We start from the raw sequence: 52,444 nt of genomic DNA, 5'->3' as shown, positions 1-52,444 counted from the left end.
GAAGGAAAAACGGATGAATGGCGTGGATACCACATACATACAAGGTGGGCCCAAGTGAGTTTACTCAGTACGATAAGAGTGTACTGTACACAGTACGCAATCTGATTTCCAAATGGAAATCGTCTATCGTTTCCGTTAAACTTTCCGTGAAATGTAATTTTTTAAATATATTTAATAAAACTGGTGACGTGGCACTTACAGTGATGTGGACCAATAATAAAGCTAGATTCAGCTGCTCACTGTTTCCACCAAGCAGAGGATCCACACTCCATCGAAATATCTTCGATATTATCTTTATCTCCAGCTCAACAGTACCAATAACACCGATAGCAATACCGATAATGTTGATAGTGTGGAAATCCCAGGTATTAGTAATATATCACTAAGTATCACTAACGTATCCATATTGGTAATGTAGTTACCAATATTTTTAACTATGTAAAATTTAAGTGTCGCTTGTATTGTTAACGTATAATTATCACCAATTTTTTCAACAATGTGAATAATGGGTAACCGTAGCTATAGGTATATAGCCATCGTGAAAGCAAGGGTATTTCAGTATGCAAATATAGCGTGTTCATAAATGATGGTTTACTTTGGGAAAATAATGTTTGGTAGCGTCTTAAAGACGCTGGGTAAAAGGTGCGTCTACAGTAGTTAATTTCTCTCAGAAAAATTCTTACACGGCTTTCATTTTAAACGGATTGCGTGGTGAACCTGCCATCAGGGACGTTGTCATGTGTAAGCCGTGGTTCGCTAATCCGGGCCGTTGATCCTTTGATTCCCACAGAAAAATATACTCCAATGTTTCCGGATATGTTCGGCTTACCTGCATCGCGCGTGCCATTTGATACATCCATTGGATTTTATACACGCGCGTCTGACACGTGTATTAGCATGTAGAGATCCTGTGCGTGTGTGCGTGTGAGGGAAGCGGATTGACTGGTGTACCACACGCCACCGACCTGGCTGGTGTGTTTCGTGCGAAGACGTCGCGTTGGTGTGTTTCGTGCGAAGACGACGCTACGCGACGTCCAAGTTGTACGGACAGTTAAAGGAGATAGAAATTATATGGGCCCCACAGTGATGTATTTATTATATCAACACCGTTCATACATTTTTATAGATCATTTTAAATCATGAGACAAAAAATGAGCCATATATAAATCTAAATTGGACCACATCACAAATATAAGTGGTACAATGATTCTCATCGTCAAAACATTTATAAGGCCCACCATAACGTTTATTTTCCATCCAATATGTTAAAAAGGTCAAAAATAATTGGATAAATAGGAGAAACAAATATCATATTGATCCAAAACTTCTGTGACCCCCAAAAGGTTTCGGTGGTAGAAGTTCAATCGTCCACTACTTTTTGCATTGTGGCTCACTAGATCTCTGAAACTGTCTTATTTTTCAAATCAAGCTTACGACAAGCTCTCCAAATGAATGGACGGTTTGGATATAACACATACCTCATGATGGGACCCACAGAACTTGGTGACCTCAACACACCTCCCAATGGTGGTGTGTGGTACACCAGCCAATCCGCTTTCCTGCGAGGTACGAAAGCAGCACAGCATTTTCGTGCCTCGACATTGAGTACAAAAACATCGGCACACGTGCATGATAATCCGAACCATGCATGACGCGGGATTAGCTATTGATTATCCTATAATGGAAATTTTCTTTGATCGAGCTATTTTAACCATCTAATAAATGGGCCACTCCTCAGTTAATGGAACCGTTGCCTTTCATGTCTTTTAGTGCTTATTTCCTATGGCACAACGAAATCGCTATTATCATCCAAACAGTCTGATTTTTGGGCAGTGACCCGATTCACCGTATGAAATACTAAATTGACGGTTAAGATTTAATACACGTCACAGTGAGGCATCCACACTCATGAATAATTATCATTTCTGAAAAGTGAAAAGTAAATATTCGGGAAACACGCGTCGCCCGGAGGTCTTGCTTCGGCAGGAAGCCGATTGGCTGGTGTACCTCACACCAGCTATATAGCTACTTTATTGACGTCAGCAAGTTATGCGGGGGTATGTGTTATATCCAGACCGTCCATCCATTTAAAGATCTCTTCTTAAGGGTTAAGAAGAAAAATGAGAAAGATCTAACTATCAAGTGGACCACAATGCAAAAAGCAGTGGGGGATTGAACTTCTACCATTGAAACCCTTTTCGAAGTTACGGAAGTTTTGGATCAATATGAAATTTCTTTCTTCCTCTTCATTCAGGTCTTTGTGACCTTATGAACAGATAGGATGGAAAATAAACGTTATGGTGAGCCGTACGAATTGTTTAATAGTGAAAATCATGATCTCCGCTGCTATTTGTGGTGTGGTCTATATTGTCTTTGGATATGATTCATTATTTAGACAATGATTTGAAATGATATTTAAAAATAGATGAACGGTGCAGATATAATAAACACATCACTATGGGGCATGTAACTTTGAACTCCTTTAAACCGTTTGTACAACTCGGAGATGAAGGAGCGTCAGTGCTCGTCTTCGCACGACACGTACCTAGAGCAGCTATATAGCTGGTGTGTGGTACACCAGCAAATCCGCTTCCGCTTCGGCAGCACTCTGTCATACGTGTGGGACCCACCTTTCTATAGTAGCTATCATCATCTGAGGGCCCATCGACGCGGCAGAAAGTGTTACGTCGGGTAATCATTGTAATCGATTGGTAGCCTGCAAGTATACCTTAAGAAGGCAATAAATCCAACGGCCCAGATGCAACGGCGGGAAGAAATCCACCGATCAATCGTATGGCTGGAGATGTTCGGTGGAGGAGATTTTTGATCTATTGTCATCCTACGTTGCTTCACCATATCAACGGTCTCAATGCAATATCGGCGCATGTCAAAGTACAGTACGTATGTTTGGTCTCGTTGATTGATGGTGTAATCTCAGCCGTTACTCCGTTGACCATCGATCTAGATAAGTTTTGGAACATGACTGATATAATATAGATTACCCTAACCAATGGTCCCGATTGATAGATCAGCATGCCACGTGTACCGCTGAGAGAGGACGCGGATTTCCTGCGAAAGCCTTTCGCAGGAAGTTCCTGCGCAAGAATTCTGGATGGGGCCCACTGTAATGTTTGTTAGAAATCCAACCCGTCCATCCGTGTTTTGAACTCATTTTAGGACATGAGACCGAAAATGATTAGGACGCAAAACTCAAGTGGGCCATACTAGATGAAACAGTGGGGAAAGGAATTCCTACTGTTGAAACCTTCCCAGGATCCACCTTGATGTTTATATTCCATCCAAACCGTTTATAAGGTCATTTTCACTGAGATGAAGTGAAAAGACCAAGAAATTAAACCGATACAAAACTTTTGTGGCCATATAAATGTTTCAACGATGGTCACTAAATCCCCGTTGTTTCCTCTCGTGTGGCCCACTTGAACGTTTGATCCTCCTCATTTTTGGTGGCATATCGTAAAATGAACTCGAAAAACGAATGGACGGAGTGGCTTTCTCACAAACATCGTAGTGGACCCCACACAGAATCTTGCGCAGGAACTTCCTGCGAAAGTCTTTCGCAGGAAACCCGCGTCCGCGTCCGCGCCCGCAGGGTATTGCGGTTCCACCGCACCTGCCGCATGATCTCCCACTGTCCTATTTCCTGGTACACAAGCTATTTCCCCCGGTGACATCATTTTTCCTCCGCCGTGATTAAAATATCAGCGTACGTCGCATTCCAGTGGGACCGACATAAAAGGTTATTCAATGATCTGAACCGTCTATATTTTTCAATCTATGCTAATGTATCACCGTCAGAAAATTATACTGAACATATTATTTTTCCCATCACTATCTGTCAATCAATTAGAACGATGAAAAGAAAATTTCAATGGCTTGCATTCCAATCTAAGACCCCCTCTGAAGCGAGATTATGGAGAATAACTTAATCAGTCGGCATGTGGGCCTATTGGGTGGCGACGCACGCTGGAACGGACTTACAACACTGACGAAACGAACTATTTGACAGCAACCTCTTCATCGCTCGTAAAAGAGCCTTTTTGACCGGATCGAATCCGAACGACCTCTCCGGCTCGGATTCGGTGCTCTGTGGGGCCCACCATGATGTATGTGTGTCATTCATGCTGTCCATCTATTTTTATATATCATTTTATGGTATGATAAAAAAATGAAGTATATCTCAATCTCAAGTGAACCACATTACACGAAACAGTGTTGAACAAATCAACAGATTGGATGTCAAATAAACAGTACAGTGGGCCTTAGGAGGATTTTAATTGTGAATATCCATTCATTATTTTTGTCCCGTGGTGTGGCCCATCTAACATTTATATCCCTATCATTTTCTGTATAAAGCCATAAAATGATCTATAAAAATGGATTAACGGAATGGATGAAACACATACTTCAGACTGAGTAACTCATTACCCACCATGATGTATGTGTGTCATCCATGTTGTCCAGTCAAGTGGACCACATTACGGAAATAGTGTTGAATGAATTTTGACCATTAAAAACATTTTGCAACAAAAAGCAAGTTGATATTTATTTTTCCCTTCATTTGGGTCTTTATTCAGCAGATTGGATGTCAAATAAACATTACGGTGGCGTTCAATCATATCATTTTCCGTATAAAGCCATAAAATTATACTGAAAATATCATTTTCCCCATCACTATCTGCCAATCAATTAGAACGATGAAAAGAAAATTTCAATGGCTTGCATTCCAATCTAAGACCCTCTCTGAAGCGAGATTATGGAGAATAGCTTATTCTAGTAGCAGAGATAAAATGGACGATTCAAATCATTGCATCAGTCGGCATGTGGGCCTACTGGGTGGCGACGCACGCTGGAACCGACTTACAACACTGACGAAACGAACTATTTGACAGCAACCTCTTCATTGCTCGTAAAAGAGCCTTTTTGACCGGATCGAATCCGGACGACCTCTCCGGCTCGGATTCGGTGGTGACCTCGAGTACAGGGGAGCGGATTAGGTAAGACCCTGGTCTCACCCAAGACGGTGCGGCCCTCACCGTGGGGCCCACCTTGATGTATGTATTTTATATCCACGACGTCCATCCGTTTTTCCATATCATTTTAGAGTATTATGCCAAAAATAAAACGGATCCAAGTATCAGGTGGATCATATCATAGGAAACAGTGCTGATTGGCCGTTAATGGGCTACAAAAGTTTTGCATCAAGCTGATATTTATATTTACCCTTCCTCCAAGCTTATGTGACCTTATCAACAGATTAGATGGCAAATAAATGCCAAGGAAACATTAATATGCACCTTCAGAAGTTTTTAATGATAGGGTATTCAATCACTATATGCTTCAATGTTTCCTATGATGACCTAAAATGATGGGACAGTTTGAATATAGAATACATATATCAAGGTGGGCCCCCACCGTAAGAGCCGTACCGTTTTGGGTGAGTATGGGTCTCAACTAATCCAAGAATGGGTCTGGACTATTTCCCTCCCAGATGACAGGAAAAACTCCGTGGGCCTACTATGATGTGTGTGCTTTATCCATAATGTTTGTCCATTTTTCCAGCTCACTTAAGGCATGATTCCAAAATAAGGTAGATATAAAGCCCAAGTGGACTAACGAGCAAAGATTAAACACACATGATATTTTTCTTTGGTTTATGTAAATTTATGAACAAGTTGAATAGCAAATAAACATAGCAACAAGCTTAGGAAAGTTTTAAAGAATCATTATTCACTGCTTGATGTGGGTATGGTTCACTAAAGCTTTGGATCCGACTCTTTTTTAATTCATACCCTAAAACGATATGACAAAAGGCATGAATGTGTGGGGATAAAACATTTGCATTATAATAGGGCCTACAAAGCTTTGCCAGCACTAACGTCACCTACTGGAGGGGTCATTGCCAAATGCAAGTCCACAACCTCTCTTTCAAGATGACGTGGTATAAATGTTCACTAAAGGAGATTGACCAAATTGTAAGCCCAATCTCAATAAAGATATGCTTAAATTTCATAAATTGATACACATGTACATCGAGTCGAATTGAGTCGAGCTGGCCTCAGCTCAACTCGGCTCGGCCACTAGCTGACCTCAGCTCAAACTCGGCTCGGCTCAATCCTCGAGCCTGATTGGCTAGCTCGGCTCGGTTCAGTCAGCAGTTCGGGCCAATTCGAGCTGAGTTCACCATTGTGTTCAAGTTGGGTTTGATTTAAGTCGAGTCGAGCTGGGGCCAGCTCGAATTCGGCTCGAACTCATTTTCGAGCTTAAAAAATCAGCTCGACTCGACTCAAACTCAGCTTCGAATCGAGCTTTTTCGAGTCGAGCTAACCAAGCTAGCTTGGTACGTGTACACCCCTATGCATAACGTTGGTCATATTAGAGCTCAATATAACTCGATGGAAACTGAATACCTTTGACCCCAACCGTTGAGATAGATAGCAATTTGGTCATCCATATAACATATGCTAGGCAATTTGCAAATGTGAGAATTAGTCAATCAATTAACATAACATGAAAATGATTAAAATTTGAAAAGAAATTATATTTATTAAGGATAAATACTTACGAATAAAAAATAAAATCGACTAAGGAAATATGGCATAGATGGCAAGATCATGAAATAGATTCCTTTTATGTCAAGCGACTTGGGCATAAGCAAAATAAATTGCATTACAAGCTAGGCTAAGTCGATCCAACGTACCAATATAAATAGATTGAATTATATTACTCCTAAGCTCGAGTTAATTCAATGTAATAGTGTAGACTATCTAGATTACACAAATAACTAAGCAAAGAGCTAAAGTACAATAAACAACATTGCACTGGTAGGTTGACGGGGGCCATGAGCTTTTCAATCTTCTTCTTATTTATAACAATTTTAAGGAGTAGCTAGAAAGTAACATGGATTGGGTGCTACCCCCACTAGGACTCAATCATATGTGAACAATCCTGCTGGGGCTATGTAGAGCCCAACTTGATGAATATCTTTTATCCACTCCATCTATCCATTTTAACATATCATTTTAGGGCCTGAGCCCTAGGGAATGAAAGCCTATCATTGAAAATCTTTTAGGGGCCACAAAAGTTTTTGATCAAGATGATATTTTTGTTTTTCTTCCATCCAGGTCCATTTGACCTTAAGAACAGGTTGGATGGTAAATAAACATTATGGTGGGCCCTGGAAAGTTTTTAATGACAAGAGTTCAATCCTTGTTACTTCCCCTGATGCAGTCCACTTGAACCTTCAATCAGCCTACTACTTTTGGGCTTATCCCTTAAAATGATCTATCAAAATAGATGGACGGTGTGAATAAAATATATACATCATGGTGGCCCCATGTAGCCCTAATTGAAACCTGATATTTTTATTTTCCCTTTTAAAGAGACTTTTGGGGCTTGAACCCAAAAATAAGATAGATGACCACAATGTTAATATGCCATTCATAAGGTCACATGTATCTTAACATTAGCTTAATCCAATGCTTTTGTGATCCACAGTTTCTTCTATGGTGTGGTCCACCTGAAACTTGAATCTGCTTAAATTTTGGGCTCATACCCTCAAAGGACTTGACAGAAGGGATGGACCACATGACTGGCTGACTTTAATGGAATGGATTGCGTCCCGTCCACGCTGCAGGGACTCGGTCCGGAGGGGCTCTATGTAGCCCACTGTGATATATGGGTTTTTATTCAGGCCGTCCATCCATTTTGTTAAATCAATTTAAGGGTCATTTGGCACCATGGATGGGAGAGGATTGGAGGGGTTTTCAAATCCGATCCCCTTATCGTTTAAAATCATTTCAATAGTTGCAGGTGTAACATATGTGTCACTATACTATCATACTATTGGGCACATGGCCCACTAATGATGATCAGCACCGTCTAAACATTGTCCATTTAAAGCAGCACAATTCAAACATTGTCCATGTTAATCAACGATTAAAAGTAGTTGGTTAGTCACTCACACATGATCTTGTTCTTGGGGCCCATCCGAGATTTAAAATTTCATCATTTTCAAGCAAAGCATATATTTCAACAGACTCATCACAACCATTGTGTTAAAAATTACATATCTCACTAATTAGATATATTAAAGTTGATTTAGTAATTACATTCAAGCCCCCGTGAATATACCATGCATATTTACATCACGGTGGGCCCACGAAACCGAATCCGAGGTGTGGCCCACCTGGGTTGATGTGGGTCTAACCCATGGGACCAAGTACTTAATAACTAGTCTCACATGATGGACGGATTGGATATGGGATTTACATCAGTGTGGGGCCCATCCACAAAGTACTGTAGAATAAGCTTATTTTACAACGTTGCAGAGGAACCAACCTTTGTTTATTTTGCTTTTGTTAGCTATTCCCACTTGAAAATTATATTAATGTAGAAAAAAAAATCTAGTGATAAGCACAACCGTCCAATATAATAAAGATGGAAGGTTCGCCTCATGAGCTCGAGTCGAATGGTCTACTAAATCCACACACGTATTGGAGACCTGCCTGTCCACACGCATGCACACGTGCTAATATGGGACACGTGTGCTTACCAAGATCTTTCAATCAGGGTGGCCAAACTGTTTCACACTTCAATGGCCAAACTGTTTCACACTTCAATAGGCCACAACCATCAGCTTGCTATCGTAAATTATGGTCCACCTGATGAGTAAAATTGCATGAGTTTCAATGCAGAAGATCTAAGCAGTGTTTTCAAGAACATGGAAGCTTCGGATCTCGCACAAGCGTTCGATGTAGATACGTGTGCCTGCTTGAGATGGGCAGATCTGCACACGCGCATCGAACTGGGAAAAAGCAAAATTGTGGGAGTTGTTTGGCTGTTCCATCTTTAGGTCAAACTGAGTTTTACATGCATGCCTTCACTTGACTCATCCGAAACGCTACCGTACCATACGCCAGGAAAACAGGCACGTGGCGAGCACGTGAGGCAAAGAGAGGAAAAGCAAAAGCTCAAAACAGGTGCGGTCGTATGGGACCAGCACCACCACCATCTCTGCTGGTACTAAACTGCTGCGGAGGATTCGTCAAATTTTCATCGGATCCACACCGTCTATCTTGTTCTCCCACTCAATTTCACCTTAGAAACGAAAAATTGATCTAACCGATCCAAAATTTAAGTGGGCCACAGCAGGGGAAAACTCAAGATCACATGGAACACCTCTAAGTTCACTTGGTGGGGTTACCTGGGCTTTTCAATGGCCTGATTTTTGGTGTTTCCATTCATCCTAGTGGTTCATACATGATGAATGGATTAGATGGAATACAGCAGGAAATGTTTTAGTGGTTGGCTGTACCCTTCCAATTGCTCCTTGTGGTGTGACCCACCTGAGTTTCCTTTAGGCCTGTATTTTTCTCCCACTAACCTAACATCAAAAGGCGCATCTAGTGGACTATTTGGATCTAATGCACAGCCTACACGTGCCCCACAATAACCCTACACCACCACAAGTTGTTGTGGTACAGGTAACATTTTGAAAAAAAAAAACTCATAGCATAGGCAAAGCTTCCTGTTCCTTAGGAAGAGGGGAATTCCCTGAGGTGTGGGGCCTATGATTTGGTTTATCCACGCCATTTATCTGATGTGTGATCCATGAGGGAAAAAAAATCTCCGAGATTGGAAGATTCTAACCATCAAAGCTTCTGTCTTTTCTCCAATAATAGAAGAAACTACAGGAAATGAAAAGGAAAATGACCCCACCAACTCAAATTGTGGCCCACATAAATCTTTACGTCAATTTGAACCGTTAATTTGATGAGGTCCACTATGCATGGCCATGGGTAAAAATCACGAGCTATGCCATTTCTACCAAACAAGGCGGTGGAAGATTATTGTCTTTTTCTGAAGCCATCAATACATTGAAGGTAATACCGGTTGGGTGGTTATAATATCATATCAGTACAGTGCAACCATTTCCACCGGGAACGCTGTTTTGCTAGTGACCCGTTGGTGTCAAAGCTCTGTGAATCCCACCATAATTTGTGTTTTATTCATGCTGTCCATCCATGTTGCAAGCTTATTTTAAACCATGAGCCCAAAAATGAGGTAGATCCAAATCTCATGTGGACCACACCATAGGAAACAGTGATGATTAAACGCTTGCAGGACACTTGGTATAAAAATCATGCTGATCCGCATAGAGAGCTGGACACAACGTCAATATCAATGGACATATGATGATAGAGCTTAGGAGCTGTTTGGTAGCAAGAAAAGTTTGGAGTCTTGATTGCCTTGTCTAAGCTATTGAATCAGTAAGAGGAAGTTTGAAATGGGTTAAAAGATATCCTCACTGGAATTCCAAGTATAGTCTACCTTATCCTTGGTTGAAAGTGGGTCCGCCCTCATGCTTCAGTGGTAGAATCACAGGAGTTTCAACACAAGGTCATAGGTTCGAGTACCCGTTGTGGTAAAATTCCATTGTAACGTGAGTGTGATTTTAAAAAGAAAAAAAAAGAAAAAAAAAAAAGAAAAAAGAAGAGCAACCCTAGATAACATTGTCTATTATTCATAATTTCACATATTTTCCCTAGTGTTTTGAAGGACTTCAACAAAAAGGTTTGTTCTTGCTTCATCTTATCCTAGCTAGACAAGACAGGGATGGGCCCGACCTAGACATGCTATCTGGGTGTGAATCTTAGTACTACTAAACGGGCCCATAAGGTGCTGGTGTGGCCCATCCAATGAATTGACCAACCTTACAACAAATGACCATCACGGTGTTTATATAAACCTTTTATATAGAGGCATATTCTAAGGGGGCGTTCAAATTGTAAGTTGCTTAAAATAAGTTACTCATGTCTTAGGTAACTTATTTTGATTTCTACTTATAAAATTGAAGTGATTAAATAATTTTAAATAAATAAATAAATAAACTACTTATAATTATTCATAAACAGAACTTACTTATCTCGAATAAATTACTCATTTACTGCTATAAGGAAACAAAAGTAAGTTATTTGGTGGTATCCAAACGAGCCCTATGAAACTACGGGGGCAAAAGAAAAAGCTTGCATCATAGCTCTCCAAAGTCCAAACACGGTACCACTACGCATAGAAAGTCAAAAAACATATGAAGTAAAGGACAGAACATCACATCATGACCTTTTCTTATATCTTTTACTGACTACCACGAACGTGACGTTCGGCATGCAAGGCACGTGAGGAGAGAGGAAGAGAGAAATTTCGAGAGAGAAAAACAGCTCTAGAGTCTAGGAGAGAGAAAATCGACTTTTTGTCAGTAAAATATAAGCTTTTATGGGTGAAATCTAAGTCATCCAACGACCCCTAACAACATTTTAAGTTACTAAAATACCTTGAACTTCTAATGTCTTACCCTGCCCTTAAAATAGTTCAAATTATCCACTCAGAAACACTAATTGTGGGGGTAAAAATTTCCAAGACCTCTTAGATTTTAGGAAAAATTACAGCAGACGACCCAATATTACTGGGGAACATGGAAAAATTAAGTAAAATTATATAAAAAGTAGGTTTCTTTTTATGGTGCTAGCTTTTACTGTAGCTCACCGCCACTTTAAAACTGGCAAAACCCTTCAACTGTTACTATAGGCACTTTTACCATAGTTCACCGCCACTTTAAAACTGGCAAAACCCTTCAACTGTTACTATAGGCTCTAGACCATCGACATCGCTGACGTAATTGTGGAAGTACCTAACAACTACACCAATAAAATAATATTTACCATCTAATTTTGCATTAGGATTTGGACCACTCAACATTTTATTTCTAATATTCATTTGAAACCCATCAATTGGATGGTCAGGATTGCTATTTTATGGCCTGTTTGTTCAAAATGGTGAAGAATTCGAATGCATGTATTGTGATTTAGAAATCATGATTACCTTTTTCCTGGAAATCATCCCTTTCCATTATTATGAAAATACTATAATAAACTCGTGTGCATTTTGGGAACTAAAAAATGTGGCTACTTATCAATATAATGTCTGAAATTCACTCGCACAAATTCAATAAATGGCTTAAATTTCACCTGCAATTTCTCTCCCTCCCTAATCTCTTGCAGATTTCTCTCCCTTGCTCTCTCCATGGGCATTGCATGTGCCATACCTCTCCTAATGTCTTCCCATTTGTCTCTCTTTCGTGCATGCGGCATACCCTTAGTAATGAATACCTACAATAGCTGACCCGTGTGTGCATGTGCCATACCCCTAGTAATGGATACGTACAATAGCTGGTCCCGGTTAGTTGGGAGAAGGGTTTCATGATAGTGATGGTGATGATGAATGGATGCCTACAACATGCAATTCTAGAAGGTTTTTCCTCTATTTTTTGGTTTTCCATACCAACATCCAGGCCCCATCGAATCAATGTTCTATGTGCCCCACTTCTACAGACTGCAAGCATCAGGCCACTTGTACAGAATGCAAGCATCACGCCAGCATAAGCTGAGACCAATGATGCCTCATGCCTAAACTAGATCACATAGCTTGCAACTCAAGCCAGCCCAAGCAGCAAAGGAGCTCACTTTCGAGCAGCAATTACTAGCAATTTCACATCTGAAAAATGGATATCAAAATAAAGTTCTTTGTTTTTTTCTCTCTCTCTACAAGGCCATGTTTGGAATCCATGGATTTCATGCTAACAAATGGAAAAGGGTTTTGCTTTGGTATAATGATTTGTGTTGTTTGGATAGCAATGAAAAAGATGAATTCCACCCAGCAATCATTACCCCTTTCTACAAAGCTCAGCTTCTTGCAGCTATGAGAGTGACTCGAGAACTTGAATTTCAATATGTATTTGTCTAGAGAAGTCTTTGTGACAAGTTGCGTGCAACAGTCAACATGGAAGCTATTGGAAAATGTGTTCTACTAGTTGCAATAGTTGCCTAAGCAATGAATAAGCAATTGAATGCTTGGGTGTGTGTACTGAGATGGGGGGACATGGGTGTGTACTAACTAAGCGAACATTTTGAAATGAGATTTCCACTTGCTACCTAAACAAGAACTCAAAATTGAAATCAATATTTCAATGGTTCTCATAAAAATCATCATTACATAATTATTGTTTTTTTTGTTTCCTTTCGTTTACCTTAGATTCCACAGAGGGTAAAGGGATCATCCAACTAATCCAAAGACGACTACCCCCAGCTACCCTGAAAAGCCCCTAAAGGGCAATCCAAGAAATCACTGGTCATCATTTGGACTAATGCTGTGTGGACGGATATCCTTTTCATTATTAAACACCATCTGGACTAATACAAACTAACACTGTAGATCATTATACATGAAAGGGGAGCTTATGGTTTCACGGCATCTGGCTGCACGTCCGGAATAGCTGCGCAGAATGCCGGTAGCTTCTCATAAGCTTCATGAAGCTTGCTTAGAAGAGGGAACTCGGACTGCACATATGCAAAAGGACAGATTACTGTGGGAGAATGTCATGTGTGGATGAAGTAAGCAATGAAGCAAGCACAAACCATAAGAGTCACTTTTGCCAACATGGAGTGCAGATGCAATACAATTATCAAAAGAAACACAAACCATACAATTTAGTTAATTGCAAATGCAAGTCCTTCATTGGAGTTGCCACTAGAATCTGGTTGAATAAACTGTTGGAGTCGATTTATTTAGACATCATATCGATAGAAACTTATGGTATTGTAGGGAATTTAAGAAATTCAGCAGGGTCTTATAACGGAGTAGAAAAGTGGCACATGCAATGCATTGTTGACAGAGGGGGTGATTTGCAAATCACGGAAATGAGGATCATGCTCTTTTGCCTTTTGAAATTAGAAAAACTTTGATACTCTAGCAGAGTATGATGGTTGACATGCAGGCACCAAGATATTGTAAACATAGCAAGGGCCCTGATTTAGATTCTCTTACACAAAAAAATTATATTTACTGTAGTTCTTAACTAGCTAATTAGTGGATATTTAGTAGGACAGTCAAAATGAAAACAGCCAATGGTCCAAATTCAACAAACAAATGTTTGCTAATTGTGGTTAGGAACATTTAATCAATCCAAAATTTGAAAGAATGCCTATCTAAATTCGGTCCCACATTTGGCGTAGTTAATGAATACCATGTATACAATTTCAAAGAGCTCGAGCATTAACTATCACACTCGGCCAGAGTCTCAAGTAACTCCTCATATTACAAGAGTGAAAAACATGGACTAGTTGAGGATCAGCCAATGGATTCCATTGCTAGTATTGTCCAAATGCCTTAGTGGTGAGTAGGTGAATATCTACCTCTATGTACGTATTTGTGTCTGTAAAAAGCAATCATTATGAAATAGTTGCCAAAGACTGGAAGTGGAGAATTACGAGTCCAATGTCAATAAATCATTGTATATAGCAATGTTTTCAGTATCGACAATATCGGCTGATATTTCCCATGATATATCTTGTATCCCACTTGTGCGATACAAAACACATAGGTAGTGCCGATATATCCCTTCTGCTCAATCCGATGAGATTTTTGATTTTTTATCTTCTTCTTCTCTCTCTCTCTCTCTCTCTCTCTCTCTCTCTCTCTCTGCTATAAATCATGTTAAATTGGTGTCAAATTATTACAAATCCATGATTCTTCATGTTTTGTATGAAAAATCATGGATTTGGAGCTTTGATTTTGAAATTTGGGGAAGATGGGCCGAGTCGTGGAAATTGAGAAAATTTGAAATTACCCAATTTCTCGCAAATCGGTTATAATGTGTCCAAACACAATCAAACATGTATGCAACCTGATCTAATAATTCTCCTTTTGCTTTTGAATGTATTGCTTGTGTTTCCATATATGTCTTCTTACATTGATAAATTATATGAATAGACTTTGAATATACTTGCATCAATTCAGTCAGACATTGCATAAGATTAGGACTCAATATAAAGGAAACCTATTATGTGCACTTATTTTTTGTAATGTTTTGATTTGTAAGTGTGTACTCAAGGCAAACACACTCATGTGTTTGAACATTAAGGTCATGGGTTCAAGTACCCATGCGGTGTGTGTGTGTGTAATCAAAAAGGTGTATTCAAGGCATTCCATGGTCGTTACCTTTATGATATGGCGGCCATCATGGCCCCCCTAACAGCCATTACAGTCTCATTTTTATCTTTAAAAAAATCCCGAAAAACCCATATTGGCCCCGTAATTGATCTTTGCAGGGGTGTTACAGCCTTTACGGGTGGCGAAATGGGCCATTATGGGGGTTGTAACGGCCGCTATGGGTTTTTTTTTTTTTCCCCCCCGTAACGACTGTCTGTAATGCTTAATGATTGCTACCAATACCTTTACGTAACAGCCTCTACGGCCGCATAATGGCCATTACGGCACACCATGTGTGTATTGATGTCTTTTTTAAGAATCCCTGAAGTTTCGAAAAATTAAATCAATTTCTCAATATTTTCCCTTGTTTTTCAACAACAACGATACATTAGATGATACAACTGATATATCCTATGCGATAATCCATATGTACCCGTATCCCAAGGGTGCGATACATTAAGTGATAATGATATGGAAAACATTGGCCTATAGTGAATAAAATCTCTTTTATTTCTCTCTTTGGTATGCTTCTTCCTTTTCTCCTTCTAGCATTGTTGTCATTGCTACAACATGTGGGTATTGCTGCTCTGGCTTTCAATTGAGGGAAAGTTCACAATCAATCCTAAAAGAGATGAGATACTTAAGTACTCTGGTGGAGTATGATGGTTGATAACTACATATCTAAATGTTCTACATGTGTGGCACTCATATACGGCTATTCAAACCAACCAAATGGTGGGGTACATTGTGGATGAAGCATGTCTCTAAAATCACACCAATGAAGCAATCCTAACCATCTAAATGATGGTTATAACATGGGTGGTTAAAACTAAAATAGTGAATGATTTGTATTCCAATCATTGTTTGAAGAATCCCCGATATCATTGATATATCTCCGATATAATCCACATCTCTAGCTCGACAATACCAATAACATTGGTAGCGATACCAATAACACTTGTAAAATAAAAAATTCTAGGTATCGACGATGTATCGCTAAATATTGCCGATGTATCAATATCACCAATGTATCACCAATACTTTTTACTAAATTCTGAGTGTCGCTTGTATTGCCAATGTATTACCAATAGTTTTGACTATGTCAGTTCCGGGTATCACCTGTATCAATAGTGTGTATCAACAATATTTCAATAATATCACCCAAAAATTGGTTATTAAAAAAATTCCATTTCAATTTTTTTTTAATAGGTGCATGGTTGTATTTAGAGTTCAATTTGATGACAATTGCATTGATAATATCACAAATATATTATCGACTTATTGCAACATGGGCGATATCGAGACAACAATCTTTCATTTCCTTTCCAATTGTCAACGATTTCTCGGCGAAATATCGTGTGTTGTCGATATTCTGAAATATCAAAGGATATTTGGATGGTTGGATGGATAGATGGGATGGATGGAATGGTTGGACTGATTTCTTACGACAATACATGCTTTTAGGCCCCCATTAAATGTAAACTTATTATGTATGCATTTTTTTTGCAATTTTTTAATTCACAAATATGCAAATATGTGTATTTTAGTATCTCCTGAAGTTTCACTAAAAAAATTCACCGTTTTCCCCATGTTTCCCCGCATTTCTGGTTATCGACAAAATCAATAGTTTCCATATTCTCGGCCAACAAAACTTGTAGCGATACCAGTACTTCTACTACTATCTGCACGACGTATTTTTTTGGTTATGCTCTGTTTATAATCAGGTCAGTGATTTGGATAGTTTGTATTGGCATGCAACTATGCCTTATAGGGTGGATGAATTCCCACCATTTTTAATTAGTGGTTCAGTAAAAAAGGAGAGAAACTTTGGTACTCTGGCAGAGTGTGATGGATGGTACTCACAACTTCAAATTACTTAGAATTGCACAAGTGGGATCCAAGTAGTCAAATTAAACCATCCAGATTATATTACTCAAGAGTAGGTGTATCATGGACCCAAAAATCAAGCTTATTCGATCATCTGTATATCAGATTTGTGGACATTTATGGGATGGTTAAAAAAGGAAAATATCCAACTGTCCTATTCCACACACTAAGTGTCCAGGAATCTGAGGTTACGATTATCCAACCAATCTGATCTAGGTATTGTGACTTGGAGACGGTGGGCTGCACAATTTGGTTGGTTTTATTTGACTTGATATATGGCATGCGTAGTGTCTGAGTGCCTGCATGTGAAGCGTCATGTATAGTAGCCTGAGTATCAGATAACTCCTCTGAGAAAGAAGAGCAAACGGGTTTCATTGCTGCACGCTAATGGACATGACCAATTAATACGCAGGTGTAGAACTTGTATATGACACAGGCACTTAGAAATTTTATATGCAGCCTATGCTAAATCAAAATAAACTGTTCAAAATGCAGGTCCCATTGAAGATAGGTCATTGTGTTGAAATTAGATGTATATAAGCATTCTAACATCTGATTAATTGAAATTTGTTAGTTAAATTTAAGCCATGCACTTTTTCTCTTTTCAACAGTTCACTTAAATGTCCACCAATCAGCCAATTGAAAATTTGAATCCTTCTAAATTTATTTTGTGATCCATCTAAAGAGGGGCCCAATATTTGGGCAAGTTTAATTTAAGTTTTTTGTATGCCATGCGTATGATTTTTTGTGCATGTATCAACTCTGATACATTGAAGTAGTACTGAAGTGTTTCCCAAAAAAGGCCAAGGTACTCTGATCTTTTAATCAGAGGTATTTTAAATGGGCCATCATGACGAGGTTCCTCTTCTCAATGATATGAATTAGTTCCCAATTTTACAAAACATGACTTGCCTGAGTAATGTTTTGTAGGTCAACCAGTCGAGTCCGAGTCCTGAGCTTGCCAACCTTGGTGTGAATATCTTACTTACCAATGCATATTAGTGTTTTGAGTTTTTTATAGACCTGATCTGATTGGTTGATGGGTGTTTTTCAGTAAGCTATGGAGAGTGGAGACACTGAGCTGCTAACCATGGGTAAAACCCAAGGTATCGTAAATGAGAGGTGTGCCATGGATGACAGGACTTGCACTAAAAACAGAAGGGTTACCTTATCGAGCTTGAACCTGGTAAATCCTGTATGAATCTGGGGGGCCAAAAACAAATCCGCCTGCGAGTAATAATGACACACATTAGGTTCTGTCGGATGCTGAAGCTCAATTATTATTATGAAAGTGCAGAAAAAAATCATAAGATTATACGGAAGAGATGGCAGCTTATTCTAGGTAATAAACCTTACATGCCATCGATCTTTCCTTTTTTCCTTTTGGTAATAGCATTCCATTGCTTTATTAACCAAGTGTTTGACTATCAAAGGTCTAGAAAGAATTAAAGTAGAACCCATATGTTTTTTTTAACAAAAACACAGAAAAGTGAGAATGTTTAGGAACAATCTATATATGCATCATACGCATCCACGCTCTGGTAACTCTGCTTGGAACGGATGGATGAGCCAGTCCAAAGTCCAGGTAAAGGAAAAGGGTTGGTGGGTGGCAGGCAGGCCGGCGGCCAGTCATATAACATTTTGGCCAAACAGTCATGAGAATTCAATGTTTTGATTATGATTTGTGAAACGTGATTCATAAAGCCAAACCCAAATGGCTGGGAAAAACTATGATGAAGATGATGATATAGAGAACAATCCCAAAGAAAAGGTAGAACAATACTTAGAGCTGCAACTTTGGGCTATGATTACTAGGTATATGATGCACAACGTAAAGCCTACCAGATAAATTGGCTGATCTACAGACGCAATCGATATGCATCAGAGGTAATGTTATTTCAAGCATTCATAGTAAACGTTTTTGGCCAATCTATGAAAAGAAAAGGTTTTGGACTACGACCCAAATGGCTAAATGTCTAACAAATGTGTTTTGAACATGGTTCTAAATATCATCTAACACGACTCAGTTTTGCCCTAGTATCAGTTTCGGTTGAAAATGAAACACGACTGGAACGGAACAAGTAGGGGGGCATCATATTGGTCTCAGTCTCTAGGTGAGTCGCACTCCGAAACAACTATTTAAATTGATGGTTCTGCAATTAAAATTGATGATCTTATTAAAGAATAAAATAAAGAGAAGGAATCACTATCGAAAGGAAAATGTTCAACAACTAAGAAACCAAAATGCACTTCAGGTGTTTTGAAATATACAAATTGAGGGAGCAAAGCCCCCAAACAAACCACAGCATAGACTACAAGCAAAGCACTTGTCAGTGCATTGGGCATCTAAGGAGGCAGATGATGTTCGTTCTAAAGTGCTTCACCATACAAGTACAATAAGAAGGGCCAGAACAAAATCTTCTCATTTATTCCTAACAAACCTTGAGAAAGATGTTTGAACATTATGCAGTTTTATGTTTTTAACCGTAACGATTCATCAAAAGCTGTGTTAAAGATAATGGCAACAGTAGACCTAATATAGATAAATACACAAGTCAATCATACAAAGCTACAGTCCAATTTCATCAAAGAATGATTTCTTTCATCTACATGGTATAGTCATTAAATGCAAACAGGCAAAGCATGGAGAAACAAACCAGGAACACCTCATCCCCCGTCGCATATTTTCCGGAAAAATCTTTTAACAGCTTCTCGAGAGCTGAAACACAGGGAAACATTATTAGCTCGGAACCAAGAAAAAATGCAAGTCCCCATTCTTGAAATATCCAAAACTTCAGAGAAATAACAATGATAGCAAACTTATAGAAGAAATTGTCATGAACTAGAAATTATTGGAATAATCAACGATATCAAATAGGTATCTTTTGTTGACTGTATGTAACTTCATTGTTGTCGTCTTCGTCGTCGTCATCATCTATGCATTATCCCAATTAATTGGGGTAGCTACATGAATCCTATTATGCCATTCTACTCTATCAGGGTTAGACCTTCAATTAGACCATAGGTCATCGAGTCTTTTCTTACTACCTCCATCCACGTCCTTTTGGGCCTTCCCCTTCCCCTTTTAGAGCCTTCAACTTGTACTAAATCACCCCTCCTAACCAGCGCAGTTCTTGGTCTCCATCACACATGACCAAACCATCTAAAGTCTACTTTCCCTCATTTTATTACCTATTGGTGCTACTCCTTAGTTACCTTGCTTGCATTTGTTTTTAACTATGTCCTTCCTCGTCCTACCACTCATCCATCTCAACATCCTCATTTCAGCTACACTCATCCTATGAACATGTTCTTTAACTGCCCAACATTCTGTCGCATAAAGCATGAATCCTGCACCATTCCCAACATTCCTCGTCTTGCCACCACATATAACTTCATCCTTATAGATTACATGGGTCCAATTCATGGTAAATGGGCCACCATCCCTTCGTAAGCATTAATTTTTTCATGAAGATTGTTGAAGGGATTCCCTTGCATGAGAAGCATACACATACCTATGTAGTATAGAGAAACACGAGAGCCTAAGGGACTGTTCGGTAGACACCTAAAAATGAGTTCATTTCATTTTAGGGCCTATTTGATTTTTCCAATAACACGGTAAATGCCTGCAAATGGGCTATTATTACTTGTCAACGTTGTTTGATTGAAGAAGGATTAGCTGTCTTGAAAATCGGGTAAATCTCACGTAAATTCCATGTGTTTCTACACACGCAAAAACTATGGGGCCCACCATGATGAATATGCCATATCTATACCGTCCAACCGTTCCATAAGCTCATTTGAGGATATGATTCCAAAAATGAGGCAAATCCAAAGCTCAAGTTAACCACACCAGATGAAACAATTGTCTTAACAGAACTTAACCATTGATAGCTAAAACCTTCCTAGGGCACACACTGATGTTTTTTGTGGGATGAGTTGTAATTACAAATGTAAATAATGATGGCCACTTTCTTTTTGGGAAGGACTAAAAATAATCATGATAAACCACTTTCCTTTTGGGAAGAACTAAAAATAATTTTTGGAAAGGACTAAAAATAATCAGATAACCAACCTCCTCCTCCTCCTCCTCCTCCTCCTTCTCCTTCTTCTTCTCTCCCCTCTTTCTTCTTCTTCTTCTTTTTTTTTTTTCTTTTCTTTGAGGTGGAGATCTAAGATCATTGGAGAGGTGAGCTACACAATTCTCTCATACCCATTGTATGGTTGGTTGGGTAATCGTGGTTCATGAAGGCGTGTGATGCCCTCTTTCACCTAAATCCATTGTAATGGATAAAAGTAGGGGCATCAGACGTTTGTGTTAGATTTATGGTCAGATTTCAAGAAGTTTAGTACGTGTTGAATGTGGGTGTGACGAGTGCTGAAGAAGCAATGTGCATGTCAAGGTGTTGAAGCAAGAAGCGGCGTCAAACCATTGTGTCCATTGGTATACATCGGACTCTAATATACGTGTTGAGTTCAAGTCAAACACTCTTCCCTTGATTATTTATTTCATTCCCCTAAATATAAGGATACAAAGAATAAAGCAAGTATTCTATCTTCATCCAAGTCGGTGAACTTCCAAATTAAATCAACCAAAATCAATAGATCAAATTGCTTGCAATGGGCTACATCAGTGGAGGTATTTCTCATAGGCAAAAGAAGCTGAAAATTTTGACTTCCCCCAAACCTGAAGAAGGTTCGTTGGAATATGAAGATTGGGTGGTTGAGGATGCTTGGGATAGAGCTTTACTTTGGAATAGTATGGAGCCTCAGTGTTATCTTTTTTCAAAAGCACAAAGGAAGTATGGGAAAATCTTAGGGAAATATATTTGGATGAAAAAACTTAACGCGATTCTATGAGTTGTTTCAAAACGTGTTTATTGTCAACAAGGAGACGAGTGTTGATGAGTATTATTCATCCTTGAGAGGCATGTGGGAAGAATTAAATGTATACCAGCCCTTGACCACTGATTATGATACAATGAGACAACAAAGAGAGGAATTCCATGTTGTCAAGTTCCTCTCTGGATTTCGTCCCGAGTTTGAGCCAGTCCGAACCTAGATTCTTGAAGGTAGTGAGATCCCCTCTATTACCGAGACATTTGCTCGTGTTCAACATGCAGTTAGTGTACAAAGCTCATCTCCTTCAAATTGTTCAACCTTTGCTTCAACGTCTAGAAAAGGTGATGGAGGAAGTTGAGATCATGGATGTGGAGGCTGGTTTGATATCAGAGATTCAAGGGGAGGAAGCAATAACTAGAAAGGTCGTAGAATAGATTTCAGTAGTAGTTGTGGTCTTGGTAACCATTAGTGCACTCATTATGGCTTAGCCAACACACAATTGATAAATGTTAGGATTTTGTGGGTAAACTTGCTTGGGCGAGTCAAGTTCACTCTTCTGAAGGTGGCATCGAAAGTTATGCACCCAAGCCTATTCCCTCTATTTCTAAGCCGGGTACCTCAGGTGAGATAGTTACTTTATCCAAGGAGGAATATACCAGACTTCTGAAGGATCTTTCCACTCTCACATCATCCTCTTCAATAGCTTTTGCTCAGTCAAGTACAATGTCTTGTGTCAAGTGATAGTACCCTTTAGGTCATTGATTCAGGTGCTTCTAATCACATGATTGATAAACAAAATGCATAGTCTCAATTGGTCAAATCGTCATCTATTTCTTTTGTTACATTAGTAGAAGGCACATCAACCCATGTGTTTGGGTTGGGTTATGCCCGTCACTTTCACTAATGTTAGTTCTTTACATTCATAAATTTTTTTAAGTTTATCATCAATGAGTAAATTGACCAAGTCTCTAAATTGTTTTGTCATGTTCTATCCCTCACGGGGATGATGATTGATGGAGGGTGTGAAGAAAATTGATTGTACTAGATCATGGACTAACTCGAGCTGCTATATGAGTGAAAGTCCCTCCACATCAATAGCATTCTAGGCTTGATCATCTGTCTTTAAGTAGTTCAAAAATTTTAGTTCCATCATTGTCACATGTGTCTAAGTTACAATGTGAGGTTTGTGAGTTGAGCAAACACCATTGTGTCATTTCTTCCTCGTGTTTACAAAAGAAGTGATAAACCTTTTTTTTTTTAGTACATTTGGATATTTGGGGCCAAATTTATTTTACTAGTTTATCAGCTTCCAAGTACTTCATATATTTGTGGATGATTATTCCAAAATGACTTGGATATATTTGTTGAAAGATAGATTATAAGTGTTTTCTTGTTTTAAAGAGTTTCGTATGGAAGTTTGGACAATGTGATTCTAAAGTGTGTGTTCTACATTCTAATAATGCTAGAGTATCTTTCTTCTCATAGCATCATCCATCAAACATCATGTGCACGCACACCACAGCAAAATGTGGTAGCCGAATGTAAGAACCGTCACTTGCTTGAAATTACTAGGGCATTGGTATTCAATATATAGGTTCTAAAGTGTGTGTTCTACATTCTGATAATGCTAGAGTATCTTTCTTCTCATAGCATCAACCATCAAACATCATGTGCACGCACACCACAGCAAAATGTGGTAGCCGAATGTAAGAACCGTCACTTGCTTGAAATTGCTAGGGCATTGGTATTCAATATATAGGTTCCTAAAATATTTTGGAGTGATGCAACTGCATGCTAATTAATACATAGGATGCCTTCATCTGTCTTAGATGGAAAATACCCCCTTTCTGTTTTGTGTCTCACATCCATACCTCTTCTGTCCCACCAAAAGTATTTGGTTGTGTGTTTGTGCATCAGCTTGATTATGCTCATGACAAGTTTGAAACCAGGATGATCAAGTGTATCTTTCTTAGGTATTCTCATATTCAAAGAAGATAAAAGTGTTACAATCCTATTTTCCGCAGAAGATATGCGTCAAATAATGTCACATTCTTTGAACAATTTTTGTATTTTTCTGAGGGAGTAAAGTTTTTACAACTTGAATAGAATTCCACTATTACTCTACCTGTTGTACCAGATGTTTCTATTGGTGTTGGAGAGATACTTGTGCAACATATAGATAAAACTCTACAGGTTTACTCCAAACATTCCAAGCATAGAGAGGAGGTGCATTCAAGCATGCCTTCTACCAATCCTCAATCTGTCGGCAGATCATTACCCTTCAAAGTCCCTCTCTACATCACCTGATGAAGGTAATTTACCTATTGCTCTTTGTAAGGGAACATGCTCTTGTACTCAACATCTTATTTCTAACATTGTTTCATTTCCTGGCTTATCTCCTTCATTCCATCAGTTTTCCATGTCCTCATCGTCTGTCTCCATCCCTTGTTCTGAATCGTGATGGGTGGGAATGAGCTAAGGAAGAAAAAATAGTTGCACTTCATCAAAATCGAACTTGGATATTAGCTAATCTTCTTACTGGAAAGCTTGTTGGGGGATCCAGATGGATGTATACAGTGAAGCATAGTCTTGATGGTTCAGTTGATCGATTGAAAGCTTGGCACGTTGCAAAGGGATGTTCTCGGACTTTGTGTTGACTGCTTAAAAACTTTCTCCCCAGTTCCGAATATCAATTCGATACATTTGATTGTGTCTATTGCTGCAAATTTGGACTGACCTTTGTATCAACTTATAAAAAATGCATTTCTTCATGGTGATTTGGTTGAAGAAATATATATGGAGCAACCACCCGGATTTGTTGCTCAGGGGGAGTCAGACAAGGTATGCCGCCTTAAAAAATCAATCTATGGTTTGAAGTAGTTTCCAAGAGCTTAGTTCAACAAGTTTGGTAAAGTGGTACTTGAATTTAGTAAGTAGCATCGCCAGATGGATCATTTTGTGGTTGTAAGGAAGAGTGAAGTACAAGAATTGAAAAGCCGAAGAATTTCTTGAGGAAACACGTCTATACAAAGCACTTTGGTTGTCTTTAGTACTTCTTAGGCATTGAAGTAGCAAGGTCCAAGTTGGGAATTAATCTGTCACAATGAAAATGTGTAATGGATTTATTGGAGGAGATGGATCTTCTAGGAGCTAGGCCCACTAAAAGTCCTATGGATACAAATTAGAAGTTGAGTGTAGATCAAAGAGAGTTGTTTGATGATCCAGCAAGATATCACCGTTTGGTGGAAAATTAATCTATTTAACCATTACTCAACCTAATATTACATATCCAGTTGGTGTGTGTGTGTGTGTGTGTGCGTTTGTGCAAGTTCCATGAGTTGCACATATGGATGTCGTGTTTTGTATCCTAAAGTATTTGGAGGGAGATCTTCATTTATGGGATGGATACGGAATACACACCACTCTTTCCTAGGGATCTTCATTTACGGGATGGATAAGGTAAGGACCTTTTTTTTAACACGCACTCACACCCCCACACACACCTATGCTGCCATGCACTCACACCACTGTGGAATTTCACCACAATGGGAGCTCGAACCCATGACCTCGTGTTTAAACATTTGTGAGTCTACCCCTGAGGCATGAGCAAGGACCCTCTCAAAATTTGCCTAGCTGTCCTCCAATTAATGGAAATAGGCACATCCAGGACATCCATCCCTTTCTTTCCCTCCAACATGTCATTTCCAATCCCCGAGAAAAGAGCTATACATAAGGATCACCCAAACCAGTATAGCTTGCTCATTAGTTGGGCTTCACCATTGGAATTGATGGGGAGCCAAACGTAAGACTCATTTTATGGTTGTGGCCCACCTAATGGGCAGATTGGCCCAATTGTTTCCATAGAAAACATTTATAGTGCAGCCCACCTTTTGAACAGCCTGGATGATCCACTAAAAAAAAAAATGATATGTTGGCAGGAAACAAATTGTTGTACAAAAAGTTCGCATAGGAGATTTTGCATGTCAACATTTCTCAACTAGGAAATGTTGGGACAAATTGACCCTATTTGTCTCCTTTGTGCCCCCAAAATCAGGCTGATTGGCCACACCACAGGGAGTGGTTGGGATGGGATGCGAACCATTAAAAGCTTTTCCAGATTGTATTTGGAGCCTGCTGTGTTTTGCATATTACATCTAATCCATTCAAAGAATGCATCCATTCAGTATGAATAATGAAGCAAAACACCAGGCCATTCGAAAACTCAGGTGGGCCACCAAGATTAGGTTGGGGCATCAAGAAGCCAATAAGACAGGCATCAATGAAGGACGGATAAGATGTCACTAAAACATCAGGATGAGCCCCACTCATGGGTTTGGTCTGGCCTAAAAAATGTTCCTTTTGCCTCTGGTGCAGCTCATTATACAGTGTGTAGATGAACGGATGAATGTTATCAGCACTATATATAGATGAGTTTATAACAATGGAAATAAAATTCCCGGCGACTAGCATTCAATTGTAAAAATTGAAGGTTAAGATCCTCTCTAAAGCTTGATTATGGACCAATAGCTCATTGGTCCTAGCAAGAATATGGACTGCTCAAATTATACCACTCAGCATGTGGGCCCAAGAGGTAGCAAAAGCAGCTGTCATTGGCAAACGAAAGCCCAAGCCAAAGAAAGAGATAAAAGGTAAAGCAAATAAAGCGAGGAAACAAACGAAAAAGCACCATAGAAAAAGAAGAAGAAAGAAAGCAGGATATGCGGATTTCTTGCCTAAGGCTTTGTCAGTGAGTTCCTGCACTCGGAAATTAGGTGGAGCCAACATGATCTTTGTGATAAATCCACCCCCTTCGTCCATTTTGCCAACTTATTTAAGGACATGCGCACCAATAATTAGGCATATCCAAAACTCAAGTGGGCCACACGAGGGGAAACAGTGGGGATTGAATGAACACCATTGAAACACTGGCATGGCCACCTAAGTTTTGTATCAGGCTAACTTTTTAGTGTTTTTAGTTCAACCCAGTGGGAATGACATTATAAAGGTTTAGATGGCATATAAACATCAACGTGGACACATGAAGGTTTCAATGGTAGGCATTCCTTTTCCCTGTCGTGTGGCCTTCTTGAGTTTTGGATCCGCCTCATTTTTTGTCAAATGTCCTTAAATGAGCTGGAAAAATGGATGGATGAGGTGGATTTATTATAAACATCATGCTGGGCCCCACCTAACTTCCCAGCCTTTCACCAGCAATCCATCTCTTGGATCTGCTTCATTTTTTGATTCATGCCTCAAACGTCACGGTAACCTATCTAAGAGGAGTGGTCATCTGGGTATAGAAGGATATTCAAAATGCAGATTAGGTTGGCTCTTCATTTGATAGGTGGTTACTACTAGCTAGTGCAATTTTGTAGGGGGCAGTCTTGATGCCTGGAGAAGTAAAAAATAGACTGTGGTGGCTCGTTCAAGTGTTGAAGCGGAATATGGGGCTATGGCTCGTGTAACACGTGAACTCATGTGACTAAAGACATTAATGGGTGAGCTTAGATTTGTGGTGGAAATCTGTATGCCATTTGTCAGGTTGCAGGATCAACTAGCAGATAATGTTCATTAAAGCTCTTAGTCATCCTCTCTTGGATTGTGCCACAAGCAACCTGGCATTTGTGATATATCATAGATATACTCCAGCTTGAGGGGGAGTGATGAAGACATCACTTCACGTACACCTTTGCGTATGTATCAGATGAGGAGGCGGGCCGCACCGATTTCCCTATGGCTAGGCGATTACCTGCGATCGTGCTGAAGACCCCATGTGCATGTGCAAGCATCTAGAAGACCCCACATTGGGAAGATGCAGATGGGCTGCTTTATAAAGTGATCCAAACCGCTGGATTGGAAGGATGTAATGACCAGGTCGTTGGATCACATGATCGAGCCATTGATCGTGAATCGTCCACACTAATTTTTCTTAGATTTTATCAGCTTATAGGATTTAGTTTTGTTTATGTTATGTTTGGACACCATTATGAGTGTTTCTAGTTGATTTTAGTTAGACTAGGGCTATTTTTGTTAAAATTCACAAAACATGGTGTTTATTGTAATTTTTGAACTTTCTTGGAGTTATAAAAGAGGGTGGACGTGTGACCCTCTCCCTCATTGGATTTTGTAATTTTTAAAAAAAAAAAAAAAACTATTGCTTTCTTCTTCTTTTATCTTCATGAGATTTGAAGATACTTCCATGTGATTTGGAAGGGAGATTGGTGTGAGATTAATCTTTATCAACGGAGGTGCGATGTCTCCATCTATCCCCACATCATCATCTCTTTTTCCCTCCATCAAAGTACTTTCTTCAATTCTTCGATTCCCTCATCATAAGCCTTCATCTTCTCCTAAACTCATCTTTCCCTTATCTATTTACCACCCAAACCCTAGCCAACCTAAACCCATCCATCCAACGCCACATGTGTGACCATACAGCCACATGTTTGAATCCTTCGGGTTGGTTGTACGGCCACATCTTGCCCTTTTGGTTTTCCATCATCCTTCTATCAAAACCTCTTTCTTCCATTCCCAAAACCTTAACTTTAAACCTAAAATCCCTAACTGACCTACTTTCCCAAATTACCCAAACCCTAAATTTTACCCTAAGTTGTATTAGGTCTTCTACTTTGAAATAGACAATACCCTATGCTAATTGGATATCCCTATATCCATTAGATCCTAATTTCCTTTTATTTAATGATCTTGTGTGACGATATTGGTACCTTAAGCTAGGATTATGCATGATGTTTTTTAGGTTTTCATGGTATTCGTGATGATAATAGCAATGTTTATATTTTTTTGTTAATTATCTTAATTTTGCTACTTGATCTCACATGTTATTTGGTTCATGCATCGGTCCTACATCAGAGAGTGTTACAAACCATCACGCAACCCATTTCTATGCATTTAGCTCTCTTTATTTATCCTATTTACATAAGTTTAGAATTAGGACATGTTGGGTATTCTTGCTATTCTTACTAATGGCATTATTGCAAATATTGAAAAATCTCTTTAAATCAAATATGAGAAAGTGGGGGACATCCAAACCCTCTCTCTTCTTCCTTTCATTCTTTTTTTCCTCTCTCACTTCTTTTCTTCCTTCTCATCCAAACGTACAAAGGAAAATGATGACATGTAAAACCACACTAAAGAAACTATACCCCTATCCATAAAGTACAAACCTACTATGGACAATGAAAGCAAGGTCACCAACAAAGAGTTGGTAAATGGATAAATATCCTAACACACCACGCAAACTGCACAAGAAAAATAGGCTTTTGCATTTCTGGAATGATGCAATGGACCATCTATTCAGAAGTGAAATTTCTAGAAATGCAGCAAAAACAATGGTTTTAGCATTATACAGAAACAAAAATGATAAACAGTAAACCTAATAGATCCATATACTCAACAAAGTTGGGAAGAGTTTGTCATGTTCCTAGAGGTGACTAAACATCAAGCTGTAGCAGAAGCTTGCCTGCAAAGCCTTTTCCTATATGATATTGAGCCCATACAAGCTTCTCATTGGTATTAATTTTTTCTTCAATGTAGTTCTGCATAACAGATTTTCAAAGAACAAACATCAAGCAATCAGCAAAGACAATGGAACTTATAGGAGTAATCCAAATAAATTAATAAACAAATAAACTTACCAGGACAGCAAGATTCTGAAAAGGCTGAATGTTGGCACAGACAATATTTGCAGCCTAGAGAAAGAGACCAATTATAAAAACTTGCATCGGAATTTCAAGACATGGACTTGAAATTTTTTTCAGGATGATAAAGCAAAAAAGAGACTACCTAGTGAACTAAAGGCCACAAGCAGATTTCTACTAAAAGAAGACGGTAAGAAAAATGCAATCCCTACAAATGCATCTGTGTGTATAATGGACAAGATAACCAGAAGATCCCAACTGAAGAAAAGCCGATAAAATGAGGAACGATCAGATCCAGGCGACTTCTCAAAACAGCCATCATACCCATATCAGATTGCATCATCTCCTTCCTTCCAATCATTGGGCATTACTCTTATCTGAGCTGACCTGTGGCAAGCTGCAATGACGGAAGGAATTCCAGCACTTCAAAGGATTAGGAAGTGAACTCATACAGTAGCCGCAGAGTCAAGTTCTCATAGCAAGCTTCACTCTCCTGATCTGACTGCACCATTCAGCTCTACTGCCGGTTTTCTACTCATCAGGCATTCTCATCCTAACTGCAACTGTCATCTGAATGCTGCAACTTTGCAGGGCACCGCCAAAGATACCTTTTTGGCAAGCCACAATGCCGGAACAAGTTCCGACCCCTAAAAGGAATGGGACATGAACTTCAGTTCCTTGTTACTTGGATGAATGTCATGCGTAGTCACAGCTTGCTAAATATGCAAGATTCAGCATCCTTTTTCTTTCCTTCTTTCTTTTGAGAATTAAACAAAACCTTATCAATAGTAGGGTGGGAGAAGATACTTCATGTAACAGGGAATGAATTCCCAATAAAAAGCAAGGTTGGTGCACAGCCGCACACCCTCCCAGGCCAATGCTCCGACCATCTCATTTGCACTGTTACTGCACGGGTAAATGGAATGTTTATCTGGGAAGCATTCTTACGAATTTCTGACAAGATTGAGCCAACTTCAACCTCGGATCACTTTTCAGACACCCAAGAAATGACAGCAAGGTTTAAAACATTGTCTGAAACCACTACATATCGCCCAACACATACTGGCATGGAATACAGACGATACGGTACACCCAATTCACACTCAACAAGCATGTATCAGGCTGACTCAGCCGAATTGGACCACCTCAACCCAATATACAGGCATAGAACCCAGTGGTTTAAAGTTGAGGGCAGCTGTGTGGGGCCCACCCATGGTGTTATCTGAGATACATTCCATTCATCAGGTGTGCCCACCTATTATTGGCCCTTAGACTACATTTTTACACTAACCGAACCCAGGTGAACCACAACAGTGGAAACAATATGGGAGAATGCCCACCATAGAATAATATCCAACTGTGTTTTGGGCCCACCTTTGTGTCTATCTACCCTCCAACCCGTTCATAAGGTGCAGTCTGTGAAGATTAAGGGATGTCCAAAATATCAGGCTGATCCAAGAGTTGGGTGGGTCACACCACTTGAATTTAGACGTTTAGGGCTGAGTTTTACAATGTTTCCTTTGGTGTCTCCCACTAGAGTTTTGGATCACCTGGATTTTCAGGGTTTCATATTTGTACGGGCCACGCACATGGCACACGGTTCAAATTGTACACGTACATCAATGTGGGTCCACAAACGGCTCGATGTGGTGGCATGTGAATGAGCTGCTGTTTATGACACCTTCGCATCTCTGCAACTTCCGAGTTTGTAATTTTAACAATGGGCTGTGAATGTGAAATTTGCAGGAGAATTATTTCGTACTGTGACAGAGTATGACGTTTAATGCAGGGAAAAAAGGTTGTCCGCATGGCATACATTAACTTAAACTAAAGCAACCGAATTTTGGAACTCACTGTTGCTCAGTCACAATCCCGAAATCAGATTACTCAAACAATCCTAGCTTCTTATTTATGGATAACTGTTTGTTTTAATAGGATGTTAGACCACAGTGGTGACTCGTCCTTCTCAAATGTGACATGTGCATACACCATCTGAGCCATCTAAATCATAGGACATGCTGGGATGGAGCATATCACTAAGATTACAATGATCAAGAAATCCTAACCATCTGGTTTAGACAGAATACAGAACAGACGGCCATATCGTGTGATACGCATAGATTTCGATGGTGACTGATACAGTATACCAAAATTGACCTTGGATGACAATCCTCAAATCTCCTTCGACAACCCCCTCTCAGGGAAGCTCTACTCCAGAGATAAGCATAGAGCTCACAGGCTGCCACCTCCCACCAACCCTAAACATTTGATCAAGGGTTGTCACAGCCCCTTGAAACTTTCCAAGAAAATTCTCAGTCCATCTCTAGGAGCAGGAGCCTCTGCTTTTGCACCCAAAAGTGGCAATCAACAACATGCCTTGATTTTGATGAAATCTTAACAAGTTGTCAATCCCAACACCATTCATACGGTCCTCCTAGTGGTTTTTTCACATCCCTGGTCAGTTCAGTAACTATGATGTTGAAAATGACTTCAGATGTGTCCCGCTTCAGAAAGAAGTCCATATATACCAAACCCAAGGATACAAAGGCCCTGCTAATACAAATTATGTCCATAGAATATCAGAACTTGTCGATAGTCTCAAACAAGCACCTCAAGCATCCATTCCAAAATTCAGTCTGCTCACTTCTTGAGGCCTGTTCTGTATAGAGCAAGCTAATCTTTCAATATTTGTCAAAAGAACTCTATGTTTGCAACTACTAAACATCTATTGTATGTTTGTGACATTATCCTTATGGAAGTGGTTGTCATATGCTTGATGATTAAGTTGAGAGACTTGCTAGAGATGTATTCATGTTAAGGTTGTAGGGCCACTGCAATATTTTCTTTTCAGGTTGAAGATTGATCACATTGCAGAGTTTCCGCCTCTCTCAAACCAAGCAAGCCATGCAGTTTTATACTAAGCTCAATCAAAGGCTTGATAGGAAAGGCATTAGAATGCCAGTTAAGGTTGGCTTGAGGCTTCTTTGTAATGAAGTCACTCTGTTGGTTACCTACACCTTCGGTCAAGAAGCCTCGAGCCAACCTTCTGGAAATGTGGAATGGCAATTGGAGTTGAGAGAATAAATATTTGGAATTTTGAATTCTGATGTTTGGGAAACCGATGCATATGATGGAGAATAGTCAGCAAAAGTCATGTGAAGCTGATGGAAGAAGGTGGATCCATGATCCATCTGGAAAGTTCTCATTGAAAGCCTTTTCTAAAGCATCAGTTTCGCACGAGCCCAAAAGTATCACATGCTCAAGAGTTTGCTAGAAGTGGGTTGGTCATTGTCATGGTCATCGTAGCCTTGTCACAGCTATTTGGGGCCAGGTTTCTGATTGATTGGCAAAAGTTCAAAAACTGGAAGGGGGTTGGGCAGCAACAGAAAAGCATAACGAAAATATATTAGCATTGCAGTTTTACCTGAAAATTAATGGCCTTTTTGTGAAGATCTTTAGGCAACAGTGGATTCTGAGGGTACTTCTCCTCCAAATACTGTCCCATTAAAATCAAACTCTGAAGCATTAGAGGAAGTATGCACATCTTATGTGGCGGAAACTACTCCCACCAATTCTATTGTCGAATAAGAGTGAAAGAAGTTCACAACATTACAGAAAAGAACATAAAAGAAGAAGAAGAAGAAAATGGAGACCAGAATTCACTGACCAGGATGATGGCTAAAGAGTCGGCAATTACTATGTCCTCATCGACCAGCACCGGAACATAATTAAGAGCGTTGAGCTTTGAAAACTCTACAGTTCAATAACAGAAAATTTCTAAGATCCCAATCCTATTATAGATTTATATGATAGGAACTAAGAAGGACCCAGTGTCGTAGTTAGTGATCCAAAGCCCTTAGTGTCTCGCGGTCAAGAAAAGAAAAACAATCCATACAAAAGAAAAGATGGAAGCAAAAACATGGGTTTGTGCTTGTATATAAACTAGCCTCACATGGTGTATTAATATCAATGTTTTAAACAGCGAATAGCATGTAGCATAGCGTTCACCCCTTTGAAGCGTGAGGCATAAGCTACATAGGCTGTAGCGTAAACTACATGTTACTTCTAGATTTTTAATCAAGGTTGTGCTTGGTTGTACCAATTTCATGATATTTTGCACCAAATCAGACCGATTAATAATGAAATTTAACAAATTTTCATGATATTTGGCACAAACAAACGCAGTTTAAAGTAATAGGAAAGGGGGCAATGATTAAGTATAAAAGTAAAGAAAGAGCAACAAAACTGATTTAATACTGTTAATTATATTATTTTACTTTTATTTATATATATATATATATATATATATATATATATATATACATACACTAATTTTTTATTGAAAATAGAAAAATGTAACGAATTATTAAAAACATTAATTGATTTAAATATTGTAGGGAAAACAACTTGTAATGTGAGCTATATAGCATATAGTGTAAGCAAATTATCACGTAGCGTAGGCTACACACAACTTAAGCTATTTTCATGAGCTACGTAACGTTAAAGCTATGCTATGCTACATAGCATAAACTACACACTGCATAGCGTAGCTATTTAAAACACAGTAGTATTCATCCCACTCATATTTGCTTGCATGTAAGCATGAGCACGAACCTGTAACGGAACTAACAGGGTCCACCAACGATTGTGTTGTTTAACTAGTATGTACGGACCATACAATATGTGCCATGTAGAAGGCCCGACAGGCATATGAGCTCATAAATGAATACATGACACGCATATTCATGCATAAGTTCAGAGGAACCGATATTCAAGTATGTGCATAACATAAATAAACACTAACAGAAACATACTTCTATAGGCAAGTCAGCCATGATCAAATCCATTGCATTTTCATCCTTGACAAAAATAAAAATAAATATAAAAATTTTATAAAAAAAAAATGATGCCATTTTCACCACATTGAAGCATCATTTGGTATTGTAACCAAACAGACATGCATACATGCTTGTATGCCATGCCACTTATAGCATAGCACTATAGCTAGGCATGTCACGCGAATGCCATGACCCATTATTAGTACAGATGAAACTATAATACCAACTTCAAAGTGTCTGAGTAACATACTATGTATTAATATACAACCAAATGTATTCATACATGTCAAGAAGGCAACTTCCAATAAACCCAGCACCAAAAATAAAGATTTGTTGTAGCATGCAAAGCCTCAGCCTGTGTGTTTATGTGTGCATGCACATTTATACATGTATGCTGCATGACAATGTCAGCCAGATGTGACATGCATACATCATGAGTATGTCCATTGTATTGGAAAGTGAAGTGTCCCCTACACAACTATAATACCCATTTTGAATTGTCGGAATAACATAACTTGAACTATATGCATCCAAGTAAAAAAAAAAAAAAAAAAAACTTGTGCGTACTCATAAGAAGTAAATGCATGCAGGCTATGGTCTCCTTACCTGGACTGAACTGCTCTCCTTTCAACAGGTTCACTGCCTTGTACTCATAATCCAACCCTTTCACATCCCCAAAACACAGTTTTCCGCAATCAGTTCCAACAATAACCATACAACCCATGACAAGTTATATAATCCTCCGCCCATGTGTATGCATAGTGTCCTTGGGCCCTGAGTTCCTACAAATCAAACCCGCAATTAGGTGATCCGGACTGATGGTCTTTTAACGTTAGGCCCCACCATGGATGGACCCAGTCCAAAAACTTCTCTTATAAGACCATCCTGACCCTTTTCATCAGTGGCCTGGAAATAGACATTTAAGAAGTAGAAAATAGTCCAAATTCAGTGGCAAAAAAGAGCCAAAAGATGGGACAGGTAGGATCTTCCAATCTGGGAGATTTTTCAGGCATGGCCCACCAACAGAACACCATCAGATCAACAGTTTGGATCACTGAACTACAGGATCCGCTCATAGGAAGATTCTATTCATGTCCTCAGGGGAAGGATCATATGATACCTCATGAGTGTTTTAGGATTTATGTAAGGTACAGTATTTTCAAAGGAGGAATTATTTGATCAGCGATTCGGGGCTTTCAACAGTATTCTTGGGTTTTTCAGTTCTGGCAAGTGGGGTCCACGATCAACAATCCAGACCATTGATCTGTCTCATCACACCTAGGATGTACCAGACCTCAAAAAAAATCCCAGAACAGAGGACCCAAGCTACCAATTTGTAGGATATATGTAGAACGATTAGGATTATTCTTCCCACGAAATCGACCATCAATTTGTAGGATATATGTAGAACGATTAGGATTATTCTTCCCACGAAATCTTCGGGGGCATTGTCCATCGACTGTGGAGGACCCACGGACTAATCTGCACCGTCGAAACATGGGGCCCACTTGTCAGAAATGAAAACTGTGTTGTTGGGATTGTTCGACCATGGGCCCCATTTTTCAGTGAAACGTCGACAGTCCACTGAATTTCTCTTTTCAACCGTCTATTTGTAGGCCATAAACAGTTAAGCTTGGGATTGTTCTATCGACATCATTTAAAGTGGCGTGGTCCATCCATGGCCAGGCCCAGCAAACCAACAGTCTGGATCACTGAGCCATGGACCCCACATGTCAGAAATGAAAACCCGAATACAAGGCTCAAAGCCTCAGGTCGCGGATAATATGTAAACATATAATTCCTCTTTTAAAAGCTGGAAGTAGGCGAAAAAAAAAAAAGGTAAATCGCAAGAATCACGATTCTGATTTTCGCGATTTTCAGAAGCGAAGGGGGAATTAAAAGAAGAAAAGAAAAACTAAAAACCTTTCAAATTCAAAGCAATCCGTACTCGCCACGCGCACGAGCTCCGGAAGTATGAATAAAGCTGCAGCTTCGAGCCACTGGAATTCGCCTGAAATTTCAAAAAAATAAAAACATGTAGAAATTGAGAGAGAGAGAGAGAGAGAGAGAGAGAGTCCTTGGAGATTGAGAAAAGGAAGGAGTGGTTGAAGATGATCAGCGTTTGGAAGATCGAAAAGAGGAGGAGAGAAGTATACTCTGGAAACGGATGCCATTAGGATTTCGGAATGCGGCTGAAGCGATTTCCCGTTTATTACTTCGAGAGCCAGTGCATGTATAAACACTGCCGAGTGGCTTGTTTGGTAGCACGCGGGACGAAGTGAATGCGTAGTCTGATGGCCCACCAAAGTACGGAACAGCGGTGTGCTGGGGGAGGGTAGGTAGAGCCGGAAGACTGAAGAGGAGAATTCAGGGAGTGGATTAGGTGGGACGCGGATTTCCTTCGAAAGCCTTTGGCAGGAAGTTCCTGCGCTGGGAACTCAGGTGGGGCCCACTGTGGTGTATGTGAGAAATCCTTCCCGTCCATCCCTTTTATGAGTTTATTTTATGACGGGAGGCCAAAAATGAACCGTATCCAGTGCTAATCCTTCCCGTCTATCCCTTTTATGAGTTTATTTTAGGACATGAGGCCAAAAATGAACTATATCCAATGCTCAAGTGAACCAAAAACGTGATAATTGAATGTCCACTGTTGAAATATTCATAGGTCACATATGCTTTGAATCATGCTAATATTTGTATTTTCAGTTGGTCCCAACTGGAATGACATTATTAATGGTACCAATGGCATGTAAACATCCAGGAAGGTCTCAAAGGTAGTAATTTTTGTAACCACTTTTTCCTTTAGTACAACCCACTTGTGTCTTAGATCCTGATCACTTTTGAGCTCATATCATAAAATGAGCTCAGACAACAGATGGACGGAGTGGATTCTTGACAAGCATCATGGTGGGCCCTACCAAAGTTTCCAGCCCAAGAACTACCTTTGGTATGATATACCCGTCGTATCAGTGTTTGAATTATTTCCAATATTATAGAAATACCTTCTGTAATTATCTTTATCTTCAGCCCATTGATACCAATAACACTGATAGTATAGAAATTCTAGTTATTAACAATGTATCTTTGAGTATCGCCAACATACCCATATCGCTAATGTAATAGCTAATATTTTCAATTATGTAAATTTTAAGTGTCGCTTGTATTGTCAATGCATAAATATCGCAAATGCATAACCAATGTTTTCGACTATATAAATTATGAGTAATACTTATATTTTAATTGTATCGGTGATATTTCAATAATATCACCAACGTATTGATATCATCAAAATTTCGTTTATTAAAAAAATATTTTTTTTTATTTTTTGTCATGGGCACATGGTTATATGTAGTGTTCAATTTATTATTGTTAATAATATTGATAATATAAATATTATCAATATCGCAACATGCATGATATTGAGATCATAATTTTTTATTTTCTTTACAAGTGTTGATGATTTATTGGTGAACTATCAAGTGTTGTTGATATTTTAAAAAATCGATGGATGTTCGGATGATTGAATTGGCTCGATGGGATGGTAAAATTGATTTCTTACAACAGCACATGCTTTTAAGGCTCCATTAAATGGAAACTTGTTATATATGTATTCTTTTGTAATTTTTTCTTTTAGTTTCTAAATATGTAACTATGTATATTTTAACATCCCTTGAAGTTTCACTAAAAATTCTACCACTTTCCTCATATTTCCTACATTTTCAGTTATTAGCGATATTATTAGCAATATTGATATTGCTTCCGTATCCCTAACCAGCTAAACCTATAGCGATACTAATACTTGGGACACTACATCCAATTCAGTGAGACCCAGGATCCCCACCGTGGGAAACAAATTGGATACTCCCCTCCCTCGCCTCTAGCTAATGGTTGGTGGTCGATGGCTTGTGGACCCAACATGATGTATTTGTCTCATCCATTCCGTCCATCCATTTTTATAGATAATTTTGATGGATGAACCTAAAACTGAGGTAGATCAAAATCTCATGTGGGCCACACGGTATTGATTGAACTCTCACGGTTAAAAACTTCCCAGGGCTACAAAAGTTTTGGCTCAAGCTGATATTTGTTTTCTGCCCTCATCCAGGCCTGTATGACCTAATCTAGAGGTTGGATGTCAAATAAAAATTACAGCGGGCCTTAGGAGGCTTTTAATAGTAGACATTCAATAATACTGTTTACACATGATGTGGTCCCCCTGAGATTTTTATCTGCCTCGTTTTTAGGATAAATTATTAAAATGACGGGTAAAAATGTATAGACGGTGTGGATAAAACACATATATCATTCTGGGCCCAAATAGCACTGACCACTAGCCGCCTCGCCAGTGGCAGCGTCACTAGCCAAACTACGTCCCTTGCATGCTGCACACGTGTAAAGTGTTCATGCGTATGGCACCAAGCCCCACGTCCGTCTCACGCGCGTAGACAGGGGCGCCGCTATCTCTGAATGTAGGCCCACCGTGATGCATGCGCGTTAATCCATGCCGCCGTACATCTTGACCGCTCATTTTAGGAAGCATATCTGTGTTGTACAAACCACTGTAATTGAACTTTAAAAACTTTTTAAGAGCCACAAAAGCTTTCCATAAAGCTAATATTCGTGTGGTCCTTCATCCATGTCAATGATCTTATCAGCAAGTTGGATGGCAAATAAATATTTCAGTGGCTCACAAGAAGTTTTTTATGGTGGGTATCACCAATGTTTTTTGCTGTGTGGTTCAGCTAAGTTTTTGATCTGTTTCACCTTTTTTTTATCATACTTTAAAATGAATTGTCAAAACAAATGAATGGCATGGATGTAAGGCACATGCATCTCAGTGGGCCCCACAGTCAAAGATCTAACCAGTGGACTTCGGATCCACTAGCGTCGTTTAGATGTCTGTAAATAAAGTTAGTTGTAAATAATTTATAAAAATAAAAATAAAAATAATCACTTATACATGGTGTGTGCATATAAATAATTTAGAGACTGAAAATTATACCAGTACATGATTTATATGCTCTAAATGATTTACAAATTTTATTCATTTTGATTTCCCAATGTAAACTTAGGATTACATTTAGGGCCTCATCATTTACAGCTATTACCTCATCTTGAATACCCAGTTATATTATATAAATAGTCCACATCTCATCTTAAATACCCAATTATATTATATAAATAGTTTACAGTCTATTCAAATACATATAATTATTTACTTGTAAATTATTTACAGTTAAAAGACAAACAGAATATGCAAATCTTTACACTTAGGATCGGTTTCCTATTGATAGTACATTTCCCAAGAATATCCTCACATGGTGCGAGTGCAACTTCTATGAATCCCCGGATCCATAGAGGTGGGTGGATATCTGACCGTGGGGCCATCTTAATATATGTCTTACGTTCATGGCATCCATCTGTTTCACCACCTCATTTTAGCATATGAGACAAAAAATGCAGCAGATCCAACTCTCAAGCAGACCATGACCTAGAAAATAGTGTTGAGTGCTATTAAAAACTTGCTGGGGCAACAAAAGTTTCGGATTGAGCTGTGTTCTCTTCGTCCAAGTCTTTGTGACCCTGCGAACGGTTGAATGGTAAATAAACACTTTGAGGGCCCATATAAAGTTTTCAATCGTGGGCATTCAATCTCAACTATTCCTTGTGTAGCGGTCCACATGAGATTTGCTGCATTTTTGGGGCGCCCCGCTCTGACTAATATTATAATGAGATGCCATACACACGTCAAGTGGGCATATGGGTCCTTTTGTTGCACATGTTTCCATGCAAATAAAAAAAAAAAAATCTAAAAAAAAAAATCAGCATCTCAATCCTCAGGGCTTCTGTTGCAGAGGTGCAACCAAAAGCTTTCTGTGGGCCCATGTTGTTTTCATGTCATGAAAAAAAAAAAAAAAAACAGCCCATTTCATATCTCAGGTGGGCCGTATCACTAGAAACAATGGTGAGGGAATGTCAACCTATATCCATAGGTTTACCTTGGGCTTATATTCTATTTAATTGGTTCATCACAAAAAATCATTCTCATGAGAAACTCAGGTGAACCGCAATGCATGAACTTAAAGGTTTTAGTCATGATTTTCAGTTTCCCATGTTGAGGTCCACCTGAGTAGTGGAGGTGGCTGATTTACGAGCTGTAGAGTGACCGTGAGGGGTGCACGATAGAGTGAATAACATACACAATATTGTAGGCCCCATAAATCTTGGGTGTTGTGTAAGTGCACATTAGGTGTGGTGGAAGGTTTATGTCCTACAACAGTCCATGCGGATTGTGGAAGTTGACGTTGATTGATGTCCACAAACTACCTAATGGATGAGGCTTATCGAAGAGTGGCACCACTTGTAAGTGCATTAGGATGTACTGTACCTTTCATCCGGTGGCTAGGAAGATTTCGGAGCAGTGGCCTATGAAAAAAGCTTGTGAATTAGCTTGATTTATGGGGCATTTAAATATTATGGTGGGGTTACTATTTTACATGCGGTAGGTGTTGTTAGTAAATATATATGTAGTCTCAGCAAGTAATATTGGGAGGCGGTGAAAAGGCTATTTCGATACATTCGAAATATGCAGGATTATATCTTATCAAAATCAGGGGAGAAGTTAGTAGACTATGTGAATTTAGATTATGCGAGAAGTGTGGATAATAGAAGGTCAACTTTCGGTTACTCATTTGTGTTAGCAGGTGGAGTGATCAGTTACATGTCGAAGTTTTAGTCTGTGATGGCTATTTTCACATCTGAAAATGAGTATATGACGATGATAGAAACATTCAAGGTCCGTTTGTTTTTTCAAAAGCAATGAAAAATGCACGGGAAATGGTAATTATTATGATTTCACCTTGTTTGAAAATTCAAAGAAATTCGTGCCTTTGAAATTGTTTTAAATGAGATAATTTTGATTTTTGAACTGCAAGGTAATGCATATGATATATCCATTCCGTCCATCTATTTTATTACAATATTTTAAAGCATTAGACAAAAAATGAAGCAGAGCCAACACTCAAGTGGCCCACGCCAAAAGAAACAGTGGCCTCACAAAGTTTTTAACGATAAGTATTCAATTCCCTTTTTTGTTTGACGTGGTCCACTTGAGTATTGGATATGCCTCAATTTTTTACTTATGCTATGAATTCAACTAGAATAATGGATGAACGGTGTGGATAAGCGAAATGCATCATAATGGGACCCACAAACATTTTGTAATATTATTGGTTTTCATGTCAAAAAGTAAGCAGTCAAATCAAGTATGCTATAAATGCACAGGGAAATAATTATTACTTTTTTTTACACGGTATTTACCATTTCACCGGAAAATCAAACACGCCCTCAAGGAAGGTGTTTGGTTAATAGGGATGGTAAATCAGTTAGGGCTTCAGAATGAGGCCGTGCCAGTCGATTGTAATAGCGAAATCACAATCAATTTGGCTAAAATTTTATGTTTATCACTTTCATACTAAATATATTAACGTGCGTCATCATTTTTATCCGACAAGTGCTTGAGGAAGGAAGCGTGACTCTGTAGAAGAATCACACGAGCGTAAATTCAGTTGACGTACTTACAAAGGTGGCTCCCACAGAGAAGTTCAAGTTGCATGTAACTTCTTTGAGCTCGACGAATACTTAGATGAAAGACAGAGTATGCACGAGAAGTAATGGTGGAGTTATGATGGCAGGTGAAATAAAAGACGTGGATAATGAGCTATGGTGAATGAAGATTGAAGAAGTGATGGAGATTTTTGTTGATGTATTAAATCTGCCAATAACAGGGTCTGTCGACGCTGTTGATTGACCACTCAATGTCATCGAGTAGAGGTCGATGCCATCGACAAGTGCTCGGTCCCATCGAGAAAATTGAGAAAATCACATTTTAGGTGCTAGAACATTTTGGTGTTGCTACTTGATGTCACCAAAGGTGTTCGATGCCATTGAGATATTTAATAGGATGTCGATGTCATCGAATGTCCCGTCGAGCGTGCGTGTAGAATTACGTAAGTGCGGGATTTATTTCATATTCTGGTTGTGATGCTTTATATATCGGGTGTAATTGGAATTTGGGACTAGTAGAGGAATAAATATGCCTTTATAATTCGTTCCTAATGATTTTAAGGGCATAACTATGGCTTGTGAAGTGAATTCGAGGCTCGTTTGAATCGGTAACAGTCCATCTCCTGTAATTTATGCTTTCATAGTGCATACTCGTCGTTTTGTGTTTTTTTTAAATGATAATAATAATTATCGTAAGGGTTTTTCCTCATGAAGTTTGGAGTGTCTTGTTTGGACTCGGTTGTGTGATTGCTAGTACTTTGCTTGATTCATCTTCATGTGCTTCCATGGTTCCTCAACAATGTCTAACATAATGGACAACCCACATCCAAGATGACAAGTATAATGGAGTGTGCTCGTTTAAGATAGAGATGCTACAATTATAACACCCCGTACTTCTGGTACATGGGTGTTACCATTTAAACCCATAACTAAGGATGTCAGCACTTGACTAATAGAGAACTTAAATCCAATCGGTGCAGGATGGGACTTCCAGTTGCCATTAAAGCCATTCATCAGGGGCTGTAGGAGCAGAGTTGAACCCAACACCTGTCAGAGAGGTAAACTCAACATACACTTCAAGTTAAGACAGCCTATGAATATATTAATCAAGTCATGTTGAGACAATGCACCTACCATCAGCTCTTGGGAATTAATTAGTAGCCAACCAAGCACTCAAAGCCTCCCAAAACCCCGTTTAGCTGTCGAAACGAAGTTTCAGGCCAATCCAACCATTGGGTCGAGATGTGTGGGCCAAACAAGACCTGTAATGTACCATATGGCCCACCTGAGCCTCACATTCGACACAAACTATGCCAGAACCCTTGGGCGAGGCCCCCAAGCCAATTGGTCGGAGTAAATTTATCACAAACATTTCAGTGAACCCCACACGAGGTGCATGTGCACCATGAACCGTCATGCACAATGTGCATTGGACCAAACAAAATTATAAGACCCGTATCCTAGACCATATCATTCCGTAGGCTTCCGCGGTCCTCCCGGTCAAATTCTGGCAACCCTTGACCTGTATCTGACATTTGCGCGCGATCTTAAGCCGAGTCATGCATATCGGAGTCGACTCGACTCGAAACTTGTACTTGTGCGACCGTGTCGTTGCTGCGGTTCCGATGCCGCATCTCACGCACTGAGGTGATACCCTGGCCAAGAGATGTGGGCCCCCGTTCAGTTTAAGGAAAACACTGCGCGTTGCAAATTTCAAGAGAATCCATCACATCAAATTTCAAGTACACTCCCATCACTCACCATCACTCACACTCATCCCCAAGTACAACCACCATCCCCAAAAGTCAACCTTTTCTTACAACAAAGTACTTACTTACATCACTCACCATCACTTCTCTCCCATCATCTCTCTCTCTCATCTTTCTCTCTCATTTTCTCCCAAGCACCATGAGAGCTTGTACGTACATGGCCTCCATGAGATAAACTAGGTGTGGCCCACTGCACCCCTTAGAGCTCTTGAAAGCGTTGGTGGAAGAAGGAAGAAGAAGATAATGAGGTGGGTAATTTTATTTATTTGATTTGTGATTTGAGGGCCCACATATGGTGGGACCCATCTTGATGTTTGCATTGTTTAGGGAGGGCCCATAATGGCGGGGTCCCTCCCCTTCTCACCGATCTTTTTCCCTTTCTCTCTACTTTTCTTTGATGATAATGATGATGTGGAGTGGGACCCACCATGTTGTACGTGTGAAATCCACACCATACAAGCCATGTGGGCCCTACCTTATTGGTGTTGGGAAAACACAAATATCATATTGATCCAAACAGGTGGGCCACGTTCATGTGGGACCCACCTTGAAGTATGTATTTTACCCACGCCGTCCATCAGAAGTAGGACCCACGTGAGTCACATGTGGTGTCCACATCGTCCATCTGGGACAGAGGGACCCACCGTGTGTTGTGGGTTTCATCCGGACGGTCTGGACGTAACCAGCAGTGAAATGTGATCAGACAGTGAGGTGTACTCATACCAAAAAGCATTTTAATTTTAAGGCTTTTAGGTGGGCCACTCATACATGCCCCACCTTGATGCATTGATCTAATCCACTCCATCCATCCTGTTCCCCAGATCAATTTAGGCGTTGAGCCAAAAAATGAAGTCAATCCGAGTATCTGGTGGACCGTATCTTGGAAAATAGTGGTTTTATTGTTAAAATCCACTCTGATATTTTCATATATCGAAACATGCCAAATATTGAGCTCGTTCGGACTGTCTTAAGCCATAAAATCCAATGGTTGGGTCGGATCCTCCTGATGTGGGCCCCACCTATGAAAATTCTCATAAAAACAAAAAAAAAAATTCAAAACAAAATATGGGGTCTCTGGACACTGTAGCCCCTAACGTCCTGCAGCGTCCTGCTGCTTAGGACCGTCAGGGAGAATGGCCCCACCTCAAGCCACACTATGATACATGTGGAGTATCCACACTGTGCATTTGATGGGTCCCCTTTAAGCATGGGGATATCCCAAAAACCAACCATACATGAGGCTTAAGTGGTCCACACTATGAAAGGGAGTGGGGTATTGAACATCTGCCATTGAAACTCTTCTGAGTCATAGAAGTTTTAGGCCAACATGAAATTATTCTTATTATTATTATTATTATTATTATTCAGGTCTTAGTGACCTTATGAACAGATTGAATGAAACATAAATGTTACAGTGAGTCCACCCCACACGTGTGGGCTGGTGGGATTCACCTTGATGTATGTGTTTTATAACCACACCGTCCATCTGGACGGTGGTGTGACGCCCACCATGATATATCTGTTTATCCAGCCATCCCTCTATTTGGGACGTGGGGCCACCCCACACGTGTGGCACGTGTGGGGGTGGACCCACCTTGGTGTATATTTTATATCCCATCGTCCATGAGCTAGGACGGTGGGTTTAGTCACCAGATATGTAGTATATCCCTCACCGTCCACTTGATCACGATAGTGGGACCCACCTTGATTTATTTATTTTAATCTACACCGTCCAGATTAAGTTGGACGGTACTGGACAATGTTTGGACGATGCTGTCCAAGGTTTGGATGGTGCTGATTTACTTGGACAATGTTTAGACGATGCTGATCATCATTGGTGGGCCGTGTGCCCCATGAAATGATTGTGCACAATGATACACATGTTGCAACCTACAACTATTGAAATGATTTTAGATGTAATCCAAGCTCCCATTTGTTGGGCCCACTTTGGTGTATTTTAGTGGCCCATTTGTCGGGCCCACTTTGATGTATTTTGTGGCCCATTTGTCAGGCCCACTTTGATGTATTTTGTAGCCAATTTTTCGGGCCCACTTTGGTGTATTTTAGTGGCCCATCCGTCGAGCCCACTTTGATGTATTTTGTGGCCCATTTGTCGGGCTCACTTTGGTGTATTTTAGTGGCCCATCCGTCAGGCCCACTTTGATGTATTTTGTGGCCCATTTGTCGGGCCCACTTTGATGTATTTTGTGGCCCATCCGCCAGGCCCACTTTAATGTATTTTATGGCCATCTGTGAGGCCCACCTTGATATATTAGTAGCCCATCTATGAGGCCCATTAGTGCGGCCCATTGATGCAGCCCATTTGATGTGTATGAGGCCCATGTGCAGGGCCCACCTGTGATGTATATTAGGCTCATGTGTAGGGCCCACCTATGGTGTATTTGAAGTCCATGGGTTGTGGCCCATTATGATGTATTCGAGACCCATGGGCAAGGCCTAATGTAATGTGATTATGACACATATGATGAGGCCCATTGAGATGTATTTCTGGCCCATGTGATGTGGCCATGTATTGTAGCTCATTTGATGTATATGAGACCCATGTATTGTGGCCCATTTGATGTATATAATGCCCATATGATGAGGCCCTTCGTGATGTGTATTAGGCCCTTGAGTGAGGCCCATCGTGATGTACATTAGGCCATTGTGTGAGGCCATGGGCCCACTATACGTTTGGCTCTATGTGGACCACTCCTTAGGAGCAATGTTGGTTAACTAGCCACATTGATGGGCGATGATGGTTAAATGTCCACATTGTGACCTTCCCTTAGCCCATTTATATTACCGATTCCAATTATCACAACCGATTGCCGATTCCGATTGTCGTAACCGATTGCCGATTTTTGATTGACGTGATTGATTTGTCGATTCCGATTATCACAACCGATTGCCAATTCCGATTGTCGTGACCGATTGCCAATTTTGATTAACGTAACCGATTTACGGATTCCGATTATCATGACCGATTGCCGATTCCGATCTGTCAAGACCAAGTATCGAGGCCGATTCCGATTGTCTAGGCCGAGTATCGAGGCCGATTATATAAGCCAATTTCAATTGTCGAAGCCGAGTATCGAGACTGATTCCGATTGTCGAGGCCAAGTATCGAAGTTGATTCTGAGTGTTAATTTAAATTGTTGAGGCCAAGGTCGACTGTCGAGACTCGTATGATGTATATACGACCCGTGGTTGTGGCCCATTGTGATGTATTCGTGGCCTATGGGCAAGGCCCATTATGATATGTATTAGGCCCATTTGATGTATTCGAGACCCATGTGTAGGGCCCACATGTCATGTGTTTAAGGCCCATGAGTAGGGCCCACCTGTTGTGTATATGTGATCCTTGGGTAAGGCCCGCTGTGTTATATATTAGGCCTCTGTGTGAAGCCGTGGGCCTATTATATGTTTGGCTCTATGTGGGTCATTCCTTGGGGCAATGTTGGTTAGATGTCCACATTATCGAAGCCGATTGTTGATGCCGGTTATTCATACCGATTATGAGTATGTGACAGCATAGCATCATGATACATGCTCATACGCATCATCTGCATGTTTGTTATAAGACATGATTGACGATTGCATATGCCATAGTGCTAGTTGTTATGAGATTCCCTGATAGGTAGAGATTGTCTTACATGAGCGCACGGTATGCACGGGATTGATGCATGACTGGATAGTATGACTCATGCATCTTGCATTGTGAGTTGTGATTACTCTACGCCCTAGCGATATCGGGGCCGTAGCCTCCACAGGCATATCGTGGATGGCCAGATGGGACACCGAAAATCTGTTCTAGCATCGGACTGCTATAGATGGCCCTGGGTGAAAATTCCTAAACCCTCTTGGTACCAAAGGATGCCCCAACGTCGAGACCGAATAGATACATGAGCGCCCGAGTGCCGCATACGAGAAGGCTGCGTCTCCAACTGTGTTGTGGTCGGTTGGGAGGGGGTGTAGCCTTACTCGCCCGAGGATAGGGGGCATAGCTAGGCTGAGTTTGACCATCTCATAAATGGGTCCGCTATCAATGTGTCGAATAGGTATTATCAGACTCTTGGTCAGGCGGATAGTGAGGTTTCTTAGGCTGACTTGGACTGTGCTGCTGCGAGAGGGGCAGTGCCATTTGGAGTGTACTAAACCCTGGTGATGATCCCAGAAAGGAACTGTACTGATATGTGGACTTATTGAGCAGGAGTTGCATACTCATTCATTCATTCACTATCCACTCGGGTTGATGGTGTGCAACTATTTGTTACGTGTACCTTCGCAATGGATAGGATTTTGGTTGGGGCGAGTGACTAACCTGAGATCAGGAGTTTACCACGTTGAGTCTGACAATCCAAATTAGGTGTGCGACTAGTTTGGATAGAAGTCCCTTGTGATGGACCCCATAGCCTGCAATACTACGTACTATCATCCTGACTTCACACTCCAGTATGGTCATTCCATTCGCACCACTTATCGCATTACATCCAGGCATATGGCATTTCAAGTAGCTATATTTCTGTATTTATATGACCTAGATAAGGCTGATGGTTTTAGTAGCTCTTCTGAATTAGATATTGTATTATATCCTCGATATCTGATATCTGGTTCATTATGTTTCCGCATTACATAGCCAAATTACATTATTTCCTCTGTATATGACATTGGCTTGGTATGTCTTTTTATCGCATATCCTGGATGAGATTGATGATATTTTTATGGACTTATAGTACTTCTTCTTACTCTGATATCATATGATTCATGCTAATATTTCCGATATTTTATAATTACGACATTATTTTGAATACTTAACACTTACCTTGTACACATACTTACACCACCCTCTAAGCTTTCTATAAGCTTATGCGTGATATATGCGTGCAGGTGATGTTAGGTTACAGCAATATTGAGCTTGGAGCATGCAGCGGTCTTCTAGAGCCTTGATTATTATTATTATTATTTTAACATATGTATTTCCCCTTTTGCATTGTATTCAAAGTTTATATTAGTGGATATGCGATGATGATATTGCTTTTGTGATTTGGGTAAACTTGTGGTTATGCTTCTTATGAGATAAATGTACGTTGGAAAATCCTCCTTATAGGATCCCAAAATCGGAACTCGGCATATGGGTGTTGGGAGTCGAGAATGGGGTACTACGGAGGCTGTTGGCACCGGATTCGGCGATCGGGGTTTCTATGACTCCGATTTCTAGGTTTGGGGAGTGATAAAATTGGTTAAATGACCTTTGACCGAGCTCCCTTGCAAATTGGCGGAATTCTTCCACCATTTTGAAAATTTAAATCTGATAAGTTTCAAATTCCAAAGTGGGCCGCCCTGGCCACTTTCTGGACGATCCAAATCGTCAATTTTGCTCGCGGGGTCCGTCTAACCAAAACTGTATAGGGTTTTGGACCCATGCATAGAGATGAGGGAGATGGGTCGGAGCCGTCCAATGTTCACAAACGGCTAGGATTTTCGGATAGGGGACCATCAAAGGGACTGTCATGTAAGCCAGCATCGGTTTGTCCAGTGGATCGTTGTCATCCACTCGCCAGCTAAGGAAGGATCCTCTCACAGCAAAAAACGGCCGGACAAGAGGGAAGAAGCAAAAAGGAAGAAATCCCATTTCAGGAAATGGGGCGCTGGCACATCTATGGCCGTTCACTGGGGCCACGTGGAACAATCCCAACCCTTATTTGTGAGGTGGTACGAAATGAGAAGGGTGGATATCTCATCTCGTGAGAAAATGGTGAGAACCGGGTCTTCTCGAGAGATGAATGAAGACCCGCGTTTGTGGTCTAAAAAGTGGGCCCCATACTGATCAGAGACTCCATCTGGTCCGCTCAAACGGACCATATCACCCCGAAACACCCTGGACAGTGATTTTCCATTAATGATTGGGTCATCTTCCTCGTTAACCCATCCGAGCCTGATCAGGAGATAAGCCCCACCAGACCCCAAAAGATGTACTTTTAGATAGTCCAATGCATCAGCTATATATCCCCAAGCATGGATAAACCCCATGCACGACCATCTTTTAATCACGGCCGTCGCATGATGAGGCCCTCTTTCCAACCGTTGGAAGTTTCTCTCCTATGCCTATAAATGGGCACTGTTGCCTTCAGCTTTCACACCAGAAAGAGAGGAAAGAAAAGAGAGAAGGAAAGGAGAGAGAGTCAGTGATAGGGAGAGTAGGTGAGAGCAAAGGGAGAGAAAGTAGAGGCGTGGGCCTCTTGCAGATCAACCAGGTAACAGTTCCCTCCCTCCATTTTCCTTCTCCTAATGATGCATTATAATGGGAGGTTCAGCCATGATTCGGGCCTCTAAACTGTGCTGGAACCAGGCCTAAAATCATGACATATCCAGGCCATTTTTTAGCCATACCACATTTGACTTAGGTGGGCCGCACCACGTTCAGCCCAGGTGGGCCGCGCCATCTATAATTAAGTGGGCATCGCCACACATCACAGTGGGCCTCACTAATGCACAACCAGTGGGCCGCACCCGTTATGCATCTCAATGGGCCAGACGGCCGACCCAACCACACTATGGGCCGAACCGATTAGCCCAACCCAATTTCTAGGCAGGTTCTAGGTGCAACGAGCTAGGCTAGCCCAGGCCCAGTCTGAGCTTTGTTTAAAGGTAGAAACCGGGCCCAGTCTGGGCCACAACAGTTGGGCCAAATTGGGCCATGTCTAGGCCCAGTTCAGGCCTTAATTTTGGGACATTTCAGGCCTAGCCCAGGGCTCATTGATCGGACCATGGTTGGTGGGCTTGGTCACCTTAAAACGGGCCCAAATTCCGTTGATCATACGGTCCTTATAGACCTTATTCATTCTAAGGGCTGGAATGCTTTCCGACACAAGTTGTCATATTGGGAATAACTCTAGGAGACTGCTTGCGTGAGATGCGCCGTAAGGTATGCTCAGGGGCGTGTACCAAGGACGGAAATACAACCTTTCAAGGTGATGATTATTCCCCTTGGGCTTTCCATCTCTAAATTAGTTAAACATGGTGTATATTAGACTACTATCCTAATAGTTATTACTCTATCTTAAGTCATTGTTAAACTATAACCACATCAAATGCTAGGACTGCATATTGACTGATAACTCATGAGTATTGTTCATTATATTCTTATGTTTTAGTTTCATCTTGCTGGATGTTTCACACTTTGATTTATAACATTTCTTCACAAATCTTGATATTATCATCTAACCTATATGCTTTACATATCGAGTGATTACTATGAGTCATCCACTGAATTCAACTCGCAGTATTATGAATGGAAGATTGTTCACCAATGCATGTGAGCCACACTTAGGGTGCAACTAGACTGATGGTGTGAGGAATGAGACCCTTTAACTCAAAGTATATAAATCAACCAATTATGGAGGGGCCCCATTCAGGCACCCTAAGGTGGAATATCTCATGAGCCGGGGATAGTGGTCATGGGACACTATACTCAAGCTGTCAGCCTACGTTGGGTGACGAACCCCCCGCAGTGACCATTGAGTTACTTAAAAGGGTTAATTGTAATTAGAATAATAATGGTTTGGCTAATCATGCATCCATAACATATTGGCGATAACGGGTGGCTAATTCTAGAGTTGTAGCACGTGCCCTTAGGATCATTGGGATATCATTTCGCTAGCTCCCAGACCACCGACTATCAACCTATTTATCCGACTGGATGAGCATTCTCAAGTCGATGATTGCATGGGTGATGAGCCCGAGTCCGACTGGATGAGCATCCCCAAGTCGATGTGCATTCATACATCCATACATTAATAAAGATGCATCTTGCTTGTTTTAGATTATATCCTTATTTTTCTTTTACTGTGTTTGCTAAGGCAGTGGTGTGAAATCTTAAGGAGAATTCACACTGAGCAGACCACTCATTCATCGAATATCCAACCGTACAGAGTTGCAACATAGATGGGGAGGATGGTAGCACTGGCCTTGAAGGCGTGACAGCAGACCCCAAGGAAGGATATTATGATGACAAGCCGCAACAGGAGGTGGCTGAATACTTCGGACTTAACCAGTAGATGTAGCATTTCTTTTACAGTTGTTGGTACTTGAAAAACTTATGAATTTTGTACTATGGCCCCCAGCTGAGTGGGCCGAATATTCAGGATTTATGTTATCATCCATGCTTATTTATGCTATCATACTCTTATTTTGATTCTTCCGCTTGTTCTTTGATATATTAACTCTCGGGTTTCTAGAACGAGTCTCGTGCTCAAGTTATGGAAACCGGGGCTTTACAACAATTTTTAAGAACGACAATAACCACCTATAAAAAATAAATCCTACTTGCGTTTGCCCGACATACTTATTTCAAACATGAGGTTTATCGATTACGAAAAAATAATTTTACCAAATGATATCATTGGGAAACAAATGTTGAAACAAAAAAATCCCTAATTCCCTCTTGTTAAATTAAATAAGAGATGATAAAAGAGACTTAACATACAATATTCATTATCCCCATGGTCTTAAAATCAAACCTGTTAACCAATCATAACAACTAATTGGTGTGTACTTGCTTGTTGAAATAAGACCATTAGATATTTTTCATTTTAATGGCTTAATAAATATCCAAGGATATATGGTGAAATAACTAAATAAGCTATTTTATGATCTGCTAGGGAACATCCCAGTGTAATGCAAGTACAAGTTTGAGACTTTAATAGTTGGATTCCCATTCAATGTTTGTTTTAGTGACCCGATTCATTCATGTGAGAAAGCTTCTTTTGGAGAGGGATGCCTCAAAAACATCTTAAATTAATTATTTCAAACCTTTAAT

At 40.1% G+C, this 52,444-nt stretch overlaps 1 protein-coding gene across 2 annotated transcripts; it reads right to left on the bottom strand.

Moving 5' to 3' along the window:
• Nucleotides 1-13,014: 13,014 nt before the first annotated feature.
• On the bottom strand, nt 13,015-36,697 carry LOC131242700 (glutathione S-transferase 2-like). 2 transcript variants are annotated; one of them, XM_058241523.1, is made up of 10 exons: nt 36,445-36,697; nt 36,212-36,299; nt 34,895-34,951; nt 33,118-33,203; nt 32,875-32,946; nt 29,448-29,501; nt 29,273-29,348; nt 19,608-19,669; nt 18,118-18,177; nt 13,015-13,412 (listed from the first exon to the last, which is right to left on the bottom strand). In XM_058241523.1, exons 1-10 carry the CDS (start codon nt 36,460-36,462, stop codon nt 13,311-13,313), a joined length of 675 nt encoding a protein of 224 aa, XP_058097506.1. In that variant the 5' UTR covers nt 36,463-36,697; the 3' UTR covers nt 13,015-13,310. The 2 variants fall into 2 exon arrangements, with proteins under 2 accessions (XP_058097506.1, XP_058097507.1); XM_058241524.1 differs by lacking the exon at nt 18,118-18,177.
• Between the last annotated feature and the right edge of the window lie 15,747 nt (nt 36,698-52,444).

The sequence above is a fragment of the Magnolia sinica genome, chromosome 4, assembly GCF_029962835.1.
Source record: "Magnolia sinica isolate HGM2019 chromosome 4, MsV1, whole genome shotgun sequence".
In the NCBI taxonomy this organism is placed as follows: Eukaryota; Viridiplantae; Streptophyta; class Magnoliopsida; order Magnoliales; family Magnoliaceae; genus Magnolia; species Magnolia sinica.
Note: the sequence above shows the minus strand (reverse complement) of the source record. Positions and strands in the feature narration are given on the sequence as shown.

Bases quoted from the DNA above. Each gene is read 5' to 3' on its own strand.
- LOC131242700 (XM_058241523.1), bottom strand. The intron at 32,947-33,117 runs GTCAGTGAATTC...TTAATGGGACAG, and splicing joins ACTCTTTAGCCATCATCCTG to TATTTGGAGGAGAAGTACCC. The intron at 29,502-32,874 runs GTAAAACTGCAA...CTCTTTCTCTAG, and splicing joins AAAAGGCCATTAATTTTCAG to GCTGCAAATATTGTCTGTGC.